Consider the following 72,089-nt stretch of genomic DNA (forward strand, 5'->3'; position numbering starts at 1 on the left):
ACATCAAACTTCATTGGTAACCTTGTTAGTAATACTATATAATACTACATGACAATATTGTCATGTAGTGGTCACGTAGAACTTGGGAACCGCTTTACTGACGTCTTTGCACATATAGATAACACATTGAACACCTCTATAGCTGCTGCGTGCCTCCCGAGATCTCCGTATTCTTTTTTCAACCTACTTCTATAGCAAAAGTACAATACTCGTGATGCTGGTGATCTACAAATTAAGCCCGTTAAGTATGTGCTAGATGTGATCGCGCCTGTCATTTCGCATATTTTTAACATAGCGATCTCTACAGGCATTTTTCCAGATAATATGAAGGTAGCAAATGTTACCGCAAGCAATAAAGGTGGGGATAAGAACATTTTTTCTAACTATCGTCCTGTCTCAAGTTTACCTATTTTCTCGAAATGATATAAAAAGGTGATTAAAGCACGAATAGCCAGTTTCTATAGCCATACCAGGCCATGAATTAGGTTTTAGGAAGCACCATTTCACACAAAGAGCACTCTCGGCCAAGAACAAAATTATATTAGAAAACATGGAAATAAATTAACGACACCGGGTTATATGTTAATTTCAGGAAAGCCTTTCAGCTGGTAAATCACAGCATATTGCTGGATAAAATGGAGCGCTATGGATTCACAGGTGTAGCACAGGAAAAAATTCGCTCATATCTTACAAGTCGATCACAATATACTGCAATAGCAAACACAAATCCCGTTTGAGAAATGTGGTGTCAGGGGGGCGAGAGAGAAGTATTTTAGGACCTATTCTTTTTCTATTTTCCATAAACGACATGGTGGAAATAAATGAATCAAAATGAATGAAGCCTTTATTTGAAGGAAGGGATGGCTCTCGGCCGCTGCTTGGGTCATTACGGAGTAATAATAATAATAATAATAATAATAATAATAATAATAATAATAATAATAATAATAATAATAATAATACTTTATTTTTCCTTTACTACAAGGAAAGGAAAGGAGCAGCCGCTAAAAAGCTGCTTCGACGAGCAGCTTGACGGAGCGGCTGCCCCTGCATATGACGGCATTTCACAACAGAGAAAGTCACGCCCACACAGTGAATCAACAGCCAATGGAGAAATAATTAGACCACAAAAAAGCACTAGGTAAATCAGGAAAAATACATGAAAATAAAACAGAAGTGCCGCAAGACAGAACACCTAACTTAAATATATGTATTTATAGAAACATTTCGCGGATTAATTTAATGGTAGGAAAAGAGAAATCTTGACCACTATAAGCAAAATATTGATATAATATGGTAGGAAGCCTGAAGCGAAGCATCTGCCTGCCATAGTTCGTCCGGCACGCTGTAACGTGCCAATGCTCCGCGTTACGGGTGTCGTATCTGTTTATGTTGTCTTGAAGCGCTGCTATGAGTGTTAGTGTGTTGTCCTTTTTACTGATGCCTTGTTTATATAATCGCAAAAGCCTGTAGTTATACGAAGATGTTACTTTAACTATTTTTAGCTGCTTAAATATTGGTCCTGTATGTTCGAGGTAAGAAGCTTTAGTAATATTTCTTATTGCACGTTTTTGAAGGAGTAGTAACTTTGTAATGTTTTCTGCTGTTGTTGTTGCCCATACTAGCAAGGAGTAGTTCAGAATAGACGAAAACAGTGAATTATAAAGCATAATGTTAATAGTAAGTGGAAATACACGAAAATGTCGGCGTAGAGAACCTATTGTGCGTGATAATTTGTTGACTAAATATTCTATGTGAACGTCCCATATGTCATATGCTCTGAGAAGTACACACCTAACGTTTTCACAGAGTGAGCAATTTCTATTTTCGTGCCACTGAGTACAAGAGAAGGCAGCTCGAATGCTTTATTTCTGGGGTGGAAGAGAACGGCTTTTGTTTTACTGACATTGAGTTTTAAACTGTTTTGACGCGCCCAGTGTTCGTTTTTTTCCAAGGTTATGTTAGCCCGACTGGATAGCTCTATGCCTGAGTGACCAGAGAAAAACAGACTTGTATCATCAGCGTATATAATGTGTTTTGCAGATCAATCTATGGAAACAAGATCATTGATGTAGAGAATAAAAAGAAGGGGGCCTAAAAGACTGCCTTGTGGAACTCCCGAGACGACTGGCTTGACTGTAGAGGAGAAACCGTTTATTTCAACATATTGTGTACTATTGGCTATGTAGGAAGATATAAAAGAGTAGGCTGTGCCACGTATGCCATACCTGTCTAGTTTATTGAGTAAAGTTTTGTGGCTGATGCTGTCGAAAGCTTTCGAGAAATCTAAAAATATGCCCAAGACGAGTTTCTTTTCTTCAAAATTAGTTAATATATACTCTTTTTGAGCGAGAAGAGCAAGCTCAGTAGATCTGTTTTTCCGAAACCCGAATTGAGCGGAGTTTAAAATATTATGATGATTAATAAATGATGTAAGACGAGCAAGAATTACCTTTTAAAATCCTTTTGAGAAGGTAGGCAGGATAAATATTGGGCGATAGTTGGAAAGGTCGTTTTTATCGCCTTTTTTGTATAATACTGTGACCCTCGCCGACTGCATGTTACGTGGGAACACGCCTTTTGATAAACATAAGTTGAAAATATGTGTCAGGCAGTTTGATATATCAAGAATAACATATTTTACTGGCATTATCTGAACAGCCGCGCTATCCTCAGATTTGCTATTGTTAGGACTGTTGAAAGCCGCCACCACCTCTCCCTCTGAAACTGGATTCAAAAATATTGTTGAGTTATTGCGAGAATAGTTGAGCGGTACCTCTTCGCAAGATGACGAAGTTTGGGCAACAGAAGTGAAAAAATCATGAAAAGCGTTAGCGAGTTCATGTCGCTCAACCTCTATGCCATCAAGAATAAGTTTGGTAATTGGTTCTGTTATATGCCCTATGATAGAGTTCAATTTCTTCCAAGTCACCTCCGGGTTATTCCTCGAAAAAACAAATTCTCATAATACAGTTTTTTTTGCAGCTCGAAGCTCTTTTGTCACTACGTTTCTGAAAGATTTGAAAGCTTTCAACGCATCAGGACATTTCGTTTTTAGAAATTGGCTGTACAATTTGTCACGTTCTTTTATTCGGTTAAGTAGCGTACTGCTGATCCAAGGCTTACGAGCTCTACGTGGACGACTATGTATTTTGTGGGGAAAACAAGTAGAATATATGTGGTTGAATAATGTGATAAATTTATCGTACGCTGCTTCAGGATTGCTTTCGTTGAAAACGTCGCTCCAGTCTGCACCGACTATCTGCTCACGAAAGTTATAAAGCGTAAAAGAATTGATGTCCCTATAAGCGTATTGTTTCAAGCTCCTTTTGGGATTAGGTACGTGGTTGACACACAGAAACATGGGGAGGTGATCGCTAATCGGCATACTGATTACTGCGGATGTTAAGTGATTTTGGTTATTTGTAATGCAAACATCTAATAATGTTTCTGTTTCTTCCGTTACTCTGGTTTGGGCATTTATAGTATTCATACAGCAGTGAACATTTAACAGTGTATCTAATTCCCGCTTCGCAGTACTCTCTGACAAGAGATTTATATTCAGGTCGCCTCCAAGGACAATATTCAACTTGTGCTGATTCGCAAATTCAAGAACAGATTCTAAAAAAGAAAAGAAAACACTCGTATTGCCGGAAGGAGGGCGGTAACACACAGCAAACAGGTATGAGCGGACTCTGAGCGTAAGTATCTCGTAATGGGCGCTAACTACACAAAATTCGTCAAGAAGTTCACATTCTATGTCATTTTTAACCAACATGGACACGCCACCACCTCGTTTAACCTGGCGATTCAAGCAGTAGCTCTTAAACGCTGGTATGCTGAAGGCATCGTCTTCTTTACAAAACCAAGTTTCCGAAAACATAAGAACATGAATTGGCAACTTCACTTCAGCAAGAAAAAATTCAATGTCATCTTGTTTCCCTCTTCCTGAGCGAAGATTAAAATGAACAATATTTAAAGATTGCTGGGAATTTCCGCAGAAAGAAGCGAGGTCCGATGTACAGACTGGGCTTGACAGAAAAACAGACATTGAAAAGAAAAACAGACAATAACTAGACAAATGTCAAAACGACGATTGCATCATGCATCTTCCAGTTTGAAGATATCATCTGGGCTACGGATGACAACTGCGCTCTCCCCTTCCGCTTTTCTGACAAATACACGACCGCCAGCATGCCACGTGAAACGATAACCATTTGCTGCTGCCCAGTCTCGACTTAGCTGCAAAAGGTTTCTGTTTTACCTAGTCAGGTTTTCGGATATGGAAGCAGATGCCTCCGCAGCTCTCAAAGCGTTTCGTCCTTCGAGCCATTTGTCACGAAGCGCTTGTTTAGAGAACCGCACCAGAATTGTGGGAATTTTTCCCACCTTAGCAGGAAGCCTGTGGATATTGTCGATATCGCTCGGTTGCAGATCTGGCAATTTGATTGCTTTAGCGATGCTATTGAGTTCGGTTAGCAAGTCTTCATTTGGGGAAACGGGAACACCGTGAAGTTCAATGTTGTGCTTCCTACTGTATAGCTCTAGCTCATTTAATGACATTTTCAGTTGCTCAATGGTATTTTTGTCGCAGCTTGTCTGCTCCAGCTTCTGGACACGTTGTTTAAGGCTGCCTATCTCTTTGTCCTGCTGTTCCTGCTTTGCTAGGATGGCATCGTATTTAGCTGACATCATTTCGATAGATGCCTTTACCTCGTCGACTTGGGACGGCAAACCCGAAAGCGCGTCCAGCTTTTGAACGATATCTGCAAGACTTGCAGCGAGTTCTACATCAACGGACATTTTTCGCCCGGTATTTGCCTTCGAACTGCGGCAAGACACGCATCGCCACGCTTTGCGACCGGCTTCACCTTCAGATTTAAAGGTTGCCTCCGATCACCATGAGCAAATACCAAGATGATAGCTGCACTTACATTCGGCACACAGCAGGACTCGGTCACCAGGCGGTACAGCTTCTTCACAAGATGGGCATATCTCAGACATGTTGAGACACAGTGCCCGAATAAGCAGGGATAGGAGTGTAGCTGCGTCTTCACGGTTCTTCAAGCTGTTGGATCGTTGCTTGACATGCTGCCTAAATTTGCGCTGTATGTCGACCCATATGCTTACCAAAATATGTAATTGGAAGTTTTGAACGTATTTTCGCTTTGTTTCTAATAGACACCGCATAAGCACACGAGTATTTTTTTATTGTTATTTCGCCTCCGCTGAAATGCGGCTGGAATTCGATGCTGCGACTGCGTGACTTTGTTGCTTTTCTAGACGTTACCTCCTTTAAAAGGACAATGCCACTCGCTCCTGCACAGCATATACCAGTGCACGTCAGATTTTACAGCGTGGAGTGCGTACTAAGGAGAGTGCCCCAACCAACGTGTGGCTCCCCGAGTCAGAAGTTTATACCGTTTCCTTCACTCAACGGGGCAATCGTCTTATTGTAGCTCCTTGGCGTCTGTACGCCATTGGATCCATAACAAAACGAATTTCAGTTACATTACTCTCTCACAGCCACTATCCCTTTCTCTCATCATATTCCCCAGGTTCTCCTCAGCAAGGAGTACGCTTGGGTTTCCTTCGCGATTGTGGCAGTCTTTCTCGCCGCCCCTGCGCTTATTTTTATTCTTGTTCGCATCCGTTGTAGTCGAAGCATTGTACGAGACCCCTGAAGCCACTAAATGAGTAAATCACACTCAATAGCATAACAAAACGCGTACGCAGAAGTAATACAGCGGCTGCTACATACACGGCGTCTGCTTCTGCGCCGCCTCATTGTTAGCTCCCGTCGGCCGCCAGGCGGCGCCACATATCTCAGCAAACTCCATTGCAGGTTACCTATGGTGATGTATGCCCCGCAGTTATAGAATTGACAAAGACATTGAAAATCATTTCCGTCACATTAGCCACGCAAAAGAAACGAAAATGACTGTAAACTTGGAATGCATTCTCTGCAGCAAGTGGCTGTGTGGACAAGGGAACAGTTGAGGCTCTCTCGCATCTCAAGGCAATGTGCGAATTATCTCTAATCCAACATATTACTTCCTTAATTTACATTCATAATAAAATCGCTGTTTTGGGGCTGCAAATTCATCATTCATGATTATAACTAGAAGAAGGCAATCTTTCCAATAATTTGTCACGGTTTTTGCTCCATACACCACAGCCGACTCGTTAGATTGTTGTTGTTGGGTTTTAGGGCGCATAGGCATCCATAAGGCCGTTATGTGCCAAACTCAGGGTTAAACAGCTCCCGTTAAAAATAATTCAGAGCTTGTTTAGAAGCTTTTCTTCGTTTAAAGGAGGAGGAGGAAAAAACTTTATTTAAAAAAATGTAAACACTCCCAGGAAGACCTCTTAGTCCAGGAGCCCTCTGGCTGTTCCTTCTAGCTTAGCCCGCTCGACCAGCCGTAACTGATCTGCAGGTTGCGTGGCTAGAAGGGCAGCCTCCCAGGAGGAGGGGGTGGGGTGTTTGACGGGAGGAACGCGGACGGGATGTGGGCATTCCCATAAGTAATGGTAGAAGGTGGGTGGGGTGGCGTTGCATGTGGTGCAGTATGGTGGGAAGTCCGTGGGGTGAAATATGTGGGCAAATTGAGGAGATGGAAACGAATGTTTTTGGAGTTGTCGCCAGTACGTGCTGTCGATGTGAGAAAGCGTGTGATGTGGTGGCGGGTACGTGGCACGGCAGCGACGATAGTAGTGAACAATTTTAGTGTAGTCAAGAGGTTCGATGGTGGTGTATAATGAAGGTTTGGGGAGGACATCCACCGGCGCCCGGAAGTTTAGTTCTCGGGCAAACGCATGAGCGCGCTCATTTCCGAGGATGTCCTCATGCCCAGGAACCCATGTAATGGTGATGGTATCGGGAGGGGTAGGTAGATTAGATAATATTGTAGCAGATGAGTGTGGGAGGGTTCCTCGCAGTAGATATCTGTATGCTGTTTGGGAGTCTGTGCATATTGTGGTGTGCTGAGTCTGCAACTGACTAATGTGTGCAATTGCGAGTGTAATGGCCAAGCATTCGGCCTCGGCGATGCAAGTGCAGTGGATGAATGCGGCGTTGAATGTTGAGCGGCGAATGTCCGTGAATACAGCAGTGCAGATGTGAGGAATGTCCGGATTGTGTGAAGCATCCTTGTAGATGATGTCTTGGCGTGTAGAGTACTGTTTGGAAAAATATGAGGCACGGGCTGCGCGACGACCTTTGTGGTGTTCGGGATCCATACTTTGTGGGAGGGGTGTGAGCTCGAGGAGGCTCCGCAGATGCGGAGGGATGGGTATATGAGTATGAGGTGAGGGATCAGGGGTATTGTAGCCCATTGAGCGCAAGAGATGAGTGCCTGTAGATGTTGTGCGGAGTCGACGTTGTTGGCTGGAGAGGGGCGCCTCTATGATCTCAACATTGTTATGGATGCCTAATTAAAGGAGCCGAATCGTACTGGTATGACGAGGTAAATGGAGGGCAGCTTTAACGGCTGAGCGGTGTAGGACGTTAAGTTTATTGAGTTGGGTTTTGGTGATGTGATGGTAGGGGAGGTGGTAAGCTAGTAGACTACCGATAAGGGCATCTACGAGTCCTAAAGTGTCTTTTTTCCTTGAGGCCATGATTGCGGCTTGAAATGTGACGAATGAGATGTGTTATCTGGTTGATTTGCGCTGCAGGAGGTGTATGGTGTAGGTGGCTCTAGTGTCCTGTTGAATGTGGAGACCCAGCAGTCGGAGCCGTGGTACTTTGGGAATCGGAGCGTTGTCAATGAGTACGGTGATGGTTGGGGCACGTGGGGAAGGCTTGATGACTAGGAGCTCAGATTTCTGCGGTGCACACGCAAGACCTATAGCCTGTGTATATGTGTGGATGACATCTGTAGCGAATTGTAAAGTTTGTTCAACTTGGCCAGGGCAACCCTTCGTAGTCCATGTGCGATGTCGTTGAAATTGAAAAAAATGAAATCAAGTGAAATTTCGACAACGGCGTTCTCTCCTAGCAAGAGGCTTGGACGAAAGGGGATGTGGTCAGTACAGAAACACAAAATGTTTACTTCTTGATTTCCTCAATTTTCGTGCGTGATATTAAAATGTGGTTTATTGTATGCTATTCACTCCATGCCTCACATGTACATTTTTCTTGTCCGAGGAGAATGAAGTTTTGTATGGGATGTGTTTGTCCATTGAGAAGCCGGCATTCGATTACTTCTTAAAAGCGCTCTATATGACTGGATGACTTCCATTCTTGAACTATAGGCTTGACCAAGTGTAGTTTGTTTCATTATCCCACGAAGTCACTCGTCAGGATTATGGAAAGTAAAGTCAGCAGTGCAAGCACGCTTTACCTTTTCGTAACGAAGCGCGTTTGCATTTGGTAATATTTTATTTCGCCTGCATCTTGTGATAAGCCACACGTGAGATGTTCATTTAATTGGAAATGTTATGGTTTTGCAGCTTCGATCTATTCCTATACTTAAATGATAGATCTGTTTTGTCTTGCTTTGGTAACAAAGATCTAACAAGGAAGAAACATTTGAATGCTTGTGATCTTGTCGTCCTATTTGATTACAACTTGCAGGAAAAGTCTTTCAACAAGAAATTATTACTTACGTGTTGTGGAGGAAACACTGTGGGACGGCCGCAAATTTATATATATATATATATATATATATATATATATATATATATATATATATATATATATATATATATATATATATATATATATATATATATATATATATATATATATATATATATATATATATATATCAATAATTGCTGAACATTCACTCATTCTTTAATCTAAAGTGTGGGAAGTCTCACGGGGCTCCGGCTCCGCTCTGAGAACCGAGGCCACACCGCTAGCTCTGACCACAGCCGTGGCCGTGAAGAACGTCACACCGAGGCAAACATAGCCAGCGGGCCAAGTTGTTTATTGGGAGGGCCCGATTCTCATCCTCGGTGTCGTAGCAGCAGAGCGCTGATCGCCTACTACCGCGCCGACGCCCCGCAGGTCGTCAATAAGGGCATCGGTCCCTCAGTGCACCATGCGTCTTGCAGAGCTCCGTGTACAGCAACCACTCTGGCCTGCACACGGGCCGGGTTCTTCTCCAACCAGGGTTGAACCGGCGTGTTCGAGTCCGGGAAATCCCAGACGGCGTGGAGAGAAGTCAGAGTGCACTGGTATCTCCTCCCGTTCTTTATTCGATCGAGCTCGAATGCGAGCTGCTCCAAGAACCATTTTACGCTGGCGCAGCCACGGGGCTAAACATCACCTTCGCCGCTGTCGCCGCCTGAACGCACCCGGAGGGCCGGTGTCCTAAATAAGGCCAGTTGGCGCGCTCGGTCCCTCTGAACGAGCTCAGCACAGGCTTCGCGTAAAGCTACGTCGCCGGCTTGTGTATCGACACGTGCCGGATCACACGAGACCTCTCGTGGGCTTGCGGTTGACACTCGGCGATTGCGCCTACCTTCCGCACTGTAACATCACGGAAAGGACTGCCTTCTCTTATATCCGCTCGCGCGCGAACTCGCGCTTCTGGCGTTTGTCCGTCGTCAGCTCAAGCTGCACAGGCAGCCGACGCCGCCGGCGCTGCACTGGGTACGTCACGCTCGGAGCACTCCCCCTTCTTTCAGCGATCGCGCTGACTGAGGGTGTTGTAGCGATGCCCGCGGAGTAGCTGTGCGCGTGATCTCACATGCGCAGCATTTGACAATCCTTCAGCGATTTCGCTGGCTGTGGATGCTACAGAGCCGCTGCTTGCGCGACTGCACCTGCGTGGCATTTTTCCCGTTGTCGCAGCGACTGCGCTGGCTTCGGGTTTTGCAGCGGTGCCCGTAGAGACCGCTCTCGGAATCGCTTGCCTACGCGCTGTTATGAGCATGCAGGGTCCGCTTCTACAGTTACTTTAAAAGGAAGTACTGTTGTCATGGGTCCGCCGATTTTGCCCGACCTTGGGCCTTTCAGCTTGCAGCCGAGAAACAATCTCAGCAACCTCTAACGGTCCCACCCATCTGGGCGCACGACGCATTGCGATCTCGCAGTCCCGTCGCTGAGTGCGTAATCATAGCTAGCCATCGGACTTGCAATGTTCTTACCGCGGCTGCCTTTCGCCTTCCCATTGGCATTGGCCATAATCTCACGCAATCCCTTTGCGTGGTCGTCCACATTGGTCTCGACCTTTGAGTTCATGCGCAGAGACAAGGAAATGGCGTGCCAGTGCACAATCCGATAGTTATGCGATTTTGCATATTCACCCTAGAGCGGCTTTATATTCCGATATCGGCGCCCGCTCCTTTGCGAATAACGGCTTTTCTACCTTCGTTTGAGGCATCGTTGCCTACCACGTATGTAGCAAAGCTTAATCATAGACCAGCAGGAAGTCTCCAACTCACTCGTAGCAATACCAGCCACACTAGGGTTAACTAACGCCAAACACAGTACAAGTGGCTTCACAGCGCGATTTGGCCCGAATCGTCGCGGAGTTCTGTCTCTTTCTGTTTTTTTTTTTTTTTTGCGCACAAATCACAGCAGAAAAGGAACGACGTAGACAGGACTAGCGCTTATTCTGTCTACCTCGTTCCTTTTGTGTCCTGTTTTTTGCGCAAAAAAAAAAACAGAATTCTTAGGCACCAACTAGCCTGCAAAAGCGTACTCGCAAGTTCTGTCTCTTCAAAAGGACTAGCGACCCTTTTACAACAAAATAAAAAAAAAATATGAGCCTTCATACTAACCCCTGGCCGCTCTTGACTGCTGAACTCAAGCTCAAGTGGGCTTGCCCACTCTTATAAGCTGCACATGCGTTGGAGGTTGCCGCAAAAGGGCGCTTCCCGATGTGACCTCCTTCCACAAATTTGGTGTGCCACGGCTCCTAGTCATATCGCACAGGCGACTATAATTCACACTCCCTTTCCGAACGGCATTTGGCTGCTCGTGAACTGTCTCCTTAGGAACCTGTATGAAAGACAAGAGGCCACAGTCAGAACTGAGCATGGTCTTACTGATTGGTTTCCGATTGAGAAAGGAGTGAGGCAAGGCTGCATACTGTCGCCCTGCCTATTTTACCCATATGCAGAGTGCATCATAAGGAAGGCCGGTCTGGACGAGTCTTCAGCTGGAGTGAAGATTGCTGGAAAACGTATCAACAACCTTAGATATGCGGATGATACCACTTTAATGGCAGAAAGTGAAGTGGAACTCAAGAGACTTCTGATGCGCGTACAAGAAGAGAGTGAGAAGTTTGGGCTTAAACTGAACATTAACAAAATCATGGCGTCTTGCCCTATCAAGTCCTGGAGCATCAATGCACAAGTAGAAGAAGCTGTGACAGATTTTCTCTTCTTGGGCTCCAAAATTACCTCGGAAGGAGACTGCAGCCATGAAATTAGGAGACGCCTGCTTCTGGGAAAGAGAGGAATTGTTAGCCTTGACCACCTAGTAAAGAGCAGAGACATTAGTCTGCCAACCAAGATCCGTATAACTCGTGCTATGGTCTTTCCAGTTGTGATGTATGGATGCGAGAGTTTGACTGTGAAAAAGGCTGACCGCCGAAGAATTGACGCGTTTTAATTGTGGTGCTGGCGAAGACTCTTGAGAGTTCCTTGGACTGCCAGAAGATCAAATCAGTCGATATTGTCGACCATAAACCCTGACTGCTCATTGTGGGGTCAAATTCTAAAGATAAAGCTCAGCTACTTTGGTCACCTGATGAGAAGAGAGGAGTCGCTGGAGAAAGATTTGATGTTGGGAAAGGTTGAGGGTCGCCGGAGAAGGGGTAGGCAGCGAACGCGATGGTTAGATGGCATCCTCGAGGCACTGCAGATGAAGTTGTGTGATGTTGGGAAGATAGTGAGAGACCGGAAAGCTTGGCGTGACATGGTCCATAGGGTCACGAAGAGTCGGACACGACTGAACGACTGAACTGAACTGAACTGACCTGTCGAAAACGAGTGACCTCACCGCATATCCATGCGACGCCGCTCCAGTCAACTTGGCTCTCGACTCTCCTGAGCCGGGGAACTTTGAACCTGTGCTCGACGCGCTTCGGCAGCGCTCTCACCCGCATTCTTCGCCATACAGACTGCACGGTTTTGATCCAACGGGCAAAACGGACTTACCGCGTTGGCGGTTCTGGGCGGAGGTAGGCAAATGGCCCTTATCGTGAGCTGGACCAACGGGCCGGCTTTCCCGAGCGAGTGTAAGGGGGTAGCGAAGGCAACTTGCAGTAGCTTGACGAGTGATTCAGGATCTCGTTCAGCGGACCACAGCTGCGATTGCACTCGAGGCGTATCTCAATAGTGGTGGGAAGCCCCTGCCATCGGGCTAGCATACGGGTCAGGATCGCCCAGCCTACTTCGGACGACTTACTGCGCGGAATTCCACCATTCTTCGTGTGCTAGCCTCCCCAACTGAACTGCCAGTGGGACCCACGTTGGTGCGCCATTTTGTGGGAGTTCTCACGGGGCTCCGGCTCCGCTCTGAGAACCGAGGCCACACCGCCAGCTCTTGACCCCAGCCGTGGCCGTGAAGAACGTCACACCGAGGCTAACAGCCAGCGGGCCAAGTTGTTTATTGGGAGGGCCCAATTCTCATCCTCGGTGTCGTAGCAGCATCCACGCGCTCCGGCGACGTGGCCTCGTCTCTCTGGATGCTGTCCGCTGAGATGAGAGGGGAGGGCGAAGGAAGGTCTGTTCTCTCACCCCCGCCCTTTCCGCCAAAGCGCCGTGGGGAAAGAGGCCAGGAGGGGAAAGATGAGTGCCCCCGAGAGATAGAGACGGTGTTCGCCGCGTCGTGCGGGCGAGGGAAAGGTTGAATTCCCACAAAAGAAAATTATTAACAAAGCAACCATAAGTGACTCGCTACTGAATTTGGTTTTCCTTGGTTCAAATATTAATCAGTGTGGTTTGGAATGCGATTTTGTTGACGAAATTTCGGACCCCAAGGCGTTTCTTTCTACTGTCCAGTTTTCGCGACGCTGTCGAGTTTCAACATATTTCCTGATTTCGATCGCGCTGATGAGGTTGCTATCATCGATTTCCTTGCTTCTTTTTCTGAAACATTTCTCATGCTTAGTGATATGGGTGACGTCAGTGAATTAGCTACTTTGAAACAGTTATCAGTTTGTGTTATGCATGCAACATTTTGTTCCGTTAAAAACAAAGAAATAAACCTCAACGTACATTGAATGACACGTGATATTCTCCACGTATCACGGCTCGTTATACCTTTGCCACACGAACACTTCCGATCCTCAGTGAACTCGATCTACATTGATCGCTTTCAAGAAGGATTGAAGCATCCGGTGCTACACAGGCGTTTTCAATGAGCATTGTGAAATTTCCTTCGTGTGTGCTAGGTGACTCCAAATGTTCTGCCGACAGCGAAAGCATGGCGGTCTGTCGTCTGCCGTCAGTCACTGTGAGTCTTAACAAGAAACGCGAGATTGGGGTAATGATTGCGCGATTTAGGCGTACACAGGAGCATTTCGCTTTTTGCGCCTCAGGTTACGTAATCTGTCTTCCCAGCAGTCGATGAGTGATGCATGCGGTTTCTCAATCGCTCCTATTTCCGCGTCGACGCAGTCGAATAGTACGCCATCTTTACAAGCGGTGGATCGTCGTGTAAACATTATAAAATTAGCTCAACAACATTCTCAACAAGCGTAATGCTCTACGAATGTTCTAACAATGATTTAAAAATGTTCTATCATGCCTTTTAATACATTTATATGTTATTATTTGCGGTTCTACTGCATTCATTAGTTTTTAATTTTAGAGCTCGCTGATGACGAAGGTGTGGACGACCGCTTTCGAGTGTGCTTGAAATCTCAAGAGCGATTGAGGAAGGAGCTTGAAGTCAAGCAGGCTCGATAGCACTTGAAAGTTGACAACCTCGATCTGCATTCAGTTGAATGCGTTCAAAGAGGATCGAAAGTGTTCGTGTGACAGGGGTATCAGTCGCATGAAGCGTTTATCAAATCCACAAAGTTTTAGCAGGACAAAGGAAGAACTTGGAGTGATTACCAAATGGGCCAAAGATTGCTTTTTCAATGTCAACGTAGGAAATCTTCTCAAAACTAACGATCGCAAATTTGGCGCTCTGTCTTGCCAACAGATTCTGCATCGTCTTCTATAATCGTCAGTGATGAAACAACTAATGATCCGTAATAATAGCTGACGCTTTTAATGCCTACTTTAAACCTGTTTTTTCTTCGGATACCAAAGAAGTTCCATTCTTTGACCCTCCTTCTATGGCAGAGTAGATTGCTGACATCATAATTAATTAGCATGGTGTACTTAACCTAATATACTGCAGTTAAACACACAAAAAATTGACCAGTCCCGATGGTATACACAGTCCTTTTCTCGTTAGTTATTCTTTGTTGTCTGCTAAATATCTAACCATCATCGTTCAAAACTCGCTCAGCACTGGCATCGTTCCATTCTCATGGAAGCCGGCCAAAGTACATCTATTATTCAAACCTGGTGACAAACAGCTCTTATCTAATCACAGACCTATTTCCCTAACATCATATTCATGTAGGATGCTGGATCACATAACTCACAAACATGTAATATAATTTATGGACTCTAATAACCTAGTTTCTAACTTTCAGCACGGCTTTAGGAAAGTTTTCAGCACCTTAACACAACTAGTTATTTTCACACGACAATCTCGGTACCATTGATATTTGTACCCAAATCGACGCTATATTTATAGATTTTTCAAAGGCTTTTGACACTGTACTGCATTATAATTTCTTAATAAAGCTTAACATGATCTTGAAAAATCCTGACTTGGTTAGCTGGATTGCCAGTTTCCTTTCGTATCGGTCACAATTTATCTCTTATAATTCAACTGACTCTTCTTCTGTTGACATGTCCTCTGGTGTATCTCAAGGGTCAGTTCTTGGTCCTTTATTATTTTTATTACGCATTAATGACTTACCTCAAAACGACACTTCACGCATACGCCTTTATGCGGACGACTGTGTTTTATATCGCGTGGTGAACACACCACAATATCATCCTGAACTAAATTCCTCATTTTTCTGATTCTGTACCTGGCGTAACACTTGCAAAATGAAAACAAATTTTACTAAAACTGTGTTAGTGTCATTTTCCAATAGCCCGTCCCCGACATTTTTCAAATACGCTTTCAATCATTACCCTTGCACAGGACTTTCGAAATATAATTATCTTGGCGTCATATTCACAACTTACATCTTCCGGTAGAAATATATCAATCTCATTTGCACTAAATTAATCTGTAAACTTGGGTAATGTATAAATCTTTAATTCGTTCAGTCCTAGACATTAACCTCATTGAGAGCATAAAACGAAAATCTATTAGGTTTTTATATCGTCGCTATGATCATCATTTTTCACCTTATTGTGCCTTGTCTTCTCTGGACCTAGCGCCTTTATCTGTACGCCGTCACATTGAGTCATCGATGTTTCTGCATAACATCGTAAATTTTTAAATCATGTTTCACCACCCATATATATTTCTTCAGATATTCCCCAGTCAAGTAGGAGTCACCATAGCCTCAATATTAAGCCTTACTTTTCTATATATGATAATTTTAAATAGTTTTTTCGCGCATTATTGAATTCTGGAGCTTAATTCCTGGAACAGTTAGGTCACTGCCATGTTATTATTTTCTGTCAAAAGGTAATTCCACCTAATTTTATGTATTTTGTTGTTTCTACCGTGTATTGATGTATTCTTGTTTTGGTAATGTTATTCACAATTCCTTTTTTGTCATCTGCCTTATTTCTCTTGAATTTTGAATTTTATTGTTTACTTGATTTTGTATTTTCTCTTATACATTGTATAGCCCACTCCTGCAATAGCCCCTTAAAGGGGCTGCAGTATGTACAAATAAATAAATGTACTGAGTATTACTGCACTTCAGTTTGAGGGAGGATTGAGTGAGGTCGGTGGTGGCCTCAGAAAAATTGAGGTGCGGTCATCTGGGAAAACCTCAATGTATGGGGTTGAGGTTGAGTGAGGTGTGGAAATTTTAGTGGATGTTGTGGTAAAATTGGAGTGCATCATCATCATCATCATCATCATCACCATCCGCCGGACTATACCTGCTGCAGGACAAAGGCTTCTTACATTATATGCAATTAACCCGGTCCTGCGCGAGCTGCATTCACAAGCCCCCGCGAATTTCTTCATCTCATCCACCCACCTAATTTTCGGCCGCCCGCTACTGCGCTTGCCTTCCCGCGGAATCCAATTGGTTACTCTTAGAGACCATCGGTTATCCTCTCTTCGAACTACATGTCCTGTCCATGCCCATTTCTTGTTCTTAATTTCAACTAGAATATCAGTAACTTGAGTTATTTCCCTAACCCACTCTGAACGCTTCCTATATCTTAACATTACATCTATCATTTTCCGTTCCATGGCCCTCTGCGTGGCCCTCAACTTAAGCAGAACGCTTTTCGTTAACCTCCAGGTTTCAGCCCCACAGGTCAGTGCCGGTAGGCTGCAGCTGTTGTACACTTTCTTCTTAGAGGTGCCGGTAAGCTGCTTGTCATAAATGCTTAAGGAATTTTGCAAATTCGCCACATTCCAATTTTATTCTCATAGTTATTTTTGTTTCGTGGTCCAGATCTGCGGTTACTACCTGTCCTAAGTAGACATATTCGTCTACCACTTCCAATGCTTCGCTACCTATTTTAAATTGCTCTTCCTTTACCAGGCTGTTCAGCATTACCTTTGTCATCTGCATAATAATCTCTAGGCCTACCTTTCTGCATCTCTGTCTAGATCATTTATCATTAAGTGCAGTTGGTCCCCTGGGTTACTTAACAAGGCAATGCCATCGAATCGCAGATTACTGAGATATTCTCTATCGATCCTGATGCCTAACTGCTCCCATTCCATGTCTTTGAATACACTCTCTAAGCAAGCTGTAAATAGCACTGGGGAGATCAGATATCTCATTGCCTAACACCTTTCTTAATTGGAGTTTTATCACTTTCCTTATACGGAACTATGGCTGCTGTGCAGCTACTATAGATATCTTCCAGTATTTTTCCATATGGCTCACCTACACCTTGATCTCGCAAAGTCTGCATGACCGCTGAGGTTTCGACCGAATCATATGCTTTCTCGTAGTCAATATAAGTGATGTATGCTGGTTATATTCAGCACACTTTTCTATTACCTGGGTTATTGTGTGGATATGATCGATGGTACAGCACCCTTTCCGAAATCTTGCTTGATCCGTTGGTTGACTAAAGTCTAACTTTGTCCTGATCCTATTCGCGATTAGCTTGGTAAATACCTTATACGTAAGTGATATTAAGCTGATTGGGCTGTAATTTTCCAAGTCCATAGCATCGCCTATCCTATGAATTAAGATAACATTAGCGTTAATCCATGATTCCTGTACTTTCGGTGTCTTCAAGTATTGGGTATACAGTGTGGCCAGTTTTTCTAGCACGATATCCCCTCCGTCCTTCAACAAATCCGTAGTTACCTGATTCTTCCCAGCTGCATTCCCCCTTTTCGTAGCTTCTACATCTTTCTTAACCTCGTCCTTCCTTACTTGCGGAACGCCTGATTGCTCTTCACTACCGCCAATTTTATTCTTCTCTTGACTACTATGGCTATTGTAGAGCTCCGTTAGAACTCCTCGGCTACCTTGATTATCTTGTCCATGTTAGTAATGGCATTGCCCGCCCTGTCCCTCAGTGCATACATCTGATTTTTGCTTGTGCATAATTCCCTCTTTACCGCTTTGAGTCTAAGATCGTTCTCTAGAATATGCTCAATTTTCCTTATACTTCCTTATCTCCGCCACCTTGCGCTTACTAATTTGCTTTGATATCTATGCTAGTTCTATGCGGTCTATTGGGTTGGAGACTTTCATACTTTGGTGCTCTAAATCCTTCGCCTCCTTAGACACTTTACCAGTATCCTCTATAACAATTCTATCGCCTACCTCTACCATGCGCCACTCAATCAGTAATGATATCTCTGAAATTATTGTTCATTGCTTCTAGGCTACAGTCGGCTTCCTCGGTTAGCACTTAGTATATATTCTGCAGAGAGAGCCTGAATCCTTCTACATTTTCCCTTACCGCTAATTCTTTGATGGACTTCTTCGTCAATAATCTGTTCCGGTCTCTTTTCAAATTCAGGTTATTCGAGACATTACCATCATGTGGTCACTGCATCGCACCTTTTCGATTACCTCTGCATCCTGCATAACGCCGGGTTTAGAACACAGTATAAAATGAATTTCATATTTAGTCTCCCCATTAAGACTTTTTCATGTCCACTTTCTGTTCTTGTGTTTGCTGAAGAATGTATTCATGACTCGTAAGTTATCGCGCTCTGCAAACTCAACTAGTAACTCCCCACTACTATTTCTTAATTCAATGCCATAGTTGCCCACTGCCTGGTCTCCAGCTTGCTTTCTGCCTATTAAACTCGCCATTGGACTCGCTCATCAGGGCAGTATAATGTTTTTACTTTCCCCATTGCCGATTCTACATATTCATAGCTTTCCGGTGTGTGGTCACTATAACTACATGTAAGTATGTTTGTACAACCTTCAGCTGGTACCGCTCATTTACCTTAATTACAATGCCGGCTACCCTCTCATTACGGGTATAGAATTCATCTATATTACCAGGTATATTCTTATTGCTAAGGAAACCTACTCCTAGTTCTCATCTCTTCGATAAACTTCTATAACACAGTACATGCCCGCCCTTCAGTACCAGTATACTCCCCACCTCACTAAACCTAACGGTTCCAATTTAACGCCGTTTAGTTCCTCTAATAGCACTGCTAAACTGGCCTCACTAGCTAGGGTTCTAGCATTAAACATTGCCAAGGTCAGTTTTCCTTTTTTGGGGACAAACGCACAGATCTGATGGAAACCTACTTAGAGACCACTGATCGGAATTCATGGTTATAAAGTGTGAGACTGAATAAACGTGCTTTACTCACGTCTAAAACCGCGACAGCGTCGCAATTACTTAACCGTTGCAGCTTACAGTATCGGACAATCAAGATCAACCAAGCCAAACCTTTACCCTTCGTTACGTATACCCTGCCACCCTGCCTTAGCCTAGCTTAGCCACTGCAATTTGTTTCACAATGAGACAGTGCCTCAAAATCCTGCCCTCCTACTACCTATTACTGTCTAACAATCGCAGAGCTGCGTGCTGTTTACCGCACTGACGAAGTGGCACCCAGCCTGTACAGAACCTCTCGGTGGATGATTTGTATTGAAGTGTAAGTTTCCCTACTTTTGGTTTTGTTTATTCAAATAAATATTCGTCTTAAAATGAAGCATCCGAAATAGGAGGATTGAAATGTGGAAAAATGCCAAAGTTTCCTAATGCTAAGTATGGGCGTCTAAAAATGAAAAAACTGAAAATATTTAGGTAAATAACGAAACATCAAATATTTAAAATTTAAACAGTGAAGAAGACATCGTTCGTGTGTGAAAAGCTAAAGCGTCATATCCTTAACGGTGGAGCTTGTGTCCCTCCATGTTGCATCGAACGCAAACTGCGCGTTCCGCTGAACGCGCGCTGGGGCGCATCAAGTTTCAAGAAGCGGCGTCCCAGCTTACCGGTGGCGTCATTGCATGACAGGCTATCAGAGGAAATGATCATAATAACAAAATGTATTAAACAGTGAAAAAATTACCGACGATTACGTTACTTCCTAATGCGAAATTTGAGCGCAGCAAATAAGCTGTTTCACCTTTTCGATAGATTGAGGCAAAGAAATCGAGCAACACATGTATGCGCTATCACAGAATTTTTTTTTTTATTTTTCACACGTATTCCTTTAACAAAGACTCCGTTCTCGGCGGCGGCGATGAGCTTCTGCTTCAGCCTCGCTTACACCTGGTTGCTCTCGACGGTGGCGATGAGCCTCCGCTTCGGCGGTGCGAACGGCAGGGTCTTCTCGACGGCGGCGATGAGCTTCTGCTTCAGCCTTGCTTACTGCTCTGGATTCTGGCGGCGACGGCGCTGGGCCTTTGCTCTGGCAGCTCGTTTAGCAGCAGCAGCAGCAGCAGACGGAGGACTTCCACCGGTCGTCTCGCTCATGGCTCAGAAAGAACTGGCAGATAATTTCGCAGTGGCGAACGGCAGCGGCAATTTCGGCTCGGGCGGTGCACATATACAGATCCGCCGCCACCGATCTGGCTCTTTGATTGCCACCGCACAGGGGTTGCATTGCAGGAGGAGCGAAGAAAGGAATTAAGTTCGAGCCGGCGCTTTCACAACCGGAGACTCGCAGGAAGAGGGGGGAGGGGGGCGGCGTGTACACCCAACGGCAAACGATGGGGGCAGAAGCGCGCGCAGCAAGCGGACAATGCGATAAAGGGAGGAGGGAAGAGATAGCAGCGACTGACTGATGCTGCTGACGCCGATAGTGAGTCAACCCCAGCTGCGGAGTTGGTTTCAGGGACAACGTCACCGATGCCGACGCAAACAATATGATACCCTCGCTTCCGCAGCGCCAAGAACCAGGTCTAGCCGTGGGAAGGTGGTCACGTATTCGTCGACGTGCCGGGGCCTACGTGAAATAACCGGCACGTCGGCAACTGAAGAGCACCCTATTCGCCACACAGGAACAGGGGGGGGGGGACCCTCCCCTCCTCTTTCTGCATGGCGGCGACGGTTTTCTATGCAGTCACGTTATCTTTACTCTCTAGCGGCGTCAGCGGCATGCATCCAGCGGTATCAGTCGGTCGCTGCTAGCGCTGGGGGGATGAAAGGGGGGCGGAGCTGGTTACGAGGCCGACGCCGACGCGAAACCCAGGAACGGACGCCAAAGAGCTGCGCTCTAAAACATCGTTTTTGTGAAATGCTGTGACCATGGTTACAGCATTTGTTTTGCTTCTACCCGCAATATTTGCCTCATTTGGCGATGATCGTCGAGCCCCGTGAAGCCCCGGTTCAACGGCCCGCTGATCACCCTGCTCATTCGACCTCAGCCGCTTTGGGTTGAGAAAGATGCGTGTCGCGGGCAGGTTGGGCCCGCTCCACGCTTTCCATTGTCCGCGAGAGCCGGCGGCCACCGGCAAAACGATGTGGTTTCCGGACTGGGGTAACTTTCCCTCTTTCCCTTTTCTGAGCCAGCCGCCTGAGAAAGAAGGAACCGCGGCGCTTCAGGTGGACGGGTGACTTCTGCAGAAAGAGGAGGTATGGCGGCGTTCTGACGAGCGCGAGAGAAGGGTCTGACGAGCAGTAAAAGCAATCCCTGACTGGTCCCGGGAAGTCAGGCTCGAGACACGGCAGAGATCAGACGTTCATATCCCAGGTAGCACGTCAGCGACGACGCCCGCGCAAAGGAATCCCGTGATGCAGCCAAGTATAGAGTGACTGGTCCCGGGTAAATATTTCCATCCCGGCCCCTGCGTGCCACTATACCCGCCTGCCAGCCACGTTCCTCGCATGGCCGCCACAGAAATGGGGGACATCAGGACTACCGGCGAAATACATCATCCGACACGCTCAGTGAGTCTCTCGCCAACCTACCCGCCTTTTGAAGAGTCATGTCGTAAACCCACTAACTTTTCTCTCTCTCCGAACCTCGACACGAGCCTATATCTAGACTCTAGACACTTGGACGTGTTGCAGTTCAAACCTTCAGACCCCTCTAGGACAGTATTGTGTGGTGGCAGATTTTAGTGCGAGCCATTTGTACCGTCGCACGCGGAGACATTAGAGCAGGATATTGGAACAGCCAGCGCAGGCTGCCCTTGTGGCTCATTCGGAGCTATCACTCGTATTAGAGAGCATGGTCCCGCCCATTTTGGGACACATGAAAATGGAGTCGGCTTCAGAGGTTTATTTTAAATTTAGAGGAGGTTGGTCGCATTGGAGGCTGCCAAGGCACGTAACGCCTTGAGATGACGCACTACAGGACTGTGGGACCCGAAATCGTTCGCGTGGACGGAAGAGGATGTCGCGACCGTTAATGCAGGTGGTACACCGGTTCCAAGGAAAAAGGTTTGGCACGGAGTCTGCGCACGTCAGTCTCTAGAAATATATGAATGCTATAGGCAATGCCCAGAGGAAGATGAAGTGCTGCCTCAACCGCTCGTGTTTCTAGTACCAGTACGCTGCATCTATTTCAACGCATTGCCCAAAAAGCAGACAGTGATTGCTGCAACATAGCTCGAACGTTATTGCATACAGTCTCGGGTTGTATATGAAACCTAATTTCAACGTCTTACACAAAGTAATTGGAACCGCTTGGGAGCAGTCAATAGAGACGTAATGCGTGCCATCCCTGGCTTTCCTCGCCTGACATCAATTCCCAATCGCCGAGAGGAAGCCCAGCTGAACACCATTAACACCATTAATGAAGTTAACAAGCGTTGAGGTGCCGGCTAGTTGGTAATACATTTTGGAATAACAGCGCGAAGGTTCTGTATCAGAACCAAGACGCCGCCAGAAGACGTCATAGCCTTGTTCGGCGGTTTCCAACCTTCTGTGGGTCATGGTCAGCGCTGTGTTTGTGTCCTTCTATCTTCGTCCTCGTCCTTCGCGCTGTTATTCCAAAACCATTAATGAGTTTGTCGAGCAGCGTTGTACAAGCGCGCTACTTCAAGCTATTTCTGCAGCGTCCGCATGGGCGTATTATTGTGACTAATCTTATGATTTGCCTGATGCAATGCCTTAGAAACCTGCATGACAGTTACCACAGGTGACAAACAACCGTCCACTACATGCAATGAGCCACGTTCGGCATTTAGTGGCAGAAGCAGAGCTCCGCATTGCACAGGTACTAGAGAGGCGCCTCAAGCTTATGTAAAGCAAGCATGGACTATCAGACTTTACATACTTGCCTCATTTGTCCAGCTCTTCCTGAGGTACGCCAGACATGTTCATGTAAAACAGAGACAACGCACCTTCCTTCTCTAATAGCAAAGCTCGCGGCCATTCGTAACGGATTGTCTGCACTAGCAGAGAGGCTCTGTGCTGCACCACCGACCCATTCGCTCTTATATAAAGTTCACGGAAGCAGTGCGAGCTTTACGGTGCACAGCTACAACCCTATTGCAAAAACCAGCGTCTCCCAGCGTCTTCCAGTGCGAAACCAGCAAGATTTTCGTGCTGGTTTTGCACTGGATCTGTTGGGCACGCTGGAGGTCTGCGATATTCACTGGAGCAGTAACGGGAAGTCACTGATTGCACTGGTACGATGGGAGAAAAACGCTGGGATTAGTTTTTTGACGCTGGGTGTGTCGCTGGCATCAGCGATGCACTGGGAAAAGCGCTGTATATGCGCTGGGGCCGCAGTAGTTCCAGTGCCCTTAGTATAGCCGGTGAGGCCTGCGCCGTCGACCGGTGTTGTTTAGCCCCAGGGGCTAAACAGCAACAGCGTACTCGCAATCGACCATCGGGCGCATATGAAAAATATGGTTCAAGCAAGCGTTTTTTCCTGCGAAGTTGTTGCGCACCTGTAAGAAAACAAAGGCAGTATCTTTTTTCTAGAGCTTCCATGTTTTGATAGGTCGTTTCGAGCGTTTCGAGAGAGACCAGGACCAGGACATATCTCATGACGCACTGACAATTAACGTACAACTAAAGCTGGAATTGAATAATGTGGGCTATCATGCATAACAAACTTCACAGCTGATCTTAAGGGCACTCTAACACAATGATTACTGCCAGAATGTTCAATGCGAGCTCAATCCCAGTATAAACAGCAGAAAGAAAAAAATCAAAGGAGGAAGAGAGTAGTTTACCCAGCGATGGGCCCATGAGAGAAAAAAAAAAACATACAGCGCTTGTAATGCATAATATTTTGCGTGTTTCTCAAGCTTTTGCGCTCCTTCTTTCACTGCGTATAAAGCAGCCGCGCCCTCGGTCATCGCAACGCTTCTCGAAATCTTTACATTCCAGGTAAGAGACAAACAGCCTGTTTACTCTTACCGCAGTGACAATGTGTGGGCACGGCGGAGGCGTTGGAACCATGCGGCTAACAAATCCGTTCCTGTTTTTTGTCCAGGCCGTGTTTTTCGTGAACGTGGAACCCGCATCACAGGGGGCGTACCACGACAGCACTGGAAATTGGACCGACCATCGTGTTTCCGGCGTGATTTCTTCATCGGAATGCATCGCGAAGAGCAAACTGATAGGACTGCGCAACTGGACACCACTACTGCATGCGCATCGCACGCCACCATCGACTACGTCACCAGTCACAGCACATAAAAGAGAAGCTTCTGCCCGGTTCGCGACCAGTGGGCACGGCGGAGGCGTTGGAACCATGCGGCTAACAAATCCGTTCCTGTTTTTTGCCCAGGTAAGAGACAAACAGCCTGTTTACTCTTACCGCAGTGACAATGTGTGCCTACTGCTTCTGCCGTGCCCACGGCCGTTAGTTACGCTCCTTACAGCAATGTATCATTGTTTTGTTGACGTGCTTGCTATGTGTGGTGACGTTGAACCAAACCCAGGTCCTTCGACACAGGAAATGCTGCAAATAATAATGGAAGATCTTAAACAGCTGAAACAAAATACAATCTCTACTAACACGAGACTGTCTGCTATCGAAAAAAAGCTAGACGATATTTCCTCAATGGTTACTGATTACACCTCTAAAGTCGAATCACTGGAAAAAACTGTCGACAGTCTACTTATGAAAGTAGACGACCTGGAGAATAGAAGCAGGCGGAACAACCTCATTGTGTTTGGCGTTAAGGAAACCGAGGACGAAACGCCCCAAGACCTTGAGAACACGGTCTGCAAGGATGTTCTTCTGGACCGGTTGAATATTTCGGATGTGGCTATTGAGCGTATCCACATCCACAGAATAGGGAAGCCAGCAAAGGGCAAATGCAGACCAGTTATCTTTAAGTTAGTTGACGGGAGGGTCAAAGAGAGAATTCTCAAAAGCTGTAGAAATCTGAAAAACTCAGGCTATAGTATATCCGAGGACTTCTCCCCTCGCGTTCAGTCAATACGAAAGAAGCTTTGGGAAAGTGCGAAAGAGCAAAGGCTGAAAGAAGAGAAGGTCATGCTCAAGTTTGACAAAATTAAAATAAACGGCAAACTGTATCGATGGGACGACGCCCGCAATGAAAGAGTTCCCTGCGCTCTAAAGTGACGGTCTGTTTCCAAACTCGTGTCCGCACAAAGTAACACACAGAGCTCAGGAGCACTAAGAACACAGCCATCCTTGAAATCCTTTTCCGTGCTTAATATTAATGCTAGAAGCATAGTAAATAAATTCGACGAACTTGGAAGACTCCTCTTCACACACGATCCTGACGCTGCTGTTCTGACAGAAACATGGCTTCATGATGCAATTCCGAATGATGCAGTTATAACATCCGATCAATACGAAATCGTTCGTGGCGACCGCACTTCAAGAGGGGGCGGTGTCGCTATTCTGATAAAGAAAGGCATTGACTATACGCTGATACCGCATCACACCAACACTGAAATGGTTTGGGTTGCTCTCCGTCTTCTTCAGCTTAGTCTTTTAATAGGTGTTATTTATCGACCACCGAATGCTGATACTTCTGTACTGGACAACTTGCACGACTTTTTAAATGAACATACAAAGCGCTATAGCCATGTTATCGTTTGCGGCGATTTTAACTTGCCAAACATCAACTGGGATTCTCTGTGCGATCAAAATTTGTGTGCTAACTCGGATGCTTTGCTCACCATTGCTTTCAACTATAACTTAAACCAGGTTGTTCAGAAACCTACGCGCATTACAGAAAATACCAGTTCTCTTCTTGACCTAGTATTTATATCGGACCCTGTTAGTCAATTGGGCTTTTCGACAGATGTCTTTCCCGGAATATCAGACCATGAAGCGGTGCTCTTTAAAAGCGAATTGCTGCGACCAGTAATTGTTCATCAGGCAGGGAAAGTGTTTCGCGACTTTAACAATGCTCAGGATGAAAGCGTTCTAGACCAGCTCGAACCTACGTATGAATCCTTTGCAAAAAATACACTGATGGGCGTACAAGTGTGAACGACTTGTGGTTAGAATTCAAAAGTACGGTTCATCAATGTATCAACAAGTACGTGCCGCTTAAACATAAGAACCTGAAAATGGCATGTCCCTGGATAACACGCGAGATCATACAGTTAAAACGTCGCGTCAAGCGCTTTTCAAGGTCAAGCAATAAAGTTGGTGGTGCTTTGCCGGCTCTTCGGGCTGAACTGCGTTCAAAAATAAAATCTTCACGGTACCACTTTTTTAATGTCAAGATGCACAATTTTCTGAAAACTGACCCCCAAAAGTTCTGGAGGCATCTGTCACAGAAAAAAGACCCGGTTAACAAACTTCTCCTTAACAACACAGTTGTTACCGACTCCCTCTGCTTAGCGACTGCCTTCAATGAGCACTTTTCTTCTGTATTCCTGAGTAACAGCAACTCAGTCTCCGAATCTCGAACTAGCCATTTCAATCTGCCAGACCTAATTATTAACGAGGAGGGTATTGTTTCAGCTCTATTGGAGTTGAACACAAAAAAAATCCTCTGGACCAGACGATATCCCTAACGCTTTTCTGTACAGATATGCTGAGTGGTGCGCTAAATACCTTTTCATTATTTTTACTGAAAGTCTCAGGACAGGAGAAATTCCAAACGATTGGGAAACAGCAAAGGTGATACCCATTCACAAATCAGGAGACAAGCTTTGCGTGAAGAATTACAGGCCAATTTCTTTGTTATGTACGTCCAGTAAGGTATTAGAACATTTTATTTTCAAGCACATAAGTTCATTCCTAGAGGGAAGCGGTTTTCTTATTGAAAGCCAGCACGGGTTTCGGCAACGCTTGTCGACAGTGACGCAGCTTATTCATATTACAAATGAAATTATGATGTCACTAGACAATAATGGACAGGTAGATTTAATTTTCATTGACTTCGAAAAAGCGTTTGACCGGGTTTCGCATGGCAATCTTTTGTTAAAAATAAGGTGGTGGTTAAATAATCGGCAAGTAGTACAATGGTTAGATTCCTACCTTACACAGCGGCATCAGTTTGTTCAGATATCTGAGTCTCATTCCACAAAAGCGCCAGTACTTTCAGGAGTTCCCCAGGGCTCAGTCCTTGGGCCGCTTCTCTTCCTTATTTATTTGAACGACCTGTCCTTCAACTCACGCATACGCTGTCGGTTCTTCGCCGACGACTGTGTTATATACTATAGTATCACATCAGTCGAAGACCAGGCACTCCTAGCCGACTACTTAACAGCAGTTTCTAGCTGGTGTTGTACTTGGCAAATGGGTATAAACAGTTCAAAATGCGGAAAAATGACAGTAACACGAAAGAAACAACCGCTCCAATGCACATACAAAATCAATGGCCTTCCGATCAACTCAGTGACTCAGGCGAAATATCTTGGGGTAACCATGACATCCAACCTGAACTGGAGCACACACATCCAGTCCATTGTCTCAGCAGCGTCCAAAAAACTTCGGTTTTTAAAGCACCGCCTAAAGCATTGCACGAGCAAAACTAATCTGACAGCATACACATCACTTGTGCGTCCAGTGCTCGAATACGCCGACGCTGTATGGGATCCGCACACAAAAACGGATATAAAAATTCTTGAAGGCGTCCAGAGGAAAGCACTCCGGTTTATTTACCACGCTTATGGTCGGCAGGTCTCGGTATCTGATTTGCTCAACAGATCTGGGCTTCCCACGCTTGAATCCCGTCGGAAGCAGCACCGACTAAAAATGTTGTTCAATATCATACATAATAAAACAAAACTGAATTTTCAGAGTTACATGCAATACAACACAACACGCCCCACCCGTAACAAACACGAACGGACTATCTTGATGCCACGATGCCGAACAACAGCATATTCTTGTTCCTTCTTTCCACGCACCATTTCCGAATGGAACCGACTGCCAAGCGATATCACCAACCTGGTATCTTCACAATCTTTGTCTGCTGTTTCGGCTCATGTATCGCAGTAGCGCGTCTAGTACACAGTGTACTTCGATTTCCTTGTTTTTATTCTGTTCACTTAGTCTGTTTGACGTCGGATGATTTGCCTGTACTTTTTTGCTTCCCGTTGGTCTTATTGAATTTTGTTCTCGTACTGTAATCGCCCTGTGTTGCTGTTATTTGGTTGTTACTACTTTGTAATTTTTTTTTTCTTTTTTTCTTTGTGCACTCCTGCCTTGACCGCCAAAGGGCAGTCGGCAGTATTTATGAAATAAATATATAAATAAATAAATAAGGTTTAGTTACACGCAAAATAGTCTCGTTGCTGCTGGGCTTGCCAGTAATGAAGCTTGGTCGCACTCTTTTCCTTGAAGGTTTGTACTAAAGCTCCGTGTTCAATGAAAATTACAAAATTACGCCCACGGTAGCAGACCACGACCGAGGAGCCGGCGTTGGTACATTTACCAGCGATGTCAAACTCCACATGTTAAAATGATTCCAGTGCACACAATAGCGCGCACAGACATCCAGAACATTATTTCCAAATCGTGAGAGCAGGCAGCAAGCTCCAATGATCAAGAAGTTGTAATTGTTAGAGCGGCAGCAATGGACTGTAAACAGCGAAACATGAAGTCCCAACCTTATAAATGCGGTCATGACAAATGCAGAAATGTTTCGAAACGTTCTTGTTGTTGGCGTGCGGTTGGCAAAGGTAGAACCTTTGATGGATGTAAAGGAATATTAGAACGACGAAGCCAGCCCCTGGTAGGCTTATTATATGTTGTGTGTGTGTGTTTGTGTTGTCTTGCAAAAGTCAGACAATAAAGAAAAAAAAAACGTCAGCGTGGCAGAGTGGTTAGCGAGGAGAGCTAGTGATTGAATAGCTGCTTAGGTACAGAGTTCCAAGCGCGCTAGTGGCTACACTTTTTTCTGTTTGTTTTACATTTTTAGGTTTTTTTTTAATGTACTTAACTTGCTTCGTTACTTTTTACCTTTTAATTTTTATCCCAGGCTTTTTTTCTCCGGGCGAACAATGCCGCCAGTGCGGAGCGTGCGAGTATGCCACGCCCCAGTGCGACCAGTTTCCAGCGTCATACTGGGACTATAATCAGGTATAGCGCTGAGGCGCTGGGACCCAGTGGCACTGGTTTTTGCAATAGGGAACCTAAGCATAATTAACGGCATCTGTTGCATAGTGCAAACATTTCCTGGCCTTTGCGTGTGGTGTGGGATCCCCACACTACGTACTCTCTCGAAGAAACTGATAATGCGTCCTGCCCAGAGGGTGACATACCCTCTGGCTCTGTTGAAGTCGTCTCCAGGAGACGCCGTATTGCCTGAAATAAGAATTTCTCCATTGCTCCCCGCGTACTTTAATTCCACTGTGTGGATTCATCCTTCCTGGCGGCCTAATTCGCCGTGAGGAGGTGGCGGTGAGGAGAGCCCATATGGGGCTGCGTTTATACCTGCAGTCATGTGCTGCCGGACCTCTCAGACTGGTCTGCTGACCTACCTAGCCCGCGCTACGGAGGCGATGCCTGACCATTTCCTATTAACTTGTCCTGGACTTTGAGCGGCACGCAAGCTCCACCTTTGAACCCACGCTTATCACCCTACCCGGCCGCCTGATACAAGAGCACGGACTGTTGGGCGAGATGTGCATTGCACAAAAGTATGGAGACGTGAGCCCCACCACCGAGAGTTGTTGGCATTTATATGTGCCACAGGCCTGTATCCTTATATTTAGGTCTGTTATGCCGAAGCGCATATTTGCGCAGTAAAAAAGGCAATGCCTTGAAAAAGACGCGCGTACTGTCGTGAGCCGCCTGAAGTCGCTAGGACCAGTATATTTAGCTAACATGCTCGGTGAAACTTCCACAAAGAAGCAGGCGCGGGATATTTTCGAGGAACTATTGCTCTGACAGTTCTTTAACGACCTCAATGATCCAGTGAGGAGGTTCGCCCTTTCCTGAGATTCGAAAATGTACGAGTACGTCATAGAGGTTGCGGCCCAGGAAGAACAAGAATGGGTGACCGGTTCTCACACGCTGGCAGTCAGAAACGTGAACGAAGATTGGGACCGGGATCCAGACGATTTGCGGACCTGCCTCAACCAACTTGAGACTCCTAGATGAAATCCTACACGTGAGAGCGAAAGAGCAATGCAAGAGTAAGCCTCGTCGCCCTAGTGCGGGCCGATGTTACTGCTGCGGAGAGTCCGTAAGCCCACTTGGTCGTGCACAAAACGTGGCACAGGGTAAGGATTCTTTCTTACCGTCTATCGTGTTTTTTAATACTGGTATGGCAAGAAAGCGGACACGACTCTGTACTGCCGTGGGTGCGAATAATTCCTAACGGCAGGAAACGGAAACAAGCCTGCTGAAAAATATCTCAGGAAGTTCATGCGCCATTTTAGAGCACAACCGTAGATATCGTAGGGCCACTATCGTACACGACCTCGGTAAGCTCTATATCCTGGTATTTCCCTAACACCTGGGAAGACACGGCGAAACTTTCGCACTAGAAAATGAAAAGGAGCAAACGGTCGCGACACTATTCACCGAAGGCATCGTACTGTGGCAGGTAACCTATTGGGGAAGGTCATGAAGGGTGTATATATGGCCTCCTAGGGACAAGAAGCTGCAAACTACCGCATATCATCCAGAATTTCATGGCGCGGTGGAGAGGCTAAACCAGGCGCTCATGAAAATTATAATTCGACAGAAAGCAGGGTGACTGAGACCTTTGTTTTCCTATAACTCAGCTGTGCATGAGGGAACAGACGACAGCCATTTATTTCTCTTGTATTGGAGACACCCTGTGATGCCGGGTGTTGCGCATGCCTAACCAACGACCCATTATGACACTCTTGGCGGCTTGCGTGCCAAACTGATTCCAAGGTTGGCAATAACCCATCAAGTGGCATGTGTAGCCCTTCGCTCTGCTGGTACACCAGAAAAAAAGAGACAGGCTAGAAACAGCCCTGACCCGTAATTCAAACAAGGAAACCGCGTGTACCTTGTGTACCTTGGCCAAGGGGTCGCGCGAAAGTGTGCAACAAAGTGAGCTGGGCCTTTTCGCGTCATTGAGCGGTTGTTGGCGGTGACTGTCCGAATCCGATAAATAGAAACACGGGACTGAAGGTAGCCCACGTAAGCAGACAGTGCCCCGCTGTGGGCAGCCGCGATGGTGACCTGGATAAAATAATAGAGCAAGGCGCATAAACGCTTACTCAGACTCCTTCAGACGCGCGGACGAGTTAGCGTCCCCGACGTGCCGCCTGAGGCGTTATTTCAGGCTACTCTACATTCCGGCCAGACAATAGCGCTCACCCGCATCCATCGTCTGCAGAAAAGTTGACTCAATACTAAGTTTTCGCCCGCACGTGCTAACCCGCAAGGCGACTGGATTGCAGCTATTGGTTGCCCTGTATGTGACGTCTCCGGCTCCTCCTCATCGATCTCGCCAGGGCAACATGTCTACCAGCGGTGCGAAGCCAAGTGACAAGTGAAGCGTAGATAATGGTTGTTTGCTTTGCCGCAAAAACCAATAATACTTAGCGTGCATGGCTAATAATAGTGTTCCTATCGACTGTGAACATTTCCGCTCAAGTTTAGGATCATCTGCGCCACTGTTATCTGCACTGAGCTGAAGAGAGTGACCTTCCAACCGACGAAGTGTACGTGGGACCGGTGTCGGGATTTGTTTGGGATTATCGCAAGTGTTTTAAATACCCGCGAAGATCTTCACGGCCGATGGCCAGTAACAGGAGTTCACGGTGATTTTAATGCGCACGAATCGGCTCCTCAGCGCATCGAAAAGTACCGCTGCATGTGTTGCGAAAGTGTTCACAATTCGAGCGACTGCCTCCTAGCAAGGAAGAGAACTGTCCATGTTTGTAAAGTTCGTCACGCACTGTGTTTTCCTAACAGTGAAATTAACTGGGAGACAGCTAGTCTGGCACTCGTTCCGCTAGTCGCAGTATCTGCAACAGAAACGCGCACACGACGTTGTTTCCGCGACGTGTGGATCACCTGTATTGATCGCGGTTCGTGTGTGCGATCTGCTTGACAAATGCCGTGTTGTCGCCGAGCCCTTCTAAAACGACATTGTACACAAAACGATGTTAGCTGCACAGCTGTCGGGCTACTTGCCACTATTCTGCAGTTTGTGCTTTGTGCTGATATGGGTGCTCGACAATACTGTGTAAACTGTGAACATATCTCTGAGCTTTCATGGCAGCTGTCACTTCTTAAGTAATTTCCTCTTTATTTTTTATTTCCTGCTAGCTATGTGCACCTATGTCTGCAAAAAGTATCTGCGCGATGAATCGGTCACTGAACACAACTTATGTATGTGGTGGGCTAAAAACTTTATCACCACATCAGGTCTTTTTCTAAAAAAAAAAACTCCTTTGACGCGATTGCCAAAAAAAGTTGAGTATGGCGGGAGGTTATGCTTAGAGGAAAGGCACCGCATGTGCAACTGTGTTTCAAGATATGGAAACATTGGTGTACCTAAGGCATCTTGAGCATAAAAGCATGTTTGGTTAAAAAGAAAGAAAAAATTTAGGAAAATATTGTGATTACAGTCTATAGGTTCATATGACAACTTCTGAGACAAATGATGTGATGTAGGCTTTATACTGACATGATGCTGTTATGAAGTTTTACACGTTACATCCCATACCTGTTGCTTTGACACCTCTACTCTCACCAGACTACATTCCATTTCAGTTTTATTGGTATTTACTAGCTCTTCAGCTGCATTTGTTTGCTAAGGTGCAACAGTGGATATATTTCTGATGCCACCAAATTAGATGTCGTCGATGCACATGTCCGTGCCTATTTGGTGCCTTCATTTTGCTGCGACTCCATGATTACTTGCCTGCTGAGTGATATCGATGGTGGGCATGCGCAAACCTTACATTTTTCGACACTATAGGATGCATTACATGTTTTCTTTAGTCCTTGTTGCATTTGCTGCTCGCCTAAATGTGTTTGCACCTTGCACAGTGGTCAACTAGGTTTTCTGGTACACATATCAGTTTACATTTGTTGTATGCCACTGTAAAAGAAGGAAGGCAGATCGGCCGATGCTATCCGATCTTTACTAAGGTCCCAACATGGCGCTCACACTCTTGCTCTAGCGGCCTTACGCTCTTGCGCTTCTCCCTCTTCGTCTTTCTCAAGCGTCAGGCGCAAATCTTCAATACACTACGGGCCCCGAGGTGACAACCACTATTGGATAGGGTTGTTAAGTAGGCCTAACTTCATCCCATCCTTGCTGCAAACTAATTCGTCACAAGCAGGCTCTCCCATCCTTACACAATATGCATTACATGATAATGCCAGTCCGCCAAACAGCTTTTGCGCACTGTCCACGGTAACAGAGTTAGAACATATGTTTGTTGCGGTTAATTACTACTTTCTGGCGCAGACAAGTGACGATATCCCAACAAGAAATGTGACGAACACCTGGATCATTAGGATTACCAACAGCTTCAATTCCAGATAGTAATATTCCCAGCTGCTGCATATCAAAATGTGATTTTCCAAGCCTTTTCCGCAGGCACATCGTTATGATCTAATCAACATTTTACCTCCCCACCAGGCAGTTCTTTCGGCTATAAACTTCCACATTACACTATCACTAGCACGGTAGTCTTTCACATGTTCTTCTTAGATGGTCTTCTCACCGAGCAGGAGAGTCAATACCTCTGATTGCGAAAGATCGAGCGTTCTGTAAACTTTCGCATGGAAACGTTGCTGTCGGAGCATCAGCTGCTTTCTGTCGAAACCGCGTACACACCACATATTCTACCAGGACATATTTATTACATTGACGAACTTGTGTCTTCCGAATCCTTCCTCGCGGCTTGATTACTGTGTTGCCCACGCCGCCGAGACCATTGCAATGTGTATGCAACACCACAAGGCGTGTTGACGGGTCTTCACCAGAGAGCAACACAGGCGTTACTTAGGTGGACGTCGCTGCAGCATTCTGAAGCCGGCTCCTGATCTTGACCACAATGGCGTCATCAATGAAAGCGTGAAGATCTCGTATCCTCGAGGGTGAGTCAAGACGTTTTCCCTACGTTAGCTGGAGAAAGTGCTTCATAGCAAGAACATCTTCCTGAACTTGGTTGCACCAGACAATCTCGGTCTCTCGCAGATGTTGCGCATCAAGGGGGTTGGTACGACGAGTTATAGGTGATGTAGCGTAATATCCGTGCTGTTATTCGAGTAGTTCGGCTCGAAGTACTGAACCTATTTAGTCGAAAAAGTTGCTCCCTGGTCACGCTCATTAGAGTCATCACGACGCACTTTATATTGACGCTGAATTAGGATGGCCACCCCAACGGATCGAAAAGGGGCGCTGAAGACTGTAAAACGTAACACTTCGTGCTGTCTTTGCGAATTAGGCAGTTGTGGCACTGCGTCGGTAATTAGATGAAGCCGGTCAGAAGCGATGCTCCAGAAGAGGCCCAGCCCCTTTATGAGTGCAGAAGATGAGCCTGGTAATGCATCTTTATCAATGTGTTCTTGTTGTGCGGGATCATTCCTATAGCCCACTTTTTTAGCGTCATGCAAGCACCACTGAGGATACTGTTTGCCTTTTCGTATACCTCGGAGGCTTCTTTGGAATTCGAAATACCGGTGCCGAGATCATCGACGTAAAGGCAAGTGGAACGGAGAGCAGCTGTACTTCGTAACAAGGCTTCAACGTGTAGTGAATGGGGCAGTAATCTTGCGCCCAAACGAAACGCGCTTGCAGTCGTCCCGAAGGGCACACGCGTCATTCTGTGCTCCTGAATGGCCAGCAGTTTACTGTCATACCGCGCGTTTCGCAGCTGGATGTTGCCGGGAAACTTTCTAAATCTACGCTGTCATGGCAAGCGCCGTAGAATGATCAACTATGTCAGGGCTGTCCAGCTTCCTCGAAAGCTGGAGTGTATTCTCAGATTCTGCGTCGACAGGTCTCGTTCGAAGCATGCAGACTGCCCCGACTTGAGATAAACTGCTTCCATTACATGAAATAGGGCCTTACAATGTCTTACCAAGTATTGTACTGATGGCTGCGAGGCAATTTTTCTGGCCATGGGAACAGATTTCATTTAAAACAAACTTGGAAAGTTAGTCAGCACTGATAAGCAAATCGATTTCTTTGCTGTCATTCAGGCCGCGAAAACCTATAGTTAACATTCTTATATATGGATGATGTGGTGTTCCAGATGGTCCGTTGATCTGGGGACAGGTTGCAGGAATCGGACGGGGCAAGTTTTCGAGCGCTACGGGCACTTTATTAAACGGGTCAGAAACACATTTTGCTTTGGCGAACACAGTTCGCGGCTTCCTGCCCCCAGTCGTAAGTCGGCAGTCAGTCTCCCAGTCTGTCCCTTTTCGCGCCCAAGCACCCATCTTAAGCATACATTTCAACATCCTGGGGACCAACCTCGTGGCCAATCGGAGGAAAAGAGCTTCTTCGAGCCAATCAGAATGACAAAGCCACATTTTAAATAGCCAATGCAACATCGGCACCTCCGAGATTGGTCCCTCTCGAGCACCGCGTGCCCTCCACCAATCGTTCGCCCTTTCCCCTTGTAGAGATGACGCACAGAGACCCTCTCAAAATCAGGAGCGAGACAAAACAAACTAGCAAAGACACATGAAGGCCACTTTAACCAGCAATGCATACACGTGCAAGGGCACACAGGGCAGCAAGAAATACGAGGGTAGAGTTCGGACCCCGCTGGCCGTAAGCAGAGCGGGAAAAAGAAGAGAATTTATTGCTACCACGCTCATCAACACGAGCGCCGTGTGCTGCGGCGATGTTTCCGTCAACTTTAGAACCGACAGCACCGGATGTGCCTTACTGTTCTCCCGCGTCTGGGCCGGCTCGCTAGGCGAGAGCGCTGCGGGGATATTGATGTTCACGCGAGAGTCGACGGCGCGGTGCGCGCCTTTCCTTTCGAATACTACGAAGGCATGCATCGCATTAGAAACGGCACCCCCGGCTCGCGCAGCCAGAAACACGAGGCCGCTTGTGTGTAAACGTCGCGCTTCCCGAGCGACCGTCCGGTTTCGTGTTTCGTTTTGACAGCTTACGGTTGCGTCGGTGCCGTCCCATCGGTAATGCGCTGAACAGGGAAGTCATATACCTTCGCCCGTTATTGGTCTGAGCTGACAGGTTAAACGACGACGCGGAGACGGTTTCGCTCTCAGCAGTCTACGCGTCGCCGGTACGCCTGACTTGTACGGATCTGTCTTAGAAACTGAAACAACATGTGCTACCCGTAAGACGACCCTGGGTTTCTCACGCCGCTTCAACAGCAACCAGCCCACTCCTCCGGTCGCACAGGCCAGAGGTCACTACGGCGTGTACATTTGCAGGCCCCTTAAGTGGTACGAGCGGCAGATGCGGCGTAGGTCGTTTTCCCCGAGTCATAATTCCCGCGTCTGGCGCCGTGATGCCTATTCTACCTCACGGTCCGACCACCACCTCACAAGGCCTCAGCCCCGAACTCCCGGTCAAATAACTTTTCCTCGCGTATTTCAAGTTCAACGGGCGCCCGGACGCGTCCTCATAAAAACCCCTGACAACAAAGTTAACAATTAGAAGGAAAAGACAAACAGAAGAAGCGACCCGGCTGTTTTGGAGTGCTCCCCTCCACAACGGCCCAGCAACTTAACACCCATCGCGTCAGCAAAGCATTTGTTCGCACCAACCAACACGTGTGCACTAGGAGCTTCAGTGCGTCCCAATAGACGGAATTTGTACGGCCTCGACTTCGTGTTTGGTGTTGTCATATTGGCTTCGCAGATGTAGGTGCACCAAATTGAGCTTGCGTTGCAGTGATTCCTTAGCTGTCCCGAAGGCTTTGATGGCCAAATCGATTTCTCCGCGGGCCGTACTCCTCAATTGCGTGAAACGCTCGTTCTAATAAAAGTCCGTTGGCTACAGTTATCAAAAATGCCTCTGACGACATGAAGTGGCTCTCTGTGATCAACCACGCTCTAAACGTTTGCAACAGTACCTGTGTGTGCACGTAACTTATTGCATCATTAGCCGCGACATGCAAAATGGCGTCGTTTTCAGTGGTAGCTGTTTGCCATGAAGAATCAGCATAATTGCAAATTGAAGTCGCATGCCTCCCTTCGCACTGCGTACAGCGAATGTTACGACGACATTCCTACGACCGATGCCCTGGATTCGTACGTCTAAAACAACGGCCAGATCTGGCTAAGAGGCTTCTCTGCTCTGGTAGACTTATGTCGGAAGTGTAAGATTGCGTTCCGTGTGGGTTGAATGGTAGAAGAAGCGCTCACCGCTTTGAGCAGACATGACGCTGTGTAACGCAGAAGCCGAAGGCAAGGAGCTCTGACGCCAGCCGCGTGTTTCGTCGTTACCACTACGTGTGGTCACGACCGCGGTGAGCAATCACCCACCTCTTGACTGTTCGATCACTTATTGGATCCAGGTTGTTCTCGAGCTTCCAACTCGATACGTATGTGCTCCAGCAACCCTTGCAGCTCCGCTTCTGCCCACTGTTGTTCAGTGCCATTTAGCTGGATGCTTCGCCGCTTGTGGTAGTCTATCACGACTTCGCTCGGTATTACTTTTACGAGAATCTCTACCAACATGGCAGAGTAAGATAACTCAGGCACACCGAGCACCTGCAACCCTCTGATGTTGATGGTGACGTAGTCCAGAAGACTGCGTAACGCAACCACATCAGCTGGAGACTTGATGAATTTCAGTGTCCGGAGGTTGGCCAAGTACCATTGAATAATAATCTGGCGATGTCTGAAGCGGGTCATTAATATTCTGATGGCGTCGCCGTATGAGGTTTAAAACACTTGAATGCCATCGATTGCTTGCGCCGCCATTCCACTTAGCAGGGTTTTCAAGTGAGGAAAACGATCTATGTTGCTCAGGTCTGGGTTAGTATGGACGACATGGTGGTACATGTCCCAAAAGGCTGGCCAGTGGGACACGTTGCCGTTAAAGCGGAGCAAGTCGAGCTTTGGCAAGCGAGACCCAACTCGGCATGGAACAAAAATTTGTTGAGTGGAAAATGTGTCGGCTTAGCCTGCTCTTAAAACTTTTACACAACACATCAAAATGGGTCTTGTGGAGCTGGCAAAAACCTTGCTAAAGGATAAGGACAATAAAGAATAAATGTCATTGTACTAGGTAACAATTCTTAATCTTATTTCTTCATGTAGTATCCTCTTTTTCTTTTTCCACAACCTATCCCTACAGTGCACTCAGATCAAGTCCTTTAGAATTTACTCAAAGTGACGACAGGACAAAGTACAGGAAGCAGTGTGCATGTGTACTTGTAATGCACACCATAGTTACCCACCTCATATGTATTGGCCTCAAAATGCTGCTTATTCTCATCATGATCCCAAAAGCATGCACCCCCTTCCAATACAAAGCATGTAATAAGATGCTACAGGACTATTTGTGCATTGCATATGAAACACACATTATTTATAGTGACTCTACCTATGTACTTAGTCTCAATGCATTACCAACCTGTATAAGAAATTGCACTTCATTTCATATTGAGTACAATGTATGTTGTGCAATAGATTTCCGCAGATAAAATTACAACTGGCATAGCTCTTAAATCGATATAACAGCAGGGACAAAGGCAACATACATTCTTCACGTCACTATAGAGGCTATTTAACAGAACTAAATAGTAATGTTATTGAAGTCAATTTTTGAGGCCTCTCTCTAGAGTGCAAGCAGATTCCGGAAGCAAAGGTTTTGTCGTAGATAAAAAGGCTGCAGAATTTCTGCTAGTTTATTCATGAAAACATTTTTACATGTTGTCTGTGTTTCCACCTAACTATGGGGCTGAAACGTGGAACTAACAAAAAGGGTTCTACTTAAGTTGAACACAACACAGAGGGCTATGGAAAGAAAAATGATGGGGATAACGTTAAGAGATAGGAAACGTGCAGAGTGGGTAAGACAAATAACTCAAGTCACTGAGATTCTAATGGCAATCAAGAAGAAGAAATAGGCATGGGCAGGACATGTAGCGCGAAGGAAGGATAAGCGATGGTCGCTTAGGGCAACAAACTAGACTCCAAGGGAAGGAAAGCGTAGCAGGGGGTGGCCGGAAATTAGGTGGGCGGACGAGATTAAGAAGTTCGCAGCGGTGAAGTGGATGCAGCTCGCACAGGAACGGGTTAATTAAAGGAATATGGGAGAAGCCTTCGCCCTGCAGTGGGTATAGTAAGGCTGAGGATGGTGTTGATGTATGTGTTTCCAATATGCAATGTGACCAAAGTGGACATCTGTTTTCCTTGCATACAAACCTTAAATCTACACCTCAAGTAACTATGATCTGACAAAGCATGGCAATGTCCATGACATGCAGAACATGTTAATATAATATAGGCTGAGTTATCAATCTTTTGCATATCACGGTGGTGGCAGCCCCAGGGTTTGGTTCATAAGTGTGCGAAAGGGCTTCCTTATCCCAATGCTCTCTTTGAGATGATCACTATCCACCTGCCATCACCTGTGACTGCTCAGCGCTACCGAATGCAGATCCTGTACGAGGGTTCCCAGGACGATGAGGCTGCTGTGGCTGTGAAGGCATGCGACCCAGAAGGACCTCTGATGATGTACGTGTGCAAGATGGTGCCAACCTCTGACAAGGGCCGCTTCTATGCCTTCGGGCGAGTCTTCTCTGGCATTGTGTCGTCCGGCCAGAAGGTACGCATTATGGGCCCCACGTTGGGCGCCAAATGTGGGCCGTTCGTGAGCCGCCACCCATGCGACAAACGACCGGCAACAACGTGAACAAAAGAAACCGCTTTTATTTGAGCAGTCAAAAATAAACTCTATGATGAAAGGCATGGTGAAACGCATGGTGAAAGAAAACAATCTTGCGAATTGCTGCACAGCACCGTACAAGGAAGCGAGCATCGATAACACGCCACACAACCAGGTGGAAACACAAGAGCCAAGCCCATGTGGCGAGGCCGGAAAGCGCCTGCGCTGCCGGACAAAAACACGACGCTTCGAAAACGCACACACTCACGTAGAGCTTTGCTCGTCGCTTATCTAGACGAGCGGCGAGTCACGTGCAACGTTACGCATCAGAGTCCAGGCTGCCTGACATGCGCAGTAGCGTCGGCACCGGCCGAGTGCGGCCGGCTGCGTTGTTGCATTGATATGCTCCAAAACAGAGGGGCCGAGGGCCCCACACTTTTAACCAAAAAGAATAGAAATGATTTCCTTGTTTACTTTTTATTTGTCAAACAATACCTTGCGCTCTGTTGTAGATCAATAAATGACAAACAAAGTAAATGTTTTAAGTTACCTCATGCTTTGCACACAACGGTTTGTGAGCAATATTCATATATAATGATTTTTATATTTAGTTTTCAAGATCAAGATCTTTATATCTTGATTTCAAAAATGACCAGAGGGAAAGTTACTTGCTAGAAGGCTTCTGAAAGAGGGGAGAGGGCGCGGCCAGCTCATCAGCTTTCAGCATGTCAGTTAAGACCACAGCTGCGTCACGACCGTTTCACTTGAAGCTGACCCCAAGAGGAAAGCTTACCCATCTTTATGCCAGCAAATCATGCATACCGAATATCCCGGCTAAATTTAATCAAACTTTAAATTAGGTAGAGTGGCCTAGGTTAGTGAAACCAGCCAAGAACTATTCAGAGCTGATTTACCTAGTACCGAGTGTCTTTCCATTTTCCATGGTTTTTCTGCAGTTATTAAAAACTAATTAGTAACTTCTTTATTTTTTGGCCCCAGGAGCAAAGCATCAGTTCTAATGTTGTAGATAGTTTTGAAAAACAGCTACTCGGAATGTTTGCATAGCAGTATGATTTCCACACCTTTATTCACTGGCTTCCAAATCAAGCTACCATATAACTAGCTGCTCACTCACATCATGCAAAGCCACACCAAGGATAGCACTTCTGACAAAAGCCGATTTTTTTTTTTGTATGAGCCACGTTTCGGGACATTGAAGTAGAATTGCTGTCTTGGAGACGATTTCTTTATTGGGCTTGTTGCCGTTTGAAGTCGTGAAAAACAAATTATGCATAATAGAAAGCACCTTGGTGCAAACATTTCTGTCAGCTGTTTTGAAAGACAGTTTACTACTTCCTTATTGATACTAATTGTTCTTGAAGCCAATACTATGAATATTAACTGTATAGTCCTAATCATTATAAGGTTCAATAATTAAACACCAGAGTAGACTAGGCAACTCTAAACAGCCCGTAGCTTGATTAATTCACTGTGTTAGGGTACATCGACTTTTTGAAAGCTAGGACACCTAGTATATAACACACTCCATGGCCTCTTTTTTTTACTGTCACAGCCACCTTCTGTTTTAAGTATATCGCAACATATGCTAGCATTTGATTTTGGAAAATCTAGGATTAAAAGGATGTGTTTTATTGCACAAACGTTTCTCAAACGAAATTCAATTGCATTCACCCGACATCAGTGCTTTCATAAAGCAGCAGCACAAAGAGAGCCCTGTGGAACAAATATGTAATAACAACAGAGCAAACTGCAGGTAATGTAAATACCTTAATTGTCATCCTGGCAAATAATTACCCAGGCTCTATTCCCACATAGCCATAACTTGGGCTTAAAGTCAGAGAGGTCTCTTGGAAGGGGGGGGGGGGGGGCAGAGACCCCTCAGTAATATTTAAGAGGGGTCTGAGCCTCCCCGAGCTTGAAAATATAAGGACTGTGTGAATACAAAGCAGACAAGCAGTTTTTGTTGTCAGTGAATGTAATCGGAAGGTTTCTTCTCTATAGGTTCGGAAATTTCACAGTGAGTATTAATAAGAACTATAGGAACACGTTTTGGAAAACCAGAAATGGGCAAAAATTATGATCTCTTCCCTTCGCATAAAACGATTTGCAAAACACACATCCAGCCGCTTTCTCTTTTTTCCTATTTATTTTCCTTTCCATCCGCACTCAAATCACTAGACTCCCCCCCCCCCCCCCCCCCCTTAAGATGAGGCTAGACTTTAAGCACTGGCAATAGCTATACATGCTTCATGCTGAAATGCTCATGCTTTAGCTTGCATATTACAGCCCTGAACTGCATCCAAGAAATAAATCAGTTGTGAGTGAGCTGTTTTTCTCTTCATGCAATGCCGTTGAGTCTCCTTTTGACACATCTGTCCCATATTTCATTTTAATTTTCCCTTAGAGAGATGTGGTGGAAGAAGAAAGAGAGCTTGCCTTTGTTCACACTTGAGGCTATTCATTGTCAGATCTTCCGTAATTGCTATCTTTCCCGGATTGCGCTGGTTCAGGCTTCACTACATTTTTTTTGTAGCCCTTTTTTATATACATGCCCGCACCGTCATATCATTCCTTTTGAATGTTTCTTTCACCATTCGTGATTTTAACGCCTGGTGGATGTCGCCATTGCAGATTCGCGTTTCTTATCCTCACTGCACACAGAAACCTTGGCATCAACGGGTCCAGTGCGTGCTACTTTTGCAACTATAACTTTTTATTGGGCTAACTTGCGCTCACAAAACAATAAAGGAAAACGGCTTCGTCAATAGCAGCAATCATGCTCATCGGTCGTTTAGTTATGAATGCACGTTCATTCGACAGTGGTCAATTTAAATTCGGCGTAGAAACATCTAGATAAATCAGCGAAGGCACACTGGAAAAGTCACAAAAATGGACAGGTGATTGCGGCGGCAGATACTAACCTTCCTAGCAAAGGCCAATTCAAATTCACGGCGGTGGCCATGTAAGCACTCAAGAGCTATACTGAAGCGCTGCTCATTTGGCAGCTGACGAGAGCCCATGAGCACAGCAAAAAAACACGCCATGGTGATCCCGAGGCAAGCGAACTGCGCTGAGGTGACGAAATCGGTAGCACCCCGCTATGGTGGCTAAAATAACCCCGCAGCACGGGTTGCGCGCCAGCTTTGAATGTCATTTGAGGGAGCATGCTATTGGACAGAAGGCGATGCCTGGGCGCGCCAATCGGGAAGCTGGAGCCGTCTGGCTGACCGGCAGTCGGCAAAACGATCATAAAACACCCCTTCCACACCACGTCCTCAAGCGGACAGAAAACGTGCGGACCGCTGACTTGCGAAATCGGTCGAAAAGCGAACGTACAGCGCCCTTAACATTGGTCTGTTGTTTTCTCTGTGTGACACGGAGACGTGCTGGACTAAATCTACAACGCATGGACCCAGGAAAATTTACTCAGTGAAGGTAGTCTCGCGTGTTTCTCGGGATTTATCTTGCCGCGGTTAGCGTGTCAAGGACATTTTTTTTTATTTCGCCGAGGACTTCCTGTTCGTAACATCGAGCTTTTCAATTTTTAAAACCAGTGTTTACGTTGTTGCGTGGTGCCTGTCGTATGTGCCATCTTATGGTGTTGCACATGACTGGTTAATTTTGAAATGCGTGTACGCAAAGCACATTTCAGATTGCTTCCTTGCTTGTTTGTGTTAATGTATGTGTGTTTATTTTGCACCCACTAGGCTCGGCCGGAATGGTACATGGAAAGGAAGCCATGGTCGAAGACAGACTCTTCTCTGCCCTTTTTAAAAACAATGCGTTTTCGCTGAGGGAGCGGCACGGGAAACCAGCTTTATGGGGCCTGAGCACAGCGAGTGACAGCTCAGCCGGGGAGGAGAAGATAACCCTTTGTTCGCGTTGTCCGCAAAAAGATGGAATCGGGCCGGGTGTAGGCTCAAGGACCGCTTCGCTATCCTGGGGGGCAAAAGGTGAAATGCCTAGCACCTACAGCCTCGAGCTGTTTCGTTCGGATCACCGCCACATGCATTGCCCGTGCGCTTCGTCACGGAACAGACAAACCTCTCGAGGTAGGGTAGGGAGCGTGTCCAAGATAACATACTATTTAAGGCAAAGAAGCCGGCTTGCAGGTTTTCCTTTTTTTTTTTTTTGCAGTGGTGGTGGCGGAAGCAATTGGTTCCTTCTGCGTAGTCGTAAACATGGAAGCTTATTTGGTATAGATTGATCGCGGCTGTATAAGCGCCAAAATGACCTAAAACGCAAAAACTGCGCTTAGTTATCTCATGAACCCACTTTCCCCGCAACGCATGTTACTTATACACACTGATTTACATGCTATTGTACTGCAGGAAGCGCGGGATCAGTAACGCAAGAACCAGGCGTTTTCACTTTCTGAATGAGACGAGTCGAATACACAGGCTCGATGTGTTCCTAGCGTAGGTACTAAGCCCGTTCTTACACCCAGGTGCGTGTTGTGCTTCGTTAGGAGGCAAGGAGGGGCTGTCACCGATGTTTCCCTGTGGAAGGCAGGCATTTCAAGAGAGTTGACGTTCCAAAACATAGTCAAGAAGGAATCTACCGCTTATGCAACCTCAATCAGTTTTTGGAAAAGCCGGCTACCTCGGGCCTTGTCGGCTCACAGCGGCCGCTCTGTTCGCGAATGTTGAAGTGCGTACTTTTCGTGAGGTCAATACGTTCGCTTTCGAATTTGTAGTGGCCATTATTTCCTACAAGGAGTGCCTTGTCTCAACGTTCCCGTAATGCGCTGAAGTTCGGCGCAGCGTGAACGCAGAGTTTTACAGGACGACCTACTTTCGGGATGCATTGATTACTATGTTATGTACTTTTGAGCTGTGTTAATTGTGCTTCTTCTTTAGGCTAATTCGGGACCTCACCATCCTGTGGTCACTACATCGAACTTTCCCGATTACCTCTACATCCTGCACAATGGCGGGGGTTGAACACATTATGAAGTCGATTTCATTTTTAGTCTCTCCGTTAGGACTTTTCCATGTCCATTTTCGGTTCTTCCGTTTGCTGAAGAAGGTATTCATGATTCGTAAGCTATTGCGCTCTGCAAACTCAACTAGTAACTCCCCCCTGCTATTCCTAGAACCAATGCCATAGTCACCTACTGCCTTGCCTCCTGCCTGCTTTTTCCCTACCTTGGCATTGAAGTCGCCCATTAGTACAGTATACTGCGTCTTTACTTTTCGCATTGCCGATTCTACATCTTCATAGAAGGTTTCAACTGCCTGGTCATCATAACTACATGTAGGTGCATAGGCCTGTACAACCTTCAGTTTATACCGCTTATTAAGCCTAATTACGATGCCTGCAACCCTCTCATTAATACTATAGAATTCATCTATATTACCCGCTATATACTTATTGACAAGGAAACCTACTCCTAGTTGTCGCCTATCTGGTAAACCTCGATAACACAGTACATGCCCATCCTTCAGTACAGTATATGCCTCATTCGGCCTCCTAACCTCACTAAGCCCTATGACATCCCATTTCATGCCCTCTAGTTCCTCTAACAGCACTGCTAAACTAGCTTCACTAGCTAGGGTTCTAGCATTAAACGTTGCCAGGGTCAGTTTCCAATGGCGGCCTGTCCAGCGGAGCCAGGCTTTCTTAGCACCCCCTGCTGCGTCACAGGTCTGACCGCCGCCGTGGTCAGTTGTTCCGCAGCCGCTGGTGACTGAGGGCCGAGGTTTTATGGAGCTTATCATAGGAGGTTGTGGCCAATTACTGCACCAGGGTGGCCAACTCCTGTTCTGGTGAGGGAGTGCGTTGCCGGAGGTGTTCACCGGCATCAGGACGCACCCCAAACCTGTATATGCAATTCCATCGACACGCGGATTTTTTTTTTTTTTGTCATCCGGTGGAGAATTGCGCGGCACCGGGATTTGAACCCCGGACGCAATAGATTAGTAAGAAAGAAACCCATCAACGAATTAGCGGTGAGGGGGAGGGCAGAAGAGTTCAGGATCTCGCTACAGAATAGGTATTCAGCTCTAACTGAGGATGGCGACATTACCCTAGAGGCAAGGAACAATAATTTCAGAGATATCATTACCGAGTGCGCGGTAGAAGTAGGCGGTAGGATAGTTAGAGGATACCGGTAAGCTGTCTAAGGAGACGAAAGATTTGATTAAGAAACGGCAGAGTATGAAAGCTTCCAATCCAACAGACCAGATCGAATTGGCCGAGATATCAAAGCTAATCAATAAGCGCAAGGTGGCCGATATAAGGAAGTATAACATGGAGAAAATTGAGCATGCTGTAAAGAACGGGGGAAGCCTTAAAGCGGTAAAGAAGAAATTGGGCATAGGCAAAAACCAGATGTATGCGATAAGGGACAAGGCGGGCAACGTCATCACTAATATGGACAAGATAGTCAAAGTAGCCGAGGAGTTCTATACAGATCTCTACAGTAGCCAAAGTAGTCAGGACCGTAATGAGATTGGCGGTAGGGAAAAACAGTCAGACGTTCCACCAGTGACGAATGACGAGGTCAAGAAAGCACTAGAAACTATGAAAAGGGGGAAATCAGCTGGAGAGGATCAGATAACTACAGATTTGCTGAAGGACGGGGGGGATATCGTGCTAGAAAAACTGGCCACCCTGTATACGCAGTGCCTGGTGTCATCGACGGTACCGGAAGCATGGAAGAATGCAAACATTATCCTCATTCACAAGAAAGGGGACTCTAAGGACCTTAAAAATTACAGACCAATCAGCTTACTGTCTGTTACGTATAAGGTATTTACTAAGGTAATCGCTAATAGAATCATTACAACCTTAGACTGCAATCAAGCAAAGGATCAAGCAGGGTTTCGGAAACGGTACTCTACTATCGATCATATCCATACCATCAATCAGGTGATAGAAAAATGCGCGGAATATAACCAGCCCTTATACATAGCATTCATTGATTAGGAAAAAGCATTTGACTCAGTTGAAACCTCGGCGGTGATGCAGGCATTGCGAAATCAGGGGGTAGACGAGCCGTACGTGAAAGTGCTGGAAGATATATATAGTGGCTGCACAGCAACCATAGTTCTGCATAAAGAAAGTAACAAAATTCCCATAAAGAAAGGTGTTAGGCAAGGAGACACAATCTCCCCAGTACTATTCACGGCTTGTTTAGAGGAAGTATTCAGAGACTTGGAATGGGAGCAGTTAGGGATAAGGCTAGATGGAGAATACCTCAGTAATCTGCGATTTGCTGATGACATTGCCTTGCTAAGCAACTCGGGAGATGAACTGCAAATAATGATTGATGACCTAGACAGGAAAAGTAGAAAGGTAGGCTTGAAAATCAATATGCAGAAGACTAAGGTAATGTTCAACAGCCTCGGGAAGGAACAGGAGTTTACATTAGGTAGCGAAATACTGGAAGTAGTAGGCGAATATATCTACTTAGGACAGGTAGTAACCGCAGATCCGGACCATGAAAAGGAAATAACAAGAAGAATAAGATTGGGATGGAGCGCATTTGGCAAGCACTCGCAGATTATGACTAGCAGCTTACCGGTATCGCTCAAGAGGAAAGTATACAACAGTTGCATCTTGCCTGTACTCACCTATGGGGCTGAAACGTGGAGGCTAACCAAGAGAGTTCTACTTAAGTTGAGGACAATCCAGAGGGCTATGGAACGAAAAATGGTAGGGGTAACATTAAGAGATAGAAAGCGTGCAGAGTGGGTCAGAGAAATAACTCAAGTTAATGACATTCTAGTGGAAATTAAGAAGAAGAAATGGACATGGGCAGGACATGTAGTGCGAAAAGAGGATAACCGATGGTCGCTGAGGGTAACAAACTGGATTTCAAGGGAAGGAAAGCGTAGCAGGGGGCGGCAGAAAGTTAGGTGGGCGGATGAGATTAAGAAGTTCGCAGGGTCAAGTGGATGCAGCTAGCACAGAACCGGGTTAAGTGGAGAGATATGGGAGAGGCCTTCGCCCTGCAGTGGGTATAATCAGGCTGATGATGGTGATGATGATGATGATGATGAATTGTGCTTCTTCATTGCTAATGTTATTCTGATTCCTGGCCGACTACGACTTTGCCAGTCCATACATTTGCATTTTACTTTCATAAGAAAGCATTTCTTGGCTCATCAGTGGCAGGCGCAGGAAGTGACTGACCGCGCAAAGGGTGACCAAAAGACGGATCCAAGACCAACCCGACACAATCCACATATCAAGCCAAAAAGAAACAATACCGTATCCAATTATGATTACTTGGCTATAATGTCTTAATGACATTGCATAATGATAACCACAGTAGTCATAGGCCTAATCCAAGCCACAGACAAGAACCCAATCCAGAATCTACATAACAATCAATAGTGAATCTATATAAGATTAATTGGCTAATGCATAATGATGCAGCATCAATGATATCCCGAATACATTTCTTAGCCAATAATCCAATTAAAATTCACATGAGTCAATACCAAATCCAGTCATGATTAATTGGCTAAACGCCTTAATGGCAATGCGAATAAATTCCGCCATTAGCCGTAGCCCCAATCAAAGACGAAAAAGAAACGACACCGACCAAAAGAAGAATGATGGAATGACGTTTCGGGGGCCACAAGGCCCCACGGGGGCCTTGTTCACAATGAGGAGAAACGGGGAACCGTTGCCTTAAATACGACGCATCACAGAACCCAGACATCTTGCGTATACAGTGGGCAGATTTTAATGATTACGATTTAGCGTATTTGCTGTTGTCTGAATGATCAGCGACTCAAATAGACCCGTGATGCTGTTCATTTCTTTCGCTATCACACGTGCCTGTGCCCAGTGAATATTGTAATTGGCAGATACCGAATGTTTGACCAGAGCGTTCGAAGCCACGCGCCATTTCCTCACGTCGTTTTGATGATCGCGCAATCTTCTTTCAAAATCCCCTGACTCGCCAGTGTACACAGCTGCGCAGTCGGCACATGGGATTGCGTATACAACGCCTGGGAACTTTTCATTCTGAGTGGGTCCTTCACTTGCACCAATTCTCCCCTGAGCTTGTGGGCTGGCACATGCGCAGTCTGCACGTCGTAGCGACGCAGTATGCGTGCCAGCGTTCCTTAACGCCTGGGACATATGGAATCGATGCCCGCTTTCGGGTGTCTGGGGTTCGTGCAGCGCAGGGCGTGCAAGCTGTCGCTCCACGGAGTCAATAAAATGTCCAGGGTAGCCGCAAGCAGACCAATCATGGCGTATGCGCAAGGTGTCAGCACACCTATCTTCTCTTTTTGTGCATATTCTTTCGTTTCGACGGAGGAGCGAAGCAACCACGGAACGCTTTTGGGAAGCAGGGTGAACAGAAGTGAAATGAAGGTAGGGGCCGGTGTGAGTTGGTTTCCTGTATACGCTGAAGGTTAGTCCTGGCGGTTCACGGGAGACCAGTACATCCAGGAATGGGAGGCGGCCATTGACTTCTTCAACGGTAAACTGTATTGCTGGTTCCATACTGTTAAGGTGTAGGCTAAAAGCGTCCAGCGTTTCTTTCTTCAAGACGCAAAACCAATCGTCTACGTATCTCAGAAAAACTTTGGGGGGACGCGTGAACGATGCTAGTGCCCGAGTCTCCAGGTTCTCCATTGCCAAACTGGTCACCGTGACCGAAATAGATGCCCCCATTGCGGATCCGTGAACCTGCTTGTACGGTACTTGCTCAAAAGTGAAGTAGGTGTTTTAGAGGCAGAAGCGAAGAAGTCTAGCCAAATCTTGTACTTCAAAGGGAGACCTTTCTGGTAGCTTGCGGTCAGTTTCGAGGGCGGGGGTGCAGACATCCACAGCAAGGTCTATCGGCCCGCTTGTAAACAGGGAACTTACATCAAACGAGACCATGATCTCCCCTGTGTCGATTTTGAGGTCTCGGACCTTCTCTATGAAGTCGTAGGTGTTTCGTATGTGCGTGGGGCTCCTGCCGACGAGTGGCGAAATAACTCTGTACAAAAACTTCGACAGGTTTTGAAGGGGGGAACGCGTGAAGTCTACAATAGGACGCAACGGGACATCAGGCTTGTGGATCTTTGGTAGGCCATATATCGCAGGGGCTGAACCACTGTGGAATAATATGTTGTAATACAACGACTGGTGTTGCGGTGGAACCATTCTGAAGACGTCAGCCAGCAGCTTTTGCAGCACTCAAAAATAGAGCACAATGTTTAGCGCTCTAATATTGGAGACCTGAGCTCTTTTCTATTCAGGCCTACCATGTGTATGGATCTGTTGAGTAATACTGAAAGGTTGTAAGCCACATATTGAACCTTGTAGAATGTAAGGAATTGTAAAATTTCCCAGATATCCAGATTTCTAGTGGACATATTAATGCTTCCGAGATATAAACTTTCCAATGAGGATATGTAGTTATTAACTGTAGGAGAGGAAAAGTAACCTGTTTTTGGTAAGCGGAATCCATAAATGTTTTCTATAGGTATAATTTCAAATAGCCATCATGTGTAGTGCCCATGGATTCAATATTTCCAATATGGCGGAATACTGTTTTTTGTATCAGGAGAAGATAATTTAAATTTATTTTATTGGTTGTACACCAAACTACGGTGCAATAAAATAAATGGGAAGCAAGCAAACTCGATAGATTGGATTTCTGTCTTCCGAGGAAACATGCTACGACAGCGTGATGAAACTCGTCGAAGAGAGTTTCCTGCTTAGGTTACTAATCTGAGCGTCGCAGCTTAAGTTTTACTAAAGATATACTCCAAGATTTTTTGTGGTCGTGAGCAATTTATATTTCTTCATGATCAAGCTGAAAAGAGACGTTATATGACATTCTCATTCTAGCACAAAAAGTTCTGCTTTTGCTTAGAAGCATTCATTTTATTTCGATTTAGCTTTGACCATCTTGACAATTTTTCCAAAACCTTGTTGGACTTAAGTACTAAATCATGGATGTTTAAACCAGAAATTAACAAAGTGCTATCATCAGCATAATTATATTGTATTGTTCTGCTATGCTTTCAATGTCATTATGAATACAATAAATAGGAGTTTCCCAAAACGCTACACTGCAAGACACCGTATTTCATTATGAAACGCGATGAGTTATACATGTTTATGCTTACGAACTGAGCACTATTTTTGAGGTAAGATTTCATAAAGTCTGTGCATCGGCGCGAATCCCATATTGCTCAAGCCCGTGATTTAGAATCCGGTTAAGCCCCAAACCCAAACCACAATTTGCCGCTCCAGACACTCATATGTTTTACAAGTTCGCGAAGAGGGGCAGGCATTAACGCAAGATTGGCAGGCAGGCAAGCAAGCGGGCGCGCTTTAGTATTATGGATTTCGAAAACTTTGTTACTTTGAGAAGTAAAATTGTTCCGAGGGATTTGCTGAAACTGGATGTTGGTTGGTAAATTTTTGGCAAGATTCGGTTGCGTCCTTTCAAAATTACTGCACTTTTGCAATGTTTATTGTATCATGGAAAATTCCCGATTCCATCACTAGGTAAAATATCTGAACAAGTACAGGCGCATTTATACTTGAGAGGTACTTCATGGGCTTAATTTGGATGCCATTTGCGTCTGAAGCCTTAGTTTGGCAAGGCCATCACTGTATTTAAAACTTCAGCGTCATTATTGGCTAAAGGAATATGCTATCACCGATGCTACTTTCGCATATTAATTCTTCCGAGGGTTTGTCTCCAGGAAAGAAACAGCATACGTTAACAAGATAATGATTTAAGTACTCAGCAAGTTATTTTCATTTATTAAGCTCTCGTCTGTCGTGCCTAGTCATTTTACTCATTTCCAATCATTTGCGGTCATTTAAAGTCGTTATTTCACATATTAGTCGATCCGTAGTCAAAATGGGTCATGCCGAGTCATTGTATTTACCACTCATAGATAAGGATTTTACTCATTTCTAATCCGTTGCCGTGATTACAAGTCGTAATTTGACATATTGGTCACAAGACATTTTAGTTATTATTAATAATCATTATTAGTCACGAGTAGTAGTCATTAACTCTACGGATGTCTATACTTTTCATCATCATCAGTCAGTCTGACTATACCCACTGCAGGGCGAAAGCCTCTCCCATATTTCTCCACTTAACCCGGTTCTGTGCTTCTTACCCTCATCCGCCCACCTAACGTTCTGCCGTCCCCTGATACGCTTTCCTTCCTTGGAATCCAGTTTGTTACCATAAGCGACCATCGGTTATCCTCTCTTCGCACTACATGTCCTGCCCATGTCCATTTCTTCTTCTTACTTTCCGCTAGAATGTCGATAACTTGAGTTATTTCTCTAACCCACTCTGCACGCTTCCTATCTCTTAATGTTACTTCTACCATTTTGCGTTCCATAGCCCTTTGGGTTGTCCTCAACTTAAGCAGAACCCTCTTGGTTAGCCTCCACGTTTCAGCCCCATAGGTGAGTACAGCTAAGATGCAACTCTTGTAGAGTTTCTCCTTGAGCGATACCGGTAAGCTGCTAGTCACAATGTGCGAGTGCTTGCCAAATGCGCTCCATCCCAATCCTATTGCCTTTTCATGGTCCAGATTTCCGGTTACTACCTGTCCTAAGTGAACATATTCGCCTACTACTTCCAGTACTTCGCTACCTAATCTAAACTGCTGCTCCATCCCGAGGCTGTTGAACATTACCTTAGTCTTCTGCATATTAATTTTCAGGCCTACCTTTCTATACTTTTCCTGTCTAAGTCATCATTCATTCTTTGCAATTATTCCCCTGAGTTTGTTAGCAAGGCAATGTCATCAGCAAATCGTAGATTACTGTGGTATTCTCCATCTACTCTTGTCCCTAACTGCTCCCATTCCAATAGGCTGAATACGACTTCTAAGTAAGCTGAGAATAGTACTGGGGAAATCGTGTCTCCTTGCCTAACACCTTTCTTTATAGGAATTTTGTTAATTTCTTTATGCAGAACTATGGTTGCTGTGCACCCTCTCTCTATATATTGTTACGGCGCGCGCCGAGGAGCGTTGCGCCAGAAAAAGAAGAGACGCGGGACGAGCGCGCGGCGCCAGCGCGAGGGTTAGAGAACAAAAGAAGAGCGCCGGGCAAGTGGTGTTTGCCTGGTGTCCTCCGTTCTTCTGTGTCTATCTCTAGGCGGGCACAGCGTCCCACAACATTTTGGTGTCAGAAGTGGGATCATGCCGCTCACCCGCTCGAAAAGTCAAGGACCCGACGTGCCAGACGACAGGACTCTGCCACCAGGTGATGGCGCCGACGACGCAGCGGCTGGCGCAGCTAGACCTAGACGCTCGGAGGGGCTCGGTCCTTCGCAGCAGCTGGATGGCGGTATTGAGCACCTCCTGGATATAGTTACTCAGCGGATGGACGCATGTAAGCTCCGTCTGACTGCCCAGGCTGTAGATATGGAAGATCTCCGGAGCGACTTCCGTCGCCTTGAGCCAGCCGAGCCGAACACAGGCATGAGTCTTTAGGCGTCACCGCCACCGCTGCCTCCAGCCCTGCCGTCGCTGGGCCTGGTTTCGTAGCCGCCAATAACGTGCTCGGCGCGGGTACATCATTGGACGTAGTGGAATTATCCACGTTTGACGGCACTATCTCGTGGGATGCTTACCGCATCCAACTTGAAGGTATTGCGACGGTGAGAGGCTGGGATGAGCAAATGAAGACATGGATGCTCGTCTCCAAACTGAGAGGCCGCGCAACTGAGCTGCTGCAGAACGTGCCGCCCGACCAGCTGGGCTCTTACACCGTCCTGGTGGGCCTCCTGTCCGACCACTACAGTGCTTCAGGTCAACCCCGTGCGCAGTACCACCGCCAGCTCTCCGACGTAGAGCGCCGCCGCCACTCTTCGGAACTCGAGTGCCTCGCCGTTGTCTGGGATGTCGAGAAGTTCCGTCCCTACCTCTACGGCCTTCATTTTACCATAGTCACGGACAATAGCGCTCTCACTTGGCTGCAGTCTACCAAACACTTAAATGCCAAGGTTGCACGCTGGTCACTGCAACTTTAAGAGTACGATTTCACCATAGTGCATCGGCGAGGTTCTGCCCATCAAGATGCGCGATTTCCTTTCTCGCCACCCTTATCCCTTGACAGCTTTGACGGATTTCAGGACTGCACAAACGCAAGACCCGACATTGCGGCCATAGTCCAATCCCTTGGCACCGCCGCCGGCGCAGGTCTCCGTAAACTGCGCCGGGTCTATCGAATCAAAGATAATCTCTTGTGTCATGGGAGGTGGCTCCATGGTCGACCACCCGTGTGGTTGACAGTGGTGCCAGCAACACTTAGGTCGCATGTCTTGCGCGGCCTACACGATGCTCCCACAGCTGGTCACCTTGGTCGCGGCAAGACCCACGCACGAGTGTCGGGCGCTTTTGGTGGCCTAATACGTCCAGAGACGTCGAGGAACACGTTGAGTCCTGCCAGACGTGCCAATACCGGAAATCGTCCACACGATTAACCAAGCCACCCACGCAGGCTTTTTTGCCTCCAAGTTCACCTTTCGAACTGGTTGGACTGGACCATTTGGGCCCATTCCCGAAGACGCCCGCCAGAAACAGGTATATTCTGGTTGCGATCGACTACCTTTCCAAGTGGGTCGAAGCACTGCTAGTTCCAGACACCTCTTCCGCTCATGCCGTTTTGTTTGTGGAACAGCATCTCGTTCTTCGGCATGGTGTGTCCCGACGCCTCATCACGGACCGTGGGAGCTGCTTTATGTCCTATGAATTTGAGCGAGCCCTCCACTCCTTCGGCATTGCGCATTCCACTACATCCGTCAATCATCCCCAGTGCAATGGCCTCGCGGAGCGTGTTAACCGCACCCTCACGGATATACTCGCCTCCTGCGTGGCTTCGTCCCACAGAAACTGGCATCGTTTTGTTTCTGCGGCAGCTTTTGCACTCAACACTGCGAGGCAAGAAACAACGCATGTCACGCCGTTCTCAGTCGTCTATGGCAGAACACCATCCATCCATCTCTACGCGCAGTTGGGCCTTCCCCATCAGACTGCGTCACCAACTGACTCCGCCCAACGACTTCGTTACGCCCGCCTCGACGCTCAGCGCAACCTTCTCACGGCTCATGCGCGTGTGCAAGTGGCCTATGCGGCAGCACCCCCACTTCCCTCCTTCCGGTCCGGTGACTTGCTCCTCGTTCGCCGCACCATCCGCGCGACTGGTCGTGCCACGAAGCTCATGCCCCGATACCGCGGCCTTTACCGTGTCGTTCAACGGCTCTGCCCCATGACATACCTCCTCGAAGACCTCCCCGAGCATCGACCATGCGGTGTGCACCACATTTTCCCGGAGCATGCGTCTAACATGAAGCGATATGTTAACGGCGCCAGCATTGACTCAGAATTAGATACCGGGTAATCACCACTACTGTCGTCGCCTGCTGCCTCATTGCCTTCCCCACGAAATGCCGCCCCATAAGTGGAGCGCCTGCAGCAGCTCACCGACACTTTATCGCCCCCCCCCCCCTCCCCCCCCTCCCCGGTGGAAAGATGTTACGGCGCGCGCCGAGGAGCGCTGCGCCAGAAAAAAGAAGAGGCGCGGACGAGCGCGCGGCGCCAGCGCGAGGGTTAGAGAACAAAAGCAGAGCGCCGGGGCAAGTGGTGTTTGCCTGATGTCCTCCGTTCTTCTGTGTCTATCTCTAGGCGGGCACAGCGTCCCACAACAATATATATATCTTCCAGCACTTATATATATCTTCCAACAACCGTTATTATTTGGATCCCTCCTCATACGTCCGCTATTTGCGAGTGCACATCACCGCACAAATGCGACGCACAGATCATCGGCACGTCTCAGATCGAACACCTTGTATGCGGTTCAAACCTTCCGACCCCACTAGGGCCGTCTCAACGCTATGGCATAATATTTCTACGGCGGAGCTTAATCTTATTAGCTTCTCATTCTCATAAGCATGGCTTCATTTTTTGTGTTTCGAAACAGGTGTGGTTGTTTCTAATGTAGAATCAACGCGCGAAAGCCGATCTCTCAGGAAATTGCAACAGAAAAATCGATTTATTTTGTCTTAATTGAATTAACCTTTCTTTCCCCGAGGGTTTGTGGTGCCGAGGGTTTGTACTGTAAATCCATGGACTGCACGCGCATTTTTCATTATGCGGGTATTTACCCAAATGGTTTCCTTACAAATGTTCAGCTGCGGCTACATTGCTTATCTGGTGTCATAAGATTCGCTAGCCCTTTCCTAAGAACACATGCCAACATCTAGCTTGCACCTTGTGGTGATTAACCTTCGACCTCGCATTGAACATTTTCTCGCTGTTGTCGCCTTTTCTTTCATGTAATTACACCACGGGTCACCCTCTCCAAAGGAAACACTTTCCATGCTATGCACCCAATTCGATAAGTTACCGTGCCAGCGGTGCCCAGACGAAGACTTGTTGAAATTGCGAAGCGAGTCTGACCCTGGTTCTTCTTGATATTGATTTCTTTTTCTACTCGTTCATCAGCAGCAACTTCAAGTAGCATAAACAGAGTGACCAAAAGCGAGGAAACTGCAAACCAGAATGAGCCAGACAAATGCTCACTGCGCACGCCGGAAAAAAATTTCCCGTTTATATCGGTTGTTATAATTAACTGTATCCAAGGGTGAACACTGTTTCTCGTCCTATTGTGCTCCTGAGATTATTTGTGACACTCCAGAAATTAGATGAAAAAGACTACTTCCTCTGGTTTTATTGAAGCCTTGAGCTGAAACTTTGAGAAGCGCCGCAAAAGGGTCCTTCGGGAATATGGAACACCTGGATCAACACCTTGCATCGCAATGCAAATGGCCTCCTTAACATTCGCCACCATAAAAATGCTGCCGGCGTGGCTGAGACTCAGTCCGAGTATTTGGTATCAGTAATCGAGGGCACTAACCACTGAATCACAGCGACGGGACTATATTATGCGCGATTTATATTGCACACTTTGGCCAAATGCATGTAAAAATACTCTCGGTAGTGGCCGCGGCGATCACCAGCGGCGAAGACCTGCCAGGCGCGTTTCTTAAGACTGTCGGGCTTTCACGACAGGCTTTCCATTGCGCGTTTCTCCAACTGTCTTATTTTGCTCTCCCTTTTCTCCTCTGTCTTTACATCCCATTTTCCACAGTGCCGCACCGGATTCTCTTCCAAGTTAAATTCCCCGCTTTTCCGCCTCTTGTTCCTCGTATCGAGAGTATAATCAAGGCTCTTGGGCGGAACATTTTTTTCGGCACCCAGAGAAAGTTCTCGAAATGTGAAATACTGCGCCCACGTGCTGCCATATTTCACAACCGCATTTTGAAACGTGAGCGCTGACCGCCTCCACTTGACACAGGCTGCGCCAAAGGCTACATTCGCGCCCTCGTGGCTTTTCCTCTTCGTTTATATGCGTAATAGCTGAATGAAACCTGCATCCGCAATGGCTGTCCCTGTTTCGCCACAGTCGCATTTTGAAGACTCAGAAACGCCTGCTCGATGGAGCGTGCATTCTCGGTTGATTCTAAGTTTGTCTGGCCGCTCTTTAATGCGTTGCAGCAACAAAGCAGCCAGAGGGTGTGTCTCCTTCCTTCAATGCTGGAAAAATACGGCCGACTTAGAAGATGTTCCAGTAAAGAGAAGATTGTCGCTTGTTCTCAACTCACTGTGGGATTAGACGAAGTGATCTCTACACCAAAACGAAAATTTAAAAATGCATGAATAGTCTGACTTAATTCACCGGTCAAGCAGTAGTTAAAATTACTCCGCTTCGTATGCCTTTGGTTTCGCTCAGGTGCGGTTTTACCCGTTCTGCTTTATAATCATCGGTTATGGGAAGACGGCTCTTACCCTAATTATGAACCTGAGACAAAATAAACGGTACCTGATAGCATGATACTGCAATTAAATTCATTCAATTAACTAGGATATTCACAATAACGCGAACCTGATTTGTATTTGGCCTTGTTTTAAAAGGACAAACGAAATATTACTTTATTTATTTGTATGAATAAATAAATAATAATGAGCAACCAACTGGTCATAAAATGCTATCAATATCCGAAGTTTTTCCGAGTCGAGGACATGCTCCTCTTTACAACTGCAACCCGTGGATTTGCAATTCTCGGTAAAGACTGAAACATTCGCCAACATGCTGGAACGTTACAAAAATCATTTACTGCGCGAGGTGTACGATTACGAAGGTTGCGGTCAAGAGACTGCACGATACTTTCCAGTTGAACTAGTAATCACTACGAAGTCATCAGGGTTTCTTTTTAATGAACTAGCGCTTCATTGGAGATCGCAGACAATCAGTAGCGGGTTCGTAACCGTGACGGTAGTGGAGACTGCTAGCAAGTAGACCGACTATTTTTATGGACTGTACAGCTTCACAGGCAACCGGAGAACTCCACAGCATTCTAAGGCCAACGTCCTTACAGAGCGTCTATATACAGCTGTTGCAATGTAATATCAGATGCCAGTTAAGTACTTCAGTTCAGTTCAGGCGTTCAGTCGTGTCCGACTCTTCGTGACCCTATGGACCATGTCACGCCACGCTTTCCGGTCTCTCACTATCTTCTTAACATCACATAGCTTCATCTGCAATGCCTCGAGAATGCCATCTAACAGTTAAGTACTTAGTGATGCCAAAACCGCCATTCAAAACTATGCAAGGGGCTGGGTTCATCCCCCGGCGCACCGCCTGCCGCACATGCCCTCTCCCCACCTCCCGGACGGGGTGCCTGCGCACTCGGGAAATCTCGGTAACGAGGCCGCGGACTGCTTAACCCGGGAGTCTAGAAATTGGCCACAGGCGGACATCGTGGGGAATTTCTCGAAGGAGCGTGTGCTGTCGTTTGCTGAGCTCACCGCAAACTACCGCGCTGAGCGCCTCATCTATCCGTCATTCCACCCATCGCTCACTACCAGAGAACAGTTAATCTGGCGCCGCCTGCAGACACGAACGCTGCCGACACCAGCTCTACTTTCAAAATTTAAGCAGGTGTCCCCCATATGCATTTTGTGCTCCCGCCCCAAGCCACCCTTACCTACATCATTTTATGCCGCCCGGCGTCTCCTCCCCACGCCGGGCCGGTGCTTCTCCGAACCTGGGAGGACTGGGAGACCTCACAGCGATCAGCGGACCCGGTCAGGATCGTCGTCAGCCGGGCCGCATACGTCATGGATCAACATGACATGAACGTTCAGATCGCGAGTGCGGTCGTGCGGACACCCAGTAGGGCGGCGTGCCTCGAATTCCTCGATAAAATAAAGTTTTCTCCTCCTGCTTCGACTGGGCTATCACGACCACATACTGGAGACTGAATGAACGACAGACATACTGGACGCGATCCGGTCTACGTTTGCTGTAGCGCCAATCCCCAAGAACATTCATCCTGGTGTTCATCAGGGCGGAAGCCTTAGCCAAGACCAATCAGAACGAGAACTCCATCTATGTAGATGCGGCGATGTACTCAAACAAAAGAGATGCGGTGCTGACGGTGATAGATTTCCAGTAAGGAGAAAATGAGCGCCTCGCTACGGAACTGCAACGTGTCTGACGCCGATGAGGCCACTATTGCTCTAGCGGTCGCTGAGAGCAATAGGTCCGGGCGTTCGCTGGTAGATAGACCGATTCACAAGCCGCTTGCCGAGGATTCACCAACGGCAGGATTGGCAAAAAATCGGCCGCCATCATGAACGCTGGCGGGATAAGCGACGAAACAAAACTCGTACTTTGGACACCGGGGCACGACCGCATTGCCGGGAATATCCCGGTTGATCTCATAGCTCGAGGTTATGCAAACTAAGGGAGGTCAGAGCCCGATGAGACCGAGGCAGTGACTCGTACCTACGCAGACATTTTAGTGCATTACCGGGGGTCGCCGGAGAAGGGGTAGGCAGCGAACGCGATGGTTAGATGGCATTCTCGAGGCATTGCAGATGAAGCTATGTGATGTTAAGAAGATAGTGAGAGACCGGAAAGCGTGGCGTGACATGGTCCATAGGGTCACGAAGAGTCGGACACGACTGAACGCCTGAACTGAACTGGGGGCCAGAAGGCGGTATTCTCTGCGCTATAAGTTGTTAAACAGGGAGTAGTCTGTTTCTCAGTGGCAGCTAAAAACAAATTCTTATCCATGCCTGTCTTTATAAGCAAGATAGAACCGATAATTTATCATATTGCATGGGCCTGCCAGAAAATATATGCAGTGCCTATAATTGATAACGCCCCGCCGGAGCAGTGGGAGGCTGCGCTGTCCAGTTCGGAATCGAAAGACCAACTTTGGCTGATTGAACGGGCCAATCCTGGAATGAGGATCCAACCACGGGAGTTGTATATCACTATCACTATTTTTGCGCTATTTAATGTTCGCACTTTCTCTCTCTCATTCCTCCTGCTTTCTGTGCATGGAGACGCGTAAAGCATGCGGGACACCACCTTGCCCAATGTGGCCTTCGCCTGCAATAACACCCTTCTGGAGACAACCCGGTCAAGCCCATTCTGGCTCGTATATGTCGGCTTGTGAGCAAGAATGGTCGACGCAGTACTGCCTTCAATAACCAAGACAACCTCGGCGTCGTCTGGTAACCGCATTAGGCGGCTAATAACAGTTCCCAAATTGGCCGATTAGTTTACAGAAAAGGAAAGGCGTAGTATCCGTCCCGCATATCGGTTGACATCTTAACCGCTCCGTAAGGAGAAGAAAGAAGGTGGGAGCGACAAAAGAGAGAAAGGGCTGTCGTAGTGGAGCTTTACTAAGAGATTTCGTCCACCTGGTACTCGTTAACATGCTCTGAAATCGCACAGCTCACAAGTAGCGAGAGCTATACTACGCTACCCAGCCTAGCATTTCGCTGTGATTGGCAGATGCTACTAGTGTGCATGCGCGAAAATTGGAGAGGGGCAACAGGTGTGCTGCGCATGATGTCCTAGCTCGCGAATGCAGCGGCGCGTGTCGACGCAGCAGAGACGCCCGAACAAAAAGAAGAATGTCTTGCCAAGCGGAGGTGCAGAGCATAAAAAGCGGCGAATAGCAGCAGCAAAGATAGAACGAGCGCAAAAGGCAAAGAGAGCAGCGGAGACGCCAGAACAGAGAGAGGAACGCATTGCCAAACGGCAACGTCAGACTGCTGAGCATAATAGACGGCGCATATTCGCAGAGATGGGGCCGATGGAAGAGTTCCCCCAACGGGAACCGGCAGAACAAGATGTGAAGGCACGTTGTGTGACTGATCCCTCCATTTTATTTTCCAAAACTGCATCTGCGACCCGCTCATTTGACGCAGACATTATGAAGAATCGGTTTGGGCACGTATGTAGTATGGGTGAGAGACTGGCACCAAATGGACTTGACACCGGTGGAACCGGTGGAACATCCAACATATCAGACTGCGTGTATGCCCAACGTCTCTCATTGCCAAACATACATGACCACAACAAGCTCAGCCAAAGAAACGTACCTCTCGCTAAGTAAAGTCTGTCATAGCCGAACTGAGCCACTGCCGTTTTTTGCGTTTCGCTATAGGGTCCCTAGAAATATTGCTTAGTCTCTTGTCCGCCCGCCGCGGCGGGGGCTGCCACTGAATGATCGCCGCGGTGGCGCTCCGGTGAACCGGAGTGTAAAACCAAACTAAAAGTAGCGCCAGTAGGGTGTCTAGCGCCAGCATGTGGCTCTCCTTCGTCGTTCGACCCTCTCATTGGCCTAGCGCATTTTATTTTGCTGGGCGTGCAGCTTCCTCCTTTCCAGCGGTGTGAGCGGCGCGCGCCCGGCACACATCGCCGTGTGTTTTGCTGCGGTTCGCACCTCGGTGTCGCTGCTCTTTGAAGTCTTTTGTTTCAACTGCCGGCTTGCTGCGCATTCGGGTGCAGCACAACTGAGCGTGATCGAAACAGGTTATTTAGAATACCGTCCGGGAATCGAAATGCTGCTCGGAGGAAGGTCTGGCTTCATCGAATAGGCCGGGCGAATTTCAATACAACACACACTGACACACACAGTTCCTCCGTGGCACAAACTAGTGTGTTGATAATGCTTTTATGATTACCTGAACAATAAACTAATAATCAAAACAAATTAAAATCGCAAGAATTTCCATGGCTCTGTCTTCTTTGGTGTTGTCAAATATTCAAAACTGGTTCTCTTTGATGTTCAGCGGAGTGATACACACACTGCTTACCACTGATATAGTTAATAACTGCTGTTTTATTAAGTTGTATCCTACTATATATATGTTGACAATATTTTCTGTGATCTTATTTTCTACAGGTATGCCTCTTCCGTGTTATTTCATGTTGTACAGAGCATGTTTAAATCTCATTTATGCCGTGTCTAGTATGTTTGCATCTTGAACAAGTCTGTATAAATGTATACTTAGAGTATTTTATGGATCCTGCTTTTTGTTTTCCACTATATATGTACAGAAAGTAAAGCAATATAGTTTTTGCTGTTAATTGATGTTTCATACTTCTTTTATTTTAATTCTTACATATTCTTTTATGCGCTGAGGCAACAAACAACGTTAGTAAATAAAACTGCTATCACACTTCTCAAGTTTACCGGTAGCTCACAAGTCATTCAAAGTTGCAAAGAAACCACGTGGACTGCTGCTAAATTGTTCTCCTCCACCCGCTAGTTTTTTTTTTTTCAAGCATGTTGCGAACTTTTATCAACGGCTGAGGGGCTCAAGGAGGTAAAGGCGAGTTAAACCGACGCCGAAATCGTGTACGTATGGTGACACAACATGACAGCTGAAAACGGCATCGTCTCAGCGCAAAATATTAAAAAAAGAATAACTGCTACCACCCTTCGCAAGTTTACCGGTAGCTCACAAGTCAGTCAAAGCTGCAAAGACACCATACAGACTGCAACTTCCACCTCCTAGTTAATTCTGATCTGCAGCTGAAGTTGCAAATACATGGAAGACAACTGCTGCCACACTTCTCAAATTTACCGGCAACTCGCAAACCAGTCAACGCTGCAAAAAAACCATGCACAGACTGTTGCTAAATTGTTCCTGTCCGCCACCTAGTTACAAGTTTTTTTAAAGCATTACGCCGAGTTTGGCCAAGGGTGACGAATTACGGACACAGGGAGATGACGGCGAGTTGAACCAACGCCGAAATCGCGTACATGTGGTGTAAGACACAGCTGAAACTATTTTGGCGGGAAATCCCTGTCAACATTCGGTAATTCTGTTTCAGCAGTGAATAATATTTTAACTTCAACACATTGCGACAAAATACAAGCTGAAATGCTCTGGTGAGACCTGGCGCCAGCGCATTTACCGGCGCACGGCCGCCTCGATCGGCGCGCGCGCGGCGGGGCCTCGCTGCGCGCGCTGATCGAGACGGCCGTGACCGGCGCCTGCTCCTGAGTATCCTGAGAGGGCGCGCTAGTTGCACACCGTGTAGGTGGAGCTACGATCCTAATGCGAGAGGAGGTGCGGCGCCGCCGGGGGAGAAGAGAGGAGATGGTGCTACTTGCTTTTAGTTCAGAGTTCGTCGCTCGCCTCTGAAGGGAGCGGCCGCACGCTCCGTTGCCTCCCGACCAGGCGCGCTTCCTCTCGCGTCAGTCGCCTTTCAGCTCTCGGTGGGGGCGGGTGTGTGCGGCGCTCGCTCCGGCGAGCTCGTGCGCGCCCGCTCTCACCGAGCGCTCGCTCGCCTTCGCCTCCCTCCGGCGCTGGCTCGCCCTGCTCGCCCCGTCGCAACTTCCGTCCTCCGGTGCTCTGGTTGTTACCGGCGCACCTCCCTGGTCCTTTGGATTATCCCTGCTGGTTCTTCCAGCCCTCCAGCCGAAGCGGAGCCCGGACCCGTCTCCCAGCCCAACCCCCGACCCTTGGGCGTGCGAGTGTGTCCCGTGCTGCGGGCGTTGCCAGGTCTGTCCCTGCCAGCACACCCTCCTCTCTTGAGGAGTTATCGGTGCGGCCCCCTTTGACCTTGGTCTTCGCCTGTGGCGCACCGACGTCGCCCTCGCCCGAGGCGAGCCCCAGTGCTGGAACGGACTCGTGGTTCTTCGCCAAGGCTCCCTGCTGCTCCTTCGGGGGCACAGTCCTGCTGGCCCATGCCAGTTTCCGCTGACCGCAAGGTTCGCGGGCCTCGGCGCATCCAGCGTCACCTGCCGCTTCTGCGGCCCTCCCTGCTGCTTCGGCAGCAATCCCGGGATCTTCCTGCTCTCGGGCCTCGACGCGCCGCCCTTCCCGGCGGTCCTTCCAGCGTCACCCGCCGCGCCTCAGCCTTGGCTGAGGTACCACTGCGGTCCCTTCCGCTGCCTCAAGGATTTTCCAGGAGACAGTGTCCCGTGTGCCTCTCGCGCACGGGCCTAGGAGTGCCATCTCCCGAGATGCCCCTACCCGCCGCGCCGCTGCCAAGGCAGCGGTTTCCCAGCGGTCCTCCCAACTGCCACCCGGACTTTCCGACGTGACAGCGCACTGCAGACTCTCTGCAGTCACCCCGGCGTCCTGATCTGTTACAGGAAAAGGACGCTTGCCGAGCAGCATGCTGCTCGCACCAAAGCCGAACCTGCACTGTGTGGTGACTTACCTGTGGTGGCTGTGCTTCTTCTGTGTGCTACCCGTTGGGCGCCCAGGATAGCCCTCTGTGTTCTGCGGACCTCGTCGCAGTGCTGCCGCTCTTCGGCCCCCGACTCTGCGGACTTGCTCGCGCGTCCTCCCCCCTCCCCTCCCAACCCTCCCCTATCCCATTCCCCTGGGCACCAAGAGTGCCGCCGCTAGCTCAGGCTGGCATACGTCGTGCCCAGTACCCCATCCCCCATCATCATAGTATCCACCACCACCACTTTTAGTTCATTGAAGGGTTTTACTGGAGTGCTACTACAGACGGAGCAGACGACGCGTGCGCCCGCGCGCTTTGACATGTTTTCGCTGCTCACTGTCAGGTGCCTTGTATACGTGCGATGCTGCTCTTTAGTCTTTGAGTTCAGTTTAGTCGTAATATTGAATTCGCAGCCCAGTTGTTGGCATAACCACGAAAATGATTTTCTTTTTTTTCGTGAGCGAAGTTTTGCTCACACGCCCCTGAGCCAATGAAGAAACGAAGCTGCTTTTATACCCTATTATCTTGCTGAAACTACCATGGTGCTGTATTGTAATGACGTTTTCTCAGAATTTTGTGTAAACAATTGCGCTTGCATGGAGGACTATATTAGACGCCCATTCTAGGCTCCAAGAATCATGTGTGCGAGCAACAGCGCTGTCGCCGGCGTTTTCATTCACGCTAGTTTCATCTTAACTTCTTCGGACGTTTTTAAGTTAAAACACATTAGTAAAAAGGGAAACTTTCGGATGCATGTGCAATTAAAGCACGCAGGATGAGAACCCGAGCCCTTCAAATCGCACCGTACTTCAGGCAAACTGCTTATAAGCATTCTTTGATACTTCGGAAGCCGAGTAGCTACTCATCAGAATATGCCATCCCTTTTGTTGACGCGTTTTGCAACGTCTAAAACATATCTTAACAGCCAGCAGCTACTTGAGAGGAGGAGAGCATTTCTTTCAAACTCTGTCCTTGAAAGGTGCTCATTTTTTTCACTTCACCTAGAGCTGTTACCCGCTTTGCCACCTTCTCCTTCATCCGACGAACTGATCGAGACTTGGAAATCTGTTTCTTGATTTTTTTTTTCTTCTTGACAAGGTGTTCTGGGTTAATTTTCGCAAGTATTTGCAGGATATATGCATGCTGCATCAGAAATAACGGTACAGTTCGTAGGAAAGTAACGCCCACTGGAGGAGGGAAAGGGTTTGGGCTTCAATCCGCAGCCAGGTCACAAGCTGAGTTTTGCACTACCCTGAAGAAGATTAATTACTGCTTCTATCTCCTTGACTTTGTTTCCTCATATGTGCACAGCAGCATTCATATAGCAGCTTCATCTGTATCACTGCGATGGAACAGAACTCGCCTACTTGCGTAGATTGCTTCCGGATATCCGCCCTCGCTTGAGTGGCACTGTGCGAATGTTACTTGCTCAACATCAGAAAGACAGACATTTGTTCACGGTGCTAGTGGCTGCAGCTTTCTGCATTCCTGGAGCAGGCTCGCGTCACGATCCACCGCCGCTGTATTCTTCAACTGGCTCCACTGGTGCTTCAGGATCAGTGCATTTTTTGTTCTCTGCAGGTTTCCCTGCTGACTGTTTTTGTTCGCACAAGTTGCGCTCCTTTATTTTGTGGGGCACGGGTTTCTACAAGTATTTTGGAGCGTCAGGAAACACCGGTGGGATTGTATCCTTCGTGAGTTGCGTAACATCTCGGAGAATCTCAAGTACCTTTACCTGAATCACAGTCTTAAGCTCGCTTAATAAAGCAGGGTTTGAAGTGTCGCTCATAAATGACACTGCCTTGTACGTGTTATAGCGGGTGTGATGGCTACCACGACTCAGATCCTCCGATAGTTATATATACCGATATTTATATGAACTTCCAAGATGTCCTGCCTGCAACTCACAAAATAATGAGGCAGATACTCACCAGTCGCGTTCAAGGTACACGGGAACTCCGGTTCCGTAGCTGAGCGTCTCAACGACTCAGCCAGCATGGCGTTTATTTAGAGAGTAGCAAGTTCATGGTCACAACCCAATTGTTAGGCTCCCCTTTTTCCGCTCACGAGACCGTTTTTCAGTATGCTGCGGAGAAGCGTTCTAATAGAGAAAAAAAAAGTAAACCGGAAATAATAGTCCATTTTGGCTAACCTCTAAAGGCCTCTTATGGTCTGCGCGTTGAATGCTTCAATTGGTGGCTTTAAGTGGCGGCAGCTGGGGTCAACGTTTGAAAGAAATGACCAAATGCAAAATGAACATTTTGCAGTGTATCAGCGCTCGTGCATCCAGTGTTGTCGCGCAAACAGGCTTGACCGCAGAAATCTCCCAGGTTGACATATGAAATAGCAAACTAATTTATTTCCACTACAACCAAACACGGAGTCACTGCGATATTTGGTATTAAGGATCTGAACAGAACATAGCCTGGAAGTTGCAACAAAGGCCAATGAAGTTCAAAAACGCCGGAGTTGCAATTTAGGGCCGGAAGCCGGAGTGACGAGCATGCTATACTGTACACGCCACACGGAACCCATACCGGAAGTGTGGATTAGAGGCCCACGCGATACAGCGAGTATATGTGCCCCGCTATGTGGGGCATCCTACGTGTAAAAGGGCTTGAAGGTGACATCCACTCTTATATCATGAATTTTGCGCGCCTGAGTATAGCTGTAGGGGTGCCAAATTCGGCATTTGCGGTTTCTTTTGTCTGTATTGCAACCAAAGGGCTTATGTTTTAAGAAAGAAGGAGATATAGTACCGTAAAGATTTATCGCAGACGACTTGCGTGCCTCACCTCGAAAGCTCTCCGTATATATATATATATATATTACGAAGTAGTTACCGTTGGCTTCCGTAACTAAATGTTGAAGAGAGTAGACACTTCTTAGAAACACATTTGTTGTCGACGTTTCGGTCGGAGGCCGACCTTTATCAAAACTGTGTTAAATCGCTTGGGACTGCCTTTTTAAGCCGCCAACGCTACAAAACAAACAAGGCAACAAAGTTGACACGAGTAAGGACGGTTCTTAACAAATTAAAAGAAAAAGGGAAGGGAGTAAATGTGGAAAGAGGGTAGGGTTGACGACTGGTGGACGCTCGAGACAAGAATAGGCAAGAGAGAACAGACAAACGCAGGGCGGGGTGAGTTTCCCAGTCAGTGTTTACGTCAAACATGTGTTATAGGGAATGTGGCGTGTGCACCAGAACAGTCATACCCGCGCCCGCACACGCCACATTCCCCACAACACCTGTTTGACTTTACACTGGCCGGGGAACCCACCCCGCCCTGCGTTTCTCCGCTCTCTCTTGTTTGGACAACAAGGAAAAGGTCTTACTTTTACCCATGAGTTACCGGAGAATAATTGCCTGCAATTTTTAGATACTAACATCAGTTTTATTGCGAAAGCAATACTACTTTCACTTTCAGCTCCTCGCGTGGCGAGGCCGCGGCAGATACCATTGATCTTTAGCTTGACCGCTGCTATGACGTCATACCATCTGCCGCAAAAAACCAGGGGCCCAACTTGTGCCGTCGCGAGGCGAGGCCGCGCGGGGTGGCTGCTGCCTAACTCCTGCGCCCGCGGCGCGCCTAGCGGTGTGACGTCACAGCTGCAAGAGCGGGGCTCCAACTTGTGCCGTCGCGAGGCGAGGCCGCGCGTGGTGGCTGCTGCCTAACTCCTGCGTCCGCCGCGCGCGGTGCGCCTAACGGTGTGACATCACGCCATCTGCTGTTAAACCGGGCGCGCGGCGCGCCGCCGGCCAGACGTTGCGATGCCGCCTACCACGAAAGCCGCTCGGCAGAATGCGAAGAGAAAAGAACGGCGAGCTACGGAGACCGAAGAAGAGCATGAACAGAGACTTTCTAAGCGGCGTGCACTGTATGCCGCTCGGCGACAATGGGCAGCCTCTACGGCAGTTACGTTAATGAGTATGCTTAACGCCATGGATGACGATACAGAAGCGAGCAGCGTATCTCTAGCTCAACGGCAACCCTCTACGGAAGTTACTCTTATGAGTATGCTAAACGCCATGGATAGCGATACTGCAATAAGTAATAGTTGTACACAGAATAACCAGGTAATATCACTGCATAACCACGAGTTCAATCACAAGCACCACCACCAGCAACACCATCAGCTGAACTAAGCGTAGCTGCGGTATTGCTTTCGCAATCACCAGGCTTAACCAAGCTAAGCCTTCAGCCAAATTTGGTTTTCAGAAATACATGCCTGTTGGATGTATTTCCCCAGAACTAAGAAAGAATTGCTGCCTTACGCTTCGACACATCCTAAGACAGTAAAAACGGCCATCGCTTCTCTTTGCTTGCAATCGGCGCTGATCAAGTCCAGCGCTCACAAGGTGGAGGATAGTTTTAATAATCAGATTAACAGACTTCAAAAGGCAGCCGTCCCGTGCTCTGTTGTGTCTGCAGTAGCAGATACCTTGTTACAAAAAATGAAAGGGTAAAAAAGCTCCACAGCTAAGCCTCGACAAGGAAAACCACAAGTGGTCCCTTATACGCACCGTGTCGCCCATAGCCTAAAAAAGTTTGCTGCCAGGTATGATGGGCCTGTCGTCTTCTCAGCCTTGAGAAAGCTGGGCGGTTTGTGCGCACGCATTGGGCGAAAAAAGAAGCCCCAGTGCGAAAAGAGGCATGCCAACCCTTTGTGGAATGTGCGGTCGGTGTGGTGGTATGAAGTTCCACCAGCAAAGAAAGGAGATGCATACTGGTAATGACTGTTCTGGTGCCTTACGAAGTAAGGAAATCATGTTCATTGAATCTGTTTTGTAATCACCAGGCCTTGTTAGATAAAGTGTGTACCCGTTCTCATGGCGTTGATTTATAGTTGGATACCCATGCGCAAAGGATATTGTTAATGCTTGTATTGTGTATGACTTTGCTTGTTTCTGACGCTGTTTTGCATAGATAGTGTTGTATTACAAATAGGTAGCGATTACTGGGTAAGCGAAGGTATGATAAAGGGGTGTCGACGAATGTAAATTGTGTTTCCACGACGGACGGTTGTGATGGCGATTGTGAGAACGTCATGTGACTGAGCGCCTCAATATATTTGAGCCCCAATCTTGCAAATAAATCAGTTGGTAGTCCAGCCTCGTTCTTTCTGCCTCTGTCTTTTTTCTGTGGGCGTCTTCTTGGCTGGTTAGCCTTTCGTCATGCCAGTGGAGGATATAGAAGAAGGGCAGGCACCAGGCCTCTAAATATATTTATTACACGACTCTTCTCTGGCTATTGTTATGCCAACATGGCGCTCAGTCGCTATCCAGCGCCTCGCTCAGTCACAAACCTCGTCCTCCTCCTCTTCGTTCTTATTGCAGATTCCTATGCGAGTCTGCAACACGCTCCGCGCCCTGAGGTAAGCAATAGCTAGAAGCTACAACAACAGTGTCACAAGTCTCACATCAATGGTCTCTGTTGGCCACCGTTATGAAGTGGGAGCTGACACCTCGCCCGTGAAGCGCGTCAATGATGACAATATAGATACTCCACGAAGCCTGGCTTCTAACATCCGCAACATGACACCAACATTGCAGAACAAGATGGATCGGTAGAGCGTGGCAGCACAGACTCAAATCACACACCAGGCCCGCACAATGAGACCAAATTCTTCTGAGTGCTCTTCTCCTTTATGCCCTGTAACAGACTGGGCTGATTCGTCGGCGCTGATCGAACACAGTACATCAATCTCTTATCGCTGATCTGTTTGATCTGCAGCGACTATCTTAATGACCACAGCCCTGATGCTTTCGTCCAGTTCCCGCTCGACCTCTGGCTTTAGGCTCACTTCGTAGGGCTCCGGCTCACTCTCCCTCTTCTTGGTGGCCCCCGTGCAGTGCTCGATGACGCGAAGGTGGAAAAGTTGGCGGTACAAGGGAAAAGGCGCAGAACTTGGATGACATCTGCTTGCTGGAGTCCTGCTCTCCGGCATGGTCTTATTGTGGTTTCATCCCACTTCACGATAAGCATGATCGTCATAGACCCTGTCCATCTCAACGCTGACGCATCTCACAAGTATGACACAACACAACAATCTAACACAACACTCTATGTTTCCACCGTGTTAGTTTTATGCGCACTGGTCTATTGAAACTGTCGCCACCACTTTTCTAGGCTGTTCGATGGTTCGTTGTCTTTCTTCCTCTCCCTTTCGCACTGCATAAGTGCTTGCGGCATTGCCCTACCCCGTTCTTTCGTTTGTGCAAAACCCTTGGAGAAAAGCTTTTCGCTTGCCACCTCGGCCTCTTTCGCAAGCTCCATAGAAGTCAGCGTGTCTGTTAGAATCATTGTTGAGGCATCTTTCCTCCGCACATTATTTTCAGAAGTTCCCTTTCTGAGTTTTTCGAGGGAGGCCATCTGCTGTTGGCTTTCTTTGTTTTGCCCACAGCCAGTGAATGCACTTCCGCCTTTTTCTTTTGTTTGCTTCTGGATTTCTTTTAATGCTCGCTTAAAGAGTATGACATCAGGTACACGATCAACATGTTGCGCTCTTTCAAAGTCTTCTTTTGATGGCGGTCCAAAAACAATCTCGCTTGTACACAGCACAGAAGCGTCTGCTCACTGTTCAATGCGTGTAACTGCCTCGATGCTTTCTGTACTGTTGGACAGCCCCGTCTGGGTAGGTTCCAGATTGTAATACGCTTCTTCAAGAGGTGGATCCCCTAGTACAGCAGCCGCTCCTCGGTCACTATTGACATCGCTCTGGGCTCACTTAGAATCATCACTCTTCTCAATTACTCTCAGCGATGTCTCGGTGTACTGGGCCTTTCGAGCTGACTCGGGAAAAGCAAAGTCAGGCATTGGTAATACCGCGGTGGAACTTTGGACTTGTGTCTCTTTAAGCACAATGTGAGAATCAGCGGTTCCGTAGATAGATGATGCTTTGAAGAGCTTCTGCGGACTGCAGCTAAAAGACGCTGGGTAGTTGAAGTCGTCAGGAACGACTCCAAGTCTTTCTTCGTGCCGTTACATAAATTCTCACTACGCCGCGTCACTCCTTTGAAACTTTCCTTGCAGCTTTCTACATGTTCAGGGAATGACTTCAGAATGAAAGCGTTGTTTTCCCGCCGTGCGCTGCACTTCCGCGTTACGTTCGATACAGCTGCTTCTTTCATATAGGATGAGGCTGCTGCAGGGTGCTCCACTATTGTCTTCATGAAACAAAGAGTTTGGGCAACAATAGTAGGCCCCTTAATGCCCTCGATGTGATGGCAGAGGAGAGTCAATGTTGTGGAAAACCAGTTTCCTCCTCTTTTGCCGCGACCGGCCACCACCACGCCAAACGAGCTTCATGGCAGCGCCGGCTGGGAGAGGAGGTAAATACCTGCCCTTGGGGGAGGGAGACCAGCGATGGGTGCGCCACCAAGACGTCTACGCGGGTTCCCGCGAAAAGACGACAGAGAGTTTCTGGATCCAGCCGGCAACGCGAACGGTCGTCTCCCGCCGCCTATCCCGGCAAATGCCGGTGGATAGCAAGGACGGAGTACGCGGCGCACACGGGAGGACCCGTCGTGCACGACCTCCTGGCTTCTGGTTCCAAACGGCGAAGCAACCGGTAAATACCGCACGCTCTCGCCGCCTCCCGCGGCAAACGCCGTGGTATGCTTTTTCCGAAGAATGCGGCGCGCACGGGACATCCCGGCCGCCATATTCACGGCACGTGCAAATGTCCGCTGCCGAAGTCGCACCCCCATTCTCCAGCCGGTGAGTCAAAAGTCCTTCTTACGTAGCCTTGCCCTTCCAAGGGAAATCTTGTTGATGTATAGCTAGCCGGCATGCTCTGTATTATTTGCAAGTGCAATAATAGCATTCG

The 72,089-nt window shown here is 47.2% G+C and overlaps 1 protein-coding gene across 1 annotated transcript; it reads left to right on the plus strand.

Annotated features, from left to right (window-relative positions):
* The first annotated feature begins 24,130 nt into the window (after positions 1-24,130).
* Positions 24,131-39,806, plus strand: LOC146172018 (elongation factor 2-like). Its single transcript, XM_084586137.1, has 2 exons — positions 24,131-24,313; positions 39,510-39,806. The coding sequence occupies exons 1-2, from the start codon at positions 24,278-24,280 to the stop codon at positions 39,762-39,764; spliced, it is 291 nt and encodes a 96-aa protein (XP_084442263.1). The 5' UTR covers positions 24,131-24,277; the 3' UTR covers positions 39,765-39,806.
* The last annotated feature ends 32,283 nt before the right edge of the window (positions 39,807-72,089 follow it).

This window comes from Amblyomma maculatum, unplaced genomic scaffold (assembly GCF_055883805.1).
Source record: "Amblyomma maculatum isolate TAMU_Amacu unplaced genomic scaffold, ASM5588380v1 scaffold_15, whole genome shotgun sequence".
Classification (NCBI taxonomy): Eukaryota; Metazoa; Arthropoda; class Arachnida; order Ixodida; family Ixodidae; genus Amblyomma; species Amblyomma maculatum.

Bases quoted from the DNA above. Each gene is read 5' to 3' on its own strand.
- LOC146172018 (XM_084586137.1), top strand. From the start codon at position 24,278: ATGCGGCTAACAAATCCGTTCCTGTTTTTTGCCCAG. The intron at 24,314-39,509 runs GTAAGAGACAAA...TACCGAATGCAG, and splicing joins CGTTCCTGTTTTTTGCCCAG to ATCCTGTACGAGGGTTCCCA.